Consider the following 50841-nt stretch of genomic DNA (forward strand, 5'->3'; position numbering starts at 1 on the left):
GGTATATAAGACTAATGACTTTAGGTCCATAGCATCAAATTGCCATCACATTTATGTTGCATGTGAAACAGTACTGTGGAAAGCAGAAAAGCAATAGAACATTGTAAGGCTAAAGAATAATATTTGGAACATATAACTAGCAATACACATAAATTCCTACTTAACTCTAAGTTGGAAACATAAAGCAAATGAATATTCAAAATCTTTCATTAATATTCACAGAAACACCAAATCAGAGACATGAGTTATAGTACCTAATGTTCACCCTCCCTATGGCTGATCCCCTCAATGAGTTGTTCCTGGAAATAGTGTCTCTCTTTCAAATCCAAATCTCCAGTAACTGCAGGAGATACTCTGCAAAAAGAGCCTTTCTGCCATCTTCTCTTTGCTCCCTTTCAATGCACATCTTTATGAGAACACAGCATGACCTCTTGAGACTCTATTTTCTTTAATTTCTGACTTGGATTATGCACAAAAGGAACGTCTCAGAACTGACCCAGTAATTGATAATAGGTTTTATTCAGAACATGCAGGGGACAAATAGCTCTGAATTGTCATATTCTAATCATTTTCCTGTTTTACAGTGTTACCCAGTAGTAACTTGGCATTAGATAATTATTAGCACTTGTGGTGTTCAATACAAGGACTATGGAATATAATGAATAGCAGATGTATGTGGTCAGTGGCCTGGAAAATTCTGCTTAAAGAGGATTGTATGTTAACTGGATGAGAGAAGGAGAGATATGTGAAAAGAGCTGAGAATAGGAACCCATGATGTTGGGAAGAACGTGGATAAGGGCCCCATTGTGGAGAAGTTGCAGGTGACAGCACAGCAGCATCCAGGCAGACTGCCATTCACACAGGAAGGAAGTGGAGCAGGTATGAAGGTGGCACATGGCCAAACCCATTTGCAACTGGACTGGTGTCAATATTTTCTGGGTCAACCAGAGGTTTCAGGTAAAAGTTCTGTAAAATAGTGGTCAGGAACAAAAACAGCTCCATGCGAGCCAGGCCTTCTCCTGCACACATCCGTTTTCCTGGAAAGAAAAACAACACAGATTTGTACCTTAAACACTGTGCTGTGAACTGACAAAAAGGATGCAGTAACTTCCTTAATTAGAGGGTGGGTTGAATACAGGATGTGTGGAAGGATGGTTGGCTGGACAGAGGCACACAATATTGGACACACTTGCTGCCCACTTTATATCTCAACTTATCAGGCACCCTTCATTCACCAAATATTTATTGAGTACCAGCTCTATATCATAATTTTAATAACCATTGCCACATTAAAACTGCTCTTTTGATATTTCAAGTTTTTACCAATCTTTTTTCTAAAAAACATTCATATTCCTTCTCTGGAGAGCTGAGTGGAGGTGACTCAAATATTGTTTCATTTTGTTCCTCTAGCACAACAGAAAGGCACAGACATATTTACCCGTAGCATATTTCAAAATCACCTACCTAAACATGTCATTCCCTCACTTTAAAACTTTAAATGGCTCCCCTACCTGTCCGATGAAGTAAGGTTCAAATGGCTTGACCAGACCCTTCACATCCTGTCCCTGTCTGATGTTCAGTCTCACTTCTTCCATTCCTCATATTTTCTGCTCTCAGCTATGGGCATGACCCCTCTTCATCAACCTCCAACAACATACAGTTACAAGCCTCATCTTTATACTGCCCCATTTAGCTAAGAATCACTGGTCTGATACTTCCTTCAAGGCATGTGTCCTGTGTCATTTCCCCTCTATGATCCTTATGATTCCCTCAGGCAGTAGAATTTCACCCTCTTTATAGGTCACCTCATCATATTCGTGCTTCCACAGAATCTTGAATCACCATGAATTCTATTTGTTATTTTTTGCCTCTTTGTCAAATTATGTCTGTCACTTCTTGATATGTACACTCCCAGACCCAATATAGGCATCAAAATACATAGCAAAAAATGAAGGTGACTCTTTGTTTAAGATTCTCACTATACACAATTTGGCAGTGAGACTGAATATCCAAGATGTATGGTTACAAGTACAGGAAGATCAAGATGCTCTGGAATCACTGCAGAGTTACCACCCCATGGTCTGAAGTTATTCTCAGCCTTCATTGAATTGATAGGTTCTGACCCCCTACATCTATAGAAAATGTTCTCTCCTATGTTCCATTACCTCTGTAAAGTGCCCTGTTGTGTGTCCTTTCCTTGCTCCCTGTAAGCCTGCTTAACTGTCCATTCTCCTGTTAGAATGTGTTAGGGTACCAAAGAAAAGAACGTGAACAACTTCCATCTCTGTCCTCCTGAGAAACCTGTAAATCCCTCTCTCACAGCACTAGCCTTACTAGATCACAATGATCTATTTACTCATCTACTTCAATAACTCAGGAATATCTTAAGAGCCCATTACATTCTCTAGAACACTTTCATCCTGAAAGCTCAATCTGGGATTTAAGGACACCACCAAAACGTGGACTTAGATACATTTCTCATGGTAAGAGAGGTTCCTGGGCAGCTGGATGATACATCCAGAGGCAGAATTCAATCCACCTTACTCTAGCTCTCTCAATTAAAAAAGTACTAGACAATATCCAACTAATGTAGCCCAAAAGGTGGATGTATCACAGTCAGGGAAAGTGCACAGGTTCTAGGAGTCATGCTCCTGATAATGTACAAACAATTATGCTACCAGCCCCAGAGGAAGCACCATGGAAACTGAATTTGATCTTTAAATGTTATCTTGTTCTCCACAATACAAATGGAAATGAATTTGTAATACCTGTTGAGAAAGGCACAAAGTAGTCACTTTTCTTAAAGTTGCCACTCTCATCCAAAAAGTGGCCAGGGTCAAACATCTCTGGGTTGGGAAATTCTTTGTCATCATATAGCACAGAAGTCAGCGATGTTATTATGGTCATACCCTGGATATAACAGACAGATAAAAGGAATGTTGAGTGGAAATAGATGACAGAACTTACCTAGTCTAATCAATTTCATTTATGGAAAAGGATCCCTATGTCCAAAAAAGAGCAGTGATATTTCCATTCAAAAAGGCCAAATTGTATTTCCAAATTCCAAATTGTTTGATGTTTAGGAAGATATTATGATGAATTTACCATAGATTTTTATGATACTCCAAATAACTGGGGAGTACCATATAATCAAACAAATTAACATTTCTTTTTCAATTGATATATAATTATATTATATATGAGATATAATGTGACAATTCAATATATGCATATAATGTGTAACTAGAAAATCAGAGTAATAGTATTTGTTCATTTTGGGAAACTTTAAACTCCTCTCTTCTAATTATTTTGGGATACATAATAGTCACCCTACCATAACATGGAACAACAGAACTTTCTCTCCTTGTCTAATTGCATTTTGGTTCTCATTATCTAATCTCTTCCTATCCCCCTGTTCCTTCCCTTCTTACCCTCAAGGGGTCACTATTCTACTCTCTTCTTCTATAACCTCAACTGTTTTGGAGCTACTAGAGTTATTCAAGTGATATGACACCTGTTAGCAAACACAAGGCCCTGAATACAACCCCCAGTACTGCCAAAAATAAAAGAAAGGAAGAAAGGAGGGATGGGAAGGAGGAAGGGGGGAGGAAGGGACTATTTCAGCTTCCACCTATGAATGAGAATATACAGTATTTCTCTTTCTGTGCCTGGCTTATCTGACTTTATGTTATGATGTCCAGTTCCATCTATGTTGCAGCAACTGACAGAATTTCATTCTTTTTGTGACTGAATAATACCACATTATCATATACACCACATTCTCTTTCACATTCACCTGTCAATGGACCCTTGGTTGACTCCACACATTGGCTATTGTGAAGAGTGCTGCAATAAACATGCAAATGCAAGTTTCTCTGATATAATGAGTTTATTTCTTTGGCTATATTCCTAACAGTGGGACTGCTGGATCATACAGTAGCTCTATTTTTCAGTTTTTTCAGGAACAGTGTATATGCGCCTCCTCCATATCCTTGCCAATTTTATTTCTTGTCTTTTTAACAATAGACATTTTAACTGTAATGAGATGATTTCTCATTGTGGTTTTAATTTGCATTTCCCTAATGTTTAGTATGCTGAGCATTTTTTATACTTGTTGGCTATTTGTATGAATTTTTTTGAGAAATGTCTATTCAGATTATTTTCCTATTTTTAATTTTAGTAATTTATTTTTATCTTTTTTTTTAGACAGGCTCTCACTATGTAGCCTATACAGGCCTTGAACTCTCCACCCTCCTGTCTCTGCCTCCTAAGAGTATTTGAGTTGAGTATGTGTGTGTGTTTCTGCAGACCAAAACTGGAGCTGAATGAATGCTATGCAAACATTCTAAAACCCCAACCCCCATTTTCCTATTTTTGAATCAAGTTACTTGAGTTTTTGCTACTGAGTTATTTGAGTTTCTCATATACCCTGGATATTAATGAGTCCTTGTTGAATGGATATTTTGCAAATATTCTCTCAACTTCTGCTGTTGGTTTTCTCACTATGCTGATTGTTTCCTTTCCTGGGTAGAAGCTTCTTAGTTTGATATAATTCCGTTGTCTAGCAAAACTTCTTTTGTGAAAGGCTCATATAGTTTAGATTTGAGCCCATTGTTTCTTTCAATGTTTCTTTCAAGCATATCGTTTATATAAATCTAATATACAAATACATCTAATACAACATAATATACATTTGTATATATATATACATAATTTTTACTACTAATTTTTATATATTTATTTTGTATCCTACATCTTTACAGAATTAATTTATCAGTTCTAACTAGAGTCTTTTAGGTGTTTCTATATATAAAATCATGTTGTCCTCAAACAAGGAAAATTGACCTTCTCCTTTCAGATCTGGGTGACATTTCTTTCTTTCTTTTGCCTTAATGTTCTCACCAAGTCTTCCAATACTATATTGAATAGGATGGTGAAAATGGACATCCTTTTCTTGTTCCTGGTCTTATAGGAAATGATTTCAGCTTTTCCCCATTCATTACAATGTTGTTTGTGGGTTTGACAAACTTAACCTTTATTGTGCTCAACTACAACTCTTCTATACCTGATTTTTGAGAATTTTTATCATAAAAGGATGTTGAATTTTATCCAATGCTTTTCTGCATCTAGGAGAAGACCACAGAGTTTTTGTCCTTCATTCTGCTGATATAGTATATTACATTTATTGATTTCCAAATATTGAACCTTCTTTACATTGCTGGGATAAATCTCACTTGGTCAGAGAGGTCAGCCAAAAGCTATGGTCAGTTTTTAACTATGACCATAGCCTATTCTACATGTAGGAAAAATATGTCACATAATTCTGTCTGACTGTGGGGAGAGATAAACCCACTTTCTGAAAAGACGATTAAACCTTGTCTAAGATTTTGCATTTTTTCAGATGTAATGAATGGTACTAAACCAAAACTTATGTGGCACTTCAAGTAAATTGATACAGAGTACAGATAATGGGGAAAAGGCATTCAAAATGTAGCCAGGTTAGACAACATTAGCTACCTTATTTGACCAGGCCATCACTATCCTTGTTATCCTTTTCAAAATTTGAAAAAAAATGTTGCGGAAAAAATATTTCTCTTATAAATGTAAGTATAAATACAAATACAAGTATCCTGAGAAAAAGGTAACAAATCAAGCCCAACTATACAATTGTGTGTTTTCATATACAAGTACACACAAGCATATATACTTGGTGTGGGTGTGTGTGTGTGTGTAATTGGGCCAAATACAAAGTCATATCAATAGCTGTTGAGAATACATTTGATCAAATTATACATACTCATGGTGAAAACAGCATCAAATAAAATAAATACTAACCTGATTGTAGAATTCTACATATAGAAATTACAAATTAATCTATAATTTATTACCAATGATAAGCAAACTTAGCAAGCTTTCTAAATATAAGGCCATCAAAATGTAAACTATATTCCACATACCAGAAATAAAGAAATGGAAAAATTTTCTTTTTTTTAAATAACACTATTCATTTACAACAAAACTAATAGATGTACAATCCCACTAAACTTAAAACAAAAAAATGCTTAGAAAAAGCCCAAATCAATTGATAGCATAACCTAATCCATGTTTTACAATATTCAGCTTTCCATTGATATATAGATTTAATGTCATCCTGATAAACATACAGCTGAAATTTTGGGAGAACTGATAAACTCATACTTTCAATATTTATTATAAAATGTAAACACCTAAGAAGAGTTCCAAAATTACTAATGATGCAGAAAAAAATTGGAAAACACAAATCAAGATGTGTTATAAAGCTTTATATCCCCACACTGAAAACAGCACAAAGTCCCTCAAGCTGCCACAACTATGCGTTTTGCTGTTCTTTCATCTAGTGTTGGTGAGGATTGGAACCATACTGTGAACCTGGGAATTTCATGGGCACCAAGGTATTGTGTAGAAGAAAGACGTTTACCTTAGGGATGAAGTAGTTTCTGAATTTAACATCACAGGTCACTGCGTGGGGCACGTTGGTAGGTATGAGGTCAATGTATCTCTGGATCTCATGCACTACAGCATCCATGTATGGCATGCGGCTCCTGTCCTGCATGGAGGGGCTCCGGTGTCTGCCAACCACACGTTCAATCTCCTCTTGGGCTTTAGCTGATAAAACAAAAGTTAGAACTGATGGAAAATGACAAACTGGCATATTTGGCATAATGAAGGTGTCCCAACAGCACCTTAAGGCAAAAGTACATCTGTACTTGCTATACTATAGGTACACATAACTCTCCTACAATCTAGGCATTAAGATAAATCTGTATATACTCACATATTAGCATACAGGATAATCAATATGCATAGAAATGATGAAATGTTTCAATGTATAAATATCCCGTACAGGTATGATAGAGTCACTTGCACACCCATGCTTATTGCAGCAGTATTTGCAGTAGCCAAGCCTGGGAACAGCCAAACAGATCACCCATGACGGATAAATGGATGAAGAAATGCGATATTTACATATATATATCTATATAGATAGATATAGATAGATAGATAGATAGATAGATAGATAGATAGATAGAGATATCCATACACACACATACAGTGGAGTTTTATTCATCCTTAAAGAACAACGAAATTATGTTGTTTGCAGGTAAATGGATGGAAGTGGAGAACTTCATGTTAAGTAAAATAGCCAAGCTCAAAAAAATCAAAAGTTGCATATTTTCTCTCATATGTGGAATATAGATCTATAAAAGTATATATAGATACATATATGATCATATATATATGCATATACATATATATGTATATATCACAATGTATCCCCCTGTACAACTATTAGATGCTAATAAAATTTATAAAATAAATAAATAAATATCCTGTACATATGAACTCAAGAAAGTACTGTCCTTGCAGGAAAAAGAAACTGGAAACAAAGTTATTTTATATCAAATTAACATGAAGTGTTTGAAAATTATATTTACTAACAGATCTCTATGGGTGTACAGGCTTGTGTTGTTGTGTGTGTGTTTATTTGCAACTTGCAATGGTATTCTTATTAACATGAAGTGTTTGAAAATTATATTTACTAACAGATCTCTATGGGTGTACAGGCTTGTGTTGTTGTGTGTGTGTTTATTTGCAACTTGCAATGGTATTCTTAATCATTGTCACATATGCCAAGGCACTCATTTGTTTGTTTGGGTTTTGGTTTTGGTTTTTCGTAAAATAATCATAACTGATTTATTTGAGTATGATCTAATACCACTCATTGCTTTAAGTATTTTACATATTTTCAGTCTTCATCATATATTTTCTCAGTTACTTGGTATAACTAACTAGGGGTTTTTTTGGTGGGACTGGGGTTTGAACTCAGAACTCTGCACTTGCAAAGCAAGTGCTCTACCATTTGAGTCACACTTCTAGTCCATTTTGGCCTGGTTATTGTGGAGATGAGGACTCTAGTAGTGTCTTCTCAACATCTCTCTGAAATTCGCCCTGCTCCCTGGCTGGTCATACCTGTGATTTCTGGATGCTTCAACAGGAGTAGGAGTCCATATCTCATGGTGGTGCTTGTTGTTTCAGTTCCAGCTCCAAATATATCAGTTACAGTGGCTATCAAGTTTTCAATAGTAAATTCAGACTGCTGATTGTGCCCTTCCTAGGAATTATGTGATTATTTAATTACATGACAGTTTGACAGAATATTTAGTTGTATTGAATACAAAATAACTCAGGTTGATTTAAAGTAAGAAAACTTAGACAGTGGGGACTATAGTATTAAAACTGCAACAAATGCACAGCATAGCAAAGAATGTCGATTAGTTTACCTAATCTTAATTTCCCATCTCTTATCACCAGCTTGCCTCAAAATTTCATTTCCCAGCCACTCTTGGAGCTATGATGACCCCTCCTCCTAAAAGTTCCATCCCCTCCCAAAGCCCCAGTTGGGAACCAAGCTTTCAACACATGAGACTTTAAGAGACACTTAAGATCTAAACCATAGCAAATAAATCTTTTTTTAGAAAAAGTTTGCAATTAATTTCTTCTGTTAAAGAATTTAATTGGACTCCATAATGCCTGATTCATTCTGAACTCAGAAATGTGCAAGAACTAACAGGCATTGTAGAATAAATTAAGGAGGAAGAAAGTGAATCCACAAAAATGAGATTGGGTCAACCATTGTTGCAATCCAGATGGGAGGCAATAGGCAACTTTGTCTAGGAAATAAGTACAATTTACCAATTGGAGAGAAACTAAACACAAGGACAAAGAGTTTAGTCATTAACTGCCTATATGGCATGAAGGAGAGAGCAAGAATAATGCACAAGCTGAGGATAAAGGAATGACAGGATTCAGTTCCCATAAATTGGGAGTTTGGGTGACCAAACACACTTCACAAGTACAACTAAGGTTTTATTAAGATGGAGAAATACAGACACAGATTGATAATAACAATGGAAGAGTTTGAAATCTTGACCTTAGAGAATCATTCACGTATAGAAAATACATTCTTGGGTGAAGGATGGCAAATATGGTAGATGTATTTTTGTATTAATGCACGAAAATAGAATGAAACTTGTTGGAATTGTTCTAAGAAGGTGGGAGAGGCGATGCAGGAGAACAAAGGAGGGGGGAATCTAAGATACGTTGTAAGCACATATGTAAATATTACATCTCCCTGTACAATTATTATATGCTAATAAAAAAGAAGGAAGTAAGTAAAAATACTTTCTTCCTCAGCTGTGATGGCATACTCCTGTTATCTCAGAACTAAGAAGGATGAGATAGGAAGATCATGAGTTTGAGGACAGTCTGGGCTACACACAGAGTTTAAGGCCAGCAAGACCCTGGCTAAAAATAAATCTTATTCAAGTTTCTTCTAGTTTTGTGGTATGCTTAATATATCATCAACACCACCAAAGCTAGCATGCCCCTCCCATCAGGTGTACTTCTACACAAAGGTAATCATCCCCATTAGTAACACCAATTTCACAGTTTCTAAGATTGCCAACTCAAAATCATACTAAGGCCAAGAAGGAAAGTAGAACACATTTAAACCAACACTAGTACTTCATTTGTTTGAGTGAATTTGGAGAATCAGTGGTTTTGAGCAAACCACACCACTGGAGTGGTGCAATCAAAATTCAGCTAGCCTATACAAAAAATTGTTAAAAATTCCAAAAAGATCTAAATAAATGGAAAAACATTCTGTGTATTCTGCTGGAAGCCTTAATACTGTTAAGAAGGCATTACTTCAAATTGGTCTACATATTCAAAATGATCTTTATCAAAATCTCTGCCACAGTCTTTGCAGAAATTCACAAAGTTATCCTAAAATTTTTATGGGGCGTTTTACAACCTTAATTGTTAAAAAGCCAAAACAAGGGCTGGCAGAGTCACTGAAATGGTAGAGCACTTCTTAGCAAGTGTGAGGCCCAGAATTCAAACCCCAGTACCACAAAAAAAAAAAAATGAAAGAAACAAAGAAACAAAACAAAGAAAAGAAAAGAAATGAAAAAAAAATTGGAAAAGACCCTGATTTCAAAACTAAAAACTCTAGCTATCAAAATTCTGTGATATTGTCATAGGGAAAGATATATAAATGAATGGAATAGGATTAAGAGCCTAAAAATAGGGCTGGGATGTAGCTCAGTGGTACAGTGCTTGCCTAGCATGTGCGAGGCCCTGGGTTCGATCCCAGCACCAAAAAAAAAAAAAAAAAAAGACAAAAAAATAAAAAAGGCCCAAAAATAAATCCTCACATTTATAGTCAATAAATTTTCAACAAATGCACCAAGATTATTCATTAGGGAAAGAATAATCTTTTCAACAAATGGTGCTGGGACAACTAAATATCCACATGCAAAATAATGACATCAGAACCACATCTCACACCACAGTTAAAAATGGATTCAAAGTGGATGATGGACCTAAATGTAACAGATAAGGCTACAAAATGCTTCCAAGAAAATGCACAGTAAATCTTTGTGGCCTTGGGTTAAGTCATCATTTCTTAGATATGACCCCATAATCACAAACAACCAAAATGGAATTTCATAGCAGCTGGCAGAATGGCTCTAGTGGTAGCGTGCCTGCCTAGCAAGTGTCAAGCCCTGAGCTCAAACCCCAGTACCTGCAAAAATAAAATGAAATAAAAAGAGGCAAAATGTAGAAAAAAATGAGATTTCACAAAAAGATTGAAAACTTTTGTATTTCAAAAGAAAGTACAGCAATTGAAAAGACAACACATAAGTGGGAGAAACATCTTCAAATCATATATCTGTATATAAAGGACTTGTATCTAGAATATATAGGAACTTTTTCATCTTAATAATTGAAACAATTGTAGTAATTCAAAAAACAGGCAAAGAATCTAAGCATACATATATTTAAAGAGGCACACAAAGGGCCAATAAGATCATGAAAAGATGCTCGACATCATTGGCTATCAGGGTAGTGAGAACTGAAACCTCAATGAAGCAGCACTTTAGACCCACTAGAATAAATATGATCAAAAAGACAAAAAATAAGATGCATCAGTGAGGAGCTGGAGAAATGGGAATACTCATGCAACGATGCAGCCAATTTCATGCCAATGTTATCTTATAAGGTCTTTATATTTTTTTAATTTTTTATTATTCATTTATTCACATGTGCGTACATTGTTTGGGTCATTTTTCCCCTCAGTCCCCCTCCCCTCTTCCCCCCTCCTCCCCTCCACTGCCAGGCAGAACCTGTTCTGCCCTTATTTCTAATTTTGTTGAAGAGAAGACATAAGCATAATAAGAAAGACAAAGCATTTTTGCTAGTTGAGTTAAGGATAGCTATACAGAAAGATTCCCAGCATTGCTTCCATGTATAAATGTGTTACAACCCAAGTTGATTCATCTCTAACTGATCTTTACACTGGTTCCTGATCCCCTTCTCATGTTAACATCTGTCGCTTTAAGGTTTCTGTATTAGTTCCTCTGGAGTGGCGAAATCAAATGCTTTCATGTTTTGGGTTTTATTACCTATTCCCATATCCCCCGTATGCTCTCCCCTTGTCATGTGACAAAGTCCAACCACATTGCTGCATTTGCCCTAGATCTGAAATCCACATATGAGGGAGAACATATGATTTTTGGTCTTCTGAGCCTGGCTAACCTCTCTAAGAATGATGTTCTCCAATTCCATCCATTTACCTGCAAATGATAAGATTTCATTCTTCTTCATGGCTGAGTAAAATTCCATTGTGTATAAATATCACATTTTCTTAATCCATTCATCAGTAGTGGGGCATCTTAGTTGTTTCCATAACTTGGCTATTGTGAATAACACTGCAATAAACATGGGTGTGCAGCTGAGCTGCTGGGGTTCTATTGAGAAAGCCCTTGCCTATACCTACTAGTTCCAGAGTGTTTCCTACTCCTTTCTGTACTAAAATATGGAAATAATTCTATTTACAATAGCCTCAAAAAATAAAATACCTAGGAGTAAATGTAACAAAGGAGGTGAATGACCTCTAAAAGGAGAACTACAAACCCCTGAAGAAAGAGATCAAGGAAGACTACAGAAAATGGAAAGATCTCCCATGTTCATGGATTATAGAATCAACATAGTAAAAATGGCTATACTACCAAAAGCAATCTACATGTTTAATGCAATTCCCATCAAAATCCCAATGACATTCATCAAAGACATTGAAAAATCCACCTTAAAGTTCATTTGGAAACACAAGAGACCACGAATAGCCAAGGCAATACTTACCAAGAAGGACAATGCTGGAGGTATCACAATAGCCTACTTCAAACTATATTACAAAGCAACAGCAATAAAAACAGCATGGTACTGGCACAAAAACAGACATGAAGACCAGTAGAATAGAATAGAGCACCCGGATGTGAATCCACACAACTATACCCAACTTATTTTTGACAAAGGTGCTAAAAATATACGATGGAGAAAAGACAGCCTCTTCAACAAAAACTGTTGGGAAAACTGGTTAGCAGTCTGCAAAAAACTGAAACTAGATCTGTTTATCACCCTGTACTAGTATTAACTCAAAATGGATCAAAGACCTTAATATCAGACCCCAAACTCTAAAGTTGGTACAGGAAAGAGTAGGAAACACTTTGGAATTAATAGGTAAAGGCAAGAACTTCCTCAATGGAACCCCAGCAGCTCAGCAACTAAGAGAAAGTATAGACAAATGGGACCTCATAAAACTAAAAAGCTTCGGCACAACAAAAGAAATGGTCTCTAAACTGAAGAGAACACCCACAGAGTGGGAGAAAATATTTGCCAGCTATACATCAGACAAAGAACTGATAACCAGAATATACAGGGAACATAAGAAACTAGACTCTCCTAAAATCAATGAACCAATAAAGAAATGGACAAGTGAACTAAACAGAACTTTCTCAAAAGAAGAAATTCAAATGGCCAAAAAACACATGAAAAAATGCTCACCATCTCTAGCCATAAAGGAAATGCAAATCAAAACCACACTAAGATTCCACTTCACTCCTGTTAGAATAGCCATCATCAAAAACACCACCAACAACAGGTGTTGGCGAGGATGTGGGGGAAAAGGAACCCTTCTATACTGCTAGTGGGAATGCAATCCAGCAATACCACTTTTGGGGATATACCCAAAAGACTGTGACACAGGTTACTCCAGAGGTACTTGCACACCCATGTTTATTGCAGCACTATTCACAATAGCCAAGTTATGAAAACAACTAAGATGCCCCACTATTGATGAATGGATTAAGAAAATGTGGTATTTATACACAATGGAATTTTACTCAGCCATGAAGAAGAATGAAATCTTATCATTTGCAGGTAAATGGATGGAATTGGAGAACATCATTCTTAGAGAGGTTAGCCTGGCTCAGAAGACCAAAAATCATGTTCTCCCTCATATGTGGATTTCAGATCTAGGGCAAATGCAGCAATGTGGTTGGACTTGTATCACATGATAAGGCGAGTGCACACAAGGGAGGTATGAGGATAGGTAGGTCTCCCAAAAAAACAAGATAGCATTTGATGTCCTCAATGCAAAGGAACTAATGCAGAAACTTTAAAGCAACAGAGGCCAATAGGAGAAGGGAACTAGGAACTGGAAAAAAGGTTACTTTGAGAGGAATCAATTTAGAATGTAACACATATGTACATGGAAGCCATACTAGGAATCTCCATGTATAGCTCTCCTTACCTCAACTAGCAAAAAACCCCAGTCCTCCTTATTAATGTTTATACTCTCTCTTCAACAAAATTAGAGATAAGGGCAAAACAGTTTCTGCTTGGAAGCTAGAGGGTGGAGGGAGAGGGAGGGGATGTGGGGAAAGTGAGGGAGTAGGGTGAAGGGAGGAGTAATGACCCAAACATTGTATTCACATATGAATAAAAGAAATTTTAAAAAATTCATAACATAAAAAAAAACATGTAAGTATATGAACAAAAAAAAAGAGAGAAAAGAAACTGAAACTAGATCCATGCCTATCACACTGTACTAGTATCAACTCAAAATGGATCAAGGACCTTAATATTAGACCCAAAACTCTTGAGGTCTTTATATTTTTAGCTCTTACATTTAGGTCTGTTGTACAGCCACAGAGCCTCAAATTCTAAACATAAAAACACCATAACAGCCAGCAATTCCAACGCCAGGAATATATCCAAGAGAAATGAAAACATATGAATAACCAATACCTTCTACACAAAAATTCATAGTAGCAATATTCATAACTGTAAACTATGTAAATAAAATGTTCATTCAATGAAGAATAAAACACACTGATATTATTATTCTACCATATAAAGAAATGAGATACTGATACATACTCCATCAATGAACATTTAAATGATTATGGCGAGAGAAGTCAGTTAGAAAAGATCAAACACTATATTATTCCATTTATATGAAATGTTCAATGTAGCAAATCTACACAAATGGAAAGTACATGGTGTTGTCTAAAGATGAAGACTTGAGGGAATGGAGATGGCAGCTAAAGCATATGGGATTTCATTTCTGAGTGATGAACAAGTCTGACGTTGGATATGTGGTGATGGTTCTACAACTCTCTGAAAATACTAAGTATTAAATTTTACATAAAACCTATACAGAAATAGTAGATAAACTATAGCTGATAAAGATATCACTAAAAAATAAAATAAGCTAGTTTCTGAATACTATACTGAGGTCCCAGGAACAATGTAGTTTTTAAATATGGTATTCAGGCAAATGCCTCTGGAATTTAAGTAGCAGAGACCTTAGAGTTCCTCATGATCTGGAATTAATGAACAGGCTTTTCAGCATTAAGGATGCCCCCCTCAACATGTATAAATTATAAAGAAGTCATACAGGTGCATTCTTTTGTAAAAGTATTCATACATTTATTGGGTTGTTTGGGTTTTGTTTGACAGTACTACGGTCAAACTCAGGGGTTGTGTGCTTACTAGGCAGGTACTCTACCAGTTGAGCCATGCCTCCAGCCCTAATGAAATTTGTGACTAGGTCCCAGAACTCTAATCACTCCGCTCTGGTAGAAGAGACAGAGAGTAAAAGTAATTTGTTTCTTCCCACCACCAGTTTCTTCCAACTCTTCCCTCTTCTTCACTTCATTCCATCTACAACATGAGACTTAAGCTGCTCAGCTCAAACCTCATGGAAAATGCTTCAAAGGTCACCTACATCAGCATTTTTACTCCTTGCTCTTTACTTTTTACTTTTTTCTTTCTTTCTTTCTTTCTTGCATTTCTACCTAATATTACAAAGTAAAATAATGATGGATTCCCAGGATGGATTATTCTCTACACTTCACTCTTTTTGGCTTCTTCTAGACTTCACCTCATCCCAGTTCAAGAAGGACTTTGTAACTATACAAGGCACCTTGCATCATCCAGATTGTACTTCTCAACCAGTTTCCAAACTGACCTTAACACTATTTAAATTTATAATATTAATCTTTTCCTCCTTGGTTAAACTTATCAAATACCACCATAAGTGTCATTATTGAAATTTACCACATAACTCCTGTTATTTGGCTTCCATCTGCTCCCAAAATTAAAACAAAAACCTGTATAGAAGATAAGCTCAGTGGTTCAATCCTGCAAACCTAGTTACTTGGGAAGCAGGGAGGATGGTGGTTTGAGACCACCAGGGCAAAAAGTTCAAGAGACCACATCTCAACCAAGGCTGGGCACAGTGGCACATGCCTGTCATCCCAGCTTTACAGGGAAGCACAAACGGGAGGATCTCAGTCCAGGCTGGTCCAAACATAGAGACCCTAGCTCTACAATAACCAACGCAAAAAGATCAGGCAGAGGGCTCAAGTAGTATAGCACCTTCCTAGCAAGTGTGAAGCCCTGAGCTCAACAAAGAATATAATAAGGTGATCAGAATCTACATTTCCATAATCCAGATGTTTATCACGCAAAAGTACAAACATGCTAAATCTCAATGCTGATTTTTGATCTTAGTTCTCACCATACAGATCATTCTACAGATTTTTCACGGAATTATTGTCCCTAAGTATTATCTACATTATATTCTTGTTCTGTCTCTTAATGTACCTGATCAAATCAAATCTCTCTAGATCCATGCACACAATACATACCTACAGTGCTTATAAATTGCTTCTTGCCTGAACAGATACACTTCCCAATAAGCACAGAAATAATCAATAAACCACAAAATGCAAGCAAACATTTTACCTGTTCCATTTTGATCAGGAAACAATCAATGAAGTCCCGAGGATTATTGACATCCAGGGATTCTTGGTGTTCTTTTACTTTCTCCAAAACATAACTCTTTACATCAGCAAAATTTTTAAGTATTTTGTTATGACTTCCTGGGAGATAATCAATGATCACAGGGAAAGTATTGCAGATCTTAAAGAGTAAAAAACATTTATTAAATTAAAAACATAAATAAAGACATAAGAATAACATAAGCCAACCTCCTGGTTAAAAACAGAGATTAATATAAAAATGACCTCCAATTTGAGGAGGAGCATTTTGATGCATACGACACGTACAAAGTAGTCATCTCTACTAACACAGATGTGGGAGTAAACATGATCAAAGAAAAGAATATCTACCTACACCTATACATTCTTTTTAGAGTATTAAAGTATCTTTATGTTCATTCTCTTATTTTTACCTAAAACCTTGATATAGAAAGGCATGAATTTCTATAATTCACATCTTACAGATAAAGATGGAGGCTATGGAAGATCAGACAACATGGCATAGAGCACACGGCCACTCCCTGCTATTTCCACTACTAAATCAGCTGCAGGAATAGCATCAAGATTTTATAACTAGGAGGGGAACAAAGATATCATGACCCCAACTCAGCATTTTATGGATAAATACTTGTACATAAGGGTCAATTACTACTTTAAAGTCATGCAGTTATCTTCTAGGCAGTATATGACATGCCAGCTCAACAGAGGGTGATATTGTGGTGTTACAAGAGAGTTTTCACACTCCAGAATCCAATTATTTTGTCATCCTCACCCTGGTTTCTTTCTTTCTTTCTTTCTTTCTTTTTCTTTACAGTACCAGGGATTAAACTCAGGGCCTAGCAATGACACGCTAGGCAAGCATACTCTAATACTTCAGTCACTCCCTGACCCTTTAGTTTGTGTATTGTTTTAGAGATAGGATCTGGCTAATTTCTCCAGAGGTTGGCCTTGAATTTGCAATCCTCCTAGCTCTACCTCCTGAGAAGCTGGGATTACAGGGGCAAGCTACCATACCCAACTGATTCTGGTTATTTTCTCAGCTGAGATCCCAGCTTCAGATTGTGTTAGAGTCTTTCAGTCAGAACCCCTACTCTTTGCAGGATCCTACCAGCATCTGTGCTCCTAAACCTTCTCCACCCTTTATATCTTAAATTAGGATATTTATGCCAATCTATATGATAAAGAAGTCTCTAAGTTTTGAGTGGCAGACAAGCCTGTTGGTAATGGAAGCTTTTCAATAAGAACCCTGAATGTCCACCAAGTGCTAAGGCATGTTTTTGGAGAGTCACCAAAATATTGCCTGGAAACTGCAATTTGGTGAAAAAACCTCTTGCCAATGAACTTGAACTGGGCTTGAATAGGCTTGAATTCCTGCCCTGTGTTCAGGCAGGCATTTTTCTTCTTGTATATAAAATAAAGGCCTTGGCTACCTTTCTCAGATGCTCATGGCATGATACTAAAATCTTGACAGGATAGTTGTGTCTAAATAGTCACTTCATGAATAGGTACAGCCCATCTCTCCAGGAAAATTACAAAAACTTAAGCAAAAGGTATTAGAATCAACTTTGTTAGAATGCTGAAAAACAGACAGGTGTTTACAGAAATCACCTCCCCCTTTGACATGGCAGTCGCCTTGACAAAACCAACTCCACTCCCAGTGTAGGACCCTGGTTATGGTTCCAGAGGAACAGATAGCATTTCCTGTTCTAACCTGTCTCAGGACTAGCTGAAGAAAGAAACAAGGCATTTTTTCTTTATTTCATCTAATTTAGACCTCATCAGGGTAGAAAAGAAATGTCGAAAACTGCAATGTCACTAAGCAACTCAGGGCCATATAAGGAAAAAGAATAGAGTTAAGGCACATTTTAATACACCACAACCCAGGGAAGAGAATATCTTTTGAAAACTAGGGCACCGATGAACTCAAAAATGCTAGGAACATGCCCAGGATAGGGCTTTCACCTCTATTGACTTATAGACTATGCTTAACAGCAACTAAAGGCTACAACCAAGAGTGCCTCAGATCACAGTCCATCTGGAGGAATTTTCTTTGTCCCTCCTTTCCTTTGTTTCTCCTTCCTTCCCTCCTTCCCTGCCTTCTCTCTTCTCTCTCTCTCTCTCTCTCTCTCTCTCTCTCTCTCTCTCTCACTCACTCACCTCCTCTCACATTTAAAGATATTTCTGTCAAAACAATCTGAATATAACCTACAGGAAAAGAAAAGAAACTTCACAGATGACACATGACAACTTTATAAACACATCAACTTTATAAAAATAGTTTAGAAGATTTACTAAACAAACCCCTTCAGCCTCTAGAACACAAAAAAACATTAAAAGAACATTAAAAGAAAGAATTCTTTTAAAACATTAAAAGAATGTTTTAAAAACATTAAAAGAAAGAATAAAATATAACAATCCCAAAAAAAAGTCCTAAAGAAAGGGGAAAAGCTAATTTTCAGAGTTACCACATTACACTATCTAAAATTTCCACTTTTTATCTGAAACTTTGAAACAACTACAGGAAGTATACTGGAATTTATAGGCATAAGCAATAACTTTCTAAATACTACCCCAATGGCTCAGCAACTAAGAGAAAGGATTGACAAAGGAAACTAAAAATTTTCTGTACAACAAAAGAAATGTCACCGGGTTAAAGAGGCAGCCCACAGAATGAACTGAACAGAGGTTTTTCATAGAAATACAAATGTCAAAAAACACATGAAGAAATACTCAACATTCCTGGACATAAAGGAAATGCAAATAAAACCACATGAAGATTCTACCTCACTCCTGTTAGAACGGCTATCATCAAGAACACAAACAACAACAAATGTTGGAGAGTACATTGGGGAAAAGGACCCCTCATACGCCGTTGGTGGGAATGTAAATTAGTACAACCACTATGGAAAACCACTATGAGGAGCCACTATGGCTCCTCAAAAAACTAAAAATAAAAATGCCACATGATCCAGAAATACCATTCCGGGTATCTACCTGAAGGAATGTAAGTCAGGTTACAATAAAGACACCGTGCACCCAGGTTTATCACAGCATTATTCACAATAACCAAGCTACAGAAACAGCCAAGATGCCCCACAACTGAAGAATGGATTAAGAAAATGTAGTGTTTATATACAATGGAATTTCATTCAACCATAAAAAACAATGGAATTTTGTCATTTGCAGCTAAGTGGATGTGACTGGAGAACATTATAAGTGAAGTTAGCCAGGTTCCTACAGCCAGAGGCCATATGTCTTCTCTCATATGTGGAGTATAGACTCAATGCAAATAGAAGCAATACCATATATACATACAAATATCTACAGAACATGTACCCAAAAGTGAGAAGTGGTAGAGGAGACCAAGAGAGGGGGAAAAAAAGGAAAGATAGATATCAAATAATAATGAAATACTTCACATCTGTGTAGGAACAAGACACAAGAAAACACATACAAAAAATGTTAAAATAATACAGGATGGGGGAAGGGTGAGGAAGTGCAGTGTAATAGGGTTACATTGACTTAAGCACAGTGCATGTTCAGGTATAATACCAAGAAAAATTCCCACTGAACAAGGAACAGACACCTAAAATGATGAAGGAAAGAATGAAAATCACATCACACTAAGGGGAGGGCACTAATAGGAAGAGAATAAAAGAAGGAAGTAAAAAAGGTAAATATGGTTGATGTACTTTCTATACAAGAATGAATGTTGATTATTTAAAACTACTTAAATCACCATAAGAAGGGGACTAAGGTAGAAAGGAGAAAAATGGAGGATATGAACCAATTCAGTATATAATGCATATATACATGGAAATGTCATAATGAAATTCCCTGTATAGCTGTCTTAAATAAACTAAAATGAATTTTTCTAAAAATGAAGGATAGGAAGACAAAACTGGTCCTGTCTGGGGGCTGATAAAAGTTGGAGGGGGAAGACATCAGGAAAGTGTGAAGGAGGTGAATATGGTGGAAATATATACTCATGCATGAAAAATGGAAAAATGAGGCCTGTTGAAACTATTGCAAGGGGGCGGACAGAGGGAATGAATTTAACTAACTTATATTAGACTTGTCAGGAAGAAGAACACAAATGGTTTCTCAGGAAGAGATGCTTTGACCTCACCTGGATCCATGGGGTGCTCATAAGTCTGTGGTTTTCTTCGAATTTTCCCATCAAGTTAAGAAAAGTCTGGTCTTTATAATCAAAACGTTTCTGGAAGATAATGGAGCAGATCACATTGCAGGGAGCACAACACAGGACAAAGGTGGGATCACAGGGTTCACCTGAAGAATGGGAAACATTAAAAGCAATCCTTAATATATACACATAAAATTTTGTCATTAAAAACAGATAAAAGGAGTTTTTAGAAATTCTAAGGTAATATTTACCTAGAAATTCCCTATCAGCAAAAACTTCAGCACACTTAAAATCAAGGCATTACTTTTTCTTAGATCTGAACTAATCATTACATCCTAGCTTGTTTGGTAATGGTTATCCAAATACTCTGTTAGAACTACTGCCTTTGTTTACAGGATTCTGACCCCATGACTTTTTATCTTGGAGGGTAAAAGAAAAAAATGTAAAGAAGTCACCTTTAAAAATATCTAATAATTTAACTTATTAGCACGGAATTTTACCACCCTGGAAAGCTTTTAGGCAATTAAGTATTAAAATAGGAAAGAAAAAATAACCTGAAAACCTTTTGTGATACTGGGGTTTGAACTCAGAGACTCACACTTGCTAGGCAAGCATGCTCTACGACTTGAGTCACTCAGCCAGCCCTTGAAACCTTTTACATTGAAGGAACTACATGTAGAACTGGCAAGCAGGGAAGACTAAAGAAAAAGATTACAGGAAATGAAGGTATTTGATGGAATGAATGTAAAATATAAATAGAAAATAAATATTTCTTATTATATAAATATAAATTAAACATAAATTATAAGATTTGTTTGCCAGAAATAAAAGTGAAATAAGAACTCTTCATTTCAAAGTTAAATCACATAGAGGGAAAGTGCAAAAAGTTAAATTAATAAATGAAGTGTGTGATCACCAATGGAATCCTACATTTAATTTATTTTTACAAAGCCTGCCCTCTTGTGGAATTTTGGTTATTGCTTTATATAGTCATCAATAGAATACTGTATAATATAACTTTTTTAATTGGATTATCACTTACGTCAATTCCATGACGTTACAGAAAAAAATGCTACTAAAGAAGAAGAAATATTTGGAGCAATTTTAAGTTAAATTATTTTATTCAAGTCATCAGTAAATTTAAAATGTGACAAGTTCTTAATCCCACATCATGTAATTAAGAATTATATCAAAAGTGTTGTATTACTCACAATACTGATAAAACAGATCCCCACAGGTGTGGCAAAGTATTGTGGTATATATGCACAATGGAATATTTTTCAGCCATTAAAAAGAATGAAATCTTCACAGAGGGATAGCCAGGATCTACCTCAGTAAACCCTAAAACTTTGCTTCAGGGATGAGAGTCTTACCTTATTCCAACAATCTGAAGCTACTTCTTTTCCTTAGTTTGTCATATTTTGTTTTGTAAAATATTGCGAATTATAGACATGTTTGTAAAAGAATTGCTCAAGATCTCCATAAATGTTTACAGATCTTTAATGAAAAAAGACATTTAAAAAATCCCACAGATCTTAGGCATTTTAAATAAAATTATTTAAGATGTGAAAAAAAATACTGTCATTTGCATTAAAACGGATGAAAGTTGAGGAAATTGTGTTAAATGAAATAAGCCAGACACAGAAAGACAAATACTATTTACTCTGCTTCCTATGTAGAAGTTAAAACTAAAGTAGATTAGTGGTCATTAGAGAGAGACTAGGAAGGGAAGTTAAGAGGAAGGATAAAGAGAATGGATAATTGGTACCAAAATATCGTTAGATAGAAAGAATAAATTCTAGTGCTCTACAGCACAGTAGGGTAACTGTAGTTTACATCAATGTATTACATACTTTATAAATAACTAGAGAAGAAAAATTCAAAGCCTTCCAACAAAAAGAATTAATAAATATTTACTGAGATAGAAAGAACTGCCCAGATTTGACCATTACAAACTATACACATGTGTTAAATTATGACATTGACTCTATAAATGTGTATAATTATCACATGTCAATTTTTGCAAGTTTTCTGCAGAAATAATAGGAAATCCAACAACAGAAGCCTCTTTAGTAGCTAACTGTACTTAGCTCAGGCTCCTTTTTTTGGCTGAAAAAAAACCAGGACATTTAATGTTATTTTACTCTAGAAGACATGATAGTTTGGAATTATTGATATTTCTCTGAGTGTGTGCAATTGTGTGTTTCACAGTGAAATTCTGATTTTCAATCCTGCCTTCCACTTCATTTAGAAAAAAAGTAAATATCTGGGTAACTTGGAATCCACACTGAAAATCACACTTCACAGATGAGTACAGTTGATAGCAAAGGGACAAAACTACCATAAACCTTCCACCTCAAAGTTCAATTGTTTTTAAGTTCACCCAGGATTTTGTTTTTTCTCAGATATGGTGAGGTCAACCCATCAGGTTGCTCTCACATACACTGTCCTTCAGAAGATGATTTGTTAGGCACAGGTCCCCAGGGAAAGGGCCCTCCACACCACAATGGTATGAGTGACATACAGTGGGTCAGCCTCACAGTGGGTCAGGAGGCAGAAGGAGCAAAAGGAAAGCAGGGAGAAGAGCCTTTATTTGGGTTTTTATGCTAAGGAGTGAGTGAAACAGAGTAGGTATGCTGAGTGAATTCAGGATTAGATAGTCACAGTAACTGCAGAAGGCTCTGGGCTATGGGGCCAGTGGAAGGTCACTAGCTGTCCTGAAACTGGCCTAGGCGATTTAAGGCAAGACTATTGGCTTGGTGTGTAAGAATTTTATAAAAGAGGTATGGGCTATGGATAGGTTGGTTTGTACGTTAAAGGCATGCAGTAGAAAAGATACTTGCTATTCGCTAGCTCTGGGGCAGGGGGCAGTCCAAGATGTGAAAGCACCATAAAACATAGAAAATAAAAAGCATGATTACTACACACAAAAAAATGACAGAGGATAATATAAGGAAAGCTGAAAACAGAGACAACTGACAATTAGGGTAAATAATAATAGTTGATATTAAGTTCAATAAATCATTTTATAACTTGGTATTTTATAACTACAACATAACTTTATGTTGTAGTATAACTTTTCTTAAAATACATAAAACAATGCAGTATATAGTAATATTAAATAACTTCAGCTGATAGTTTTTAAATTGTTATTAGTTAACAAATCTCAATTGATAAGAGAGCATTAAAGATGCTTAGGGACTAAAAACCATAGGTAAGCACGGCTAATCATGAAAATCATCGACATGGACCTTGAAACAATATCCAGACAAGTCAGTTGGGTATAAAACAGACAAGTAGGTAATGGTGTCAGCTGTTTCATGTTCCACATGAGAGAAGTGAGTCACTGCAATCACATCCACTTAATAAGAATTTTCCGGTGAATGTTCTAGAATAGTTAGCCTTCAATTATATTACAGGAAAAAAATTACTCTCTAACAACTTTTTAAAATAAGACTCAAACCTTCTATCATTATGAAAACAACCGAAAACAAAGTTTGGCACAGAATAGGACCCACATTGAAGGCACAGTCATTGAATACAAATACAACTGACAAAATACACAAAAGCTCCCTTGGCTCTCTGTATTACAACATACTTCATGGGCGTTAGGACTGACAACCACTACCCAAAATAAAAGATCTGGCCATTCTGTAAGTGTTTCCAAGAACCCTGTTAGAGAAGAGAGCTGTCTGATATGGTCAATGACATAAAGCAGCACTCACCATTGGTTTTTCTAAACTCTTCCACGAGGCAGTGTGCTTCCTCTTGAACACGCTCTTCAATGCTCCTCTTCCCCATCCCGAAATTCCTCAAGGTCATGAGTGAGAAGCGCCGGATCTCCTTCCATCTCTTTCCATTGCTGAAAAGAATTCCTACCAGAATGGGAAGCAGAAACTAGAAAGGAGATTCCAGACAAGGAAGAGGAAACTGACATATGGCAGCCACATGGATGGCCAAGCTCTGCCAGAGGAGCAATTTAAATCTCATCACATGACCACAGCCCACATCACACACATGTCACATGCAAGGGCACACTTACCAAGGCCTTTATTAACTCTTTCTGACACTGGAAAACTGCCTCTCCCAGCAAACTCTTCTCCTAAATCAACGAGAGCTTCCTTCACTGCTTCATATCCATGTAACACCACAGATGGCTTCAAGCCAAAATACAGAGTGAACACAGGACCATAGACTTTCGACAACTGGAAAGTGGAAAGGACATTCAAATAGCAGCAAAAGAAGTCAGTATTTGATCTACATATTGTGCAGCAGTCACTGTGTCATCCTATCATTGATATTTTTATTCTGTCACACAACTTCAAATCTTGCTAGATTCATACACAAATAAGATGGTGATTGTTATACTCGCCACATACAAAATGATTCCCACTTGTCTGAAATTTCCAGGGAATTACTGTGCAGACTATCACAGCTAGTAACCACCTCGAACTAGGTCGATTTATTCTGCTTTACACATTAAAAAATCCAAAATTCAAAGAATTTCACATTTATTTCACCATACCATAGCTAATAAGAAGAAAACTCAAATTTCAACTCTGCTTAGTTGATCTCTGATACCTGAGCAATTTACCAGTCCCCAGTGCCCACATTTGGACCAATACCCACCTACAATAGGACACTGCTTCAGGACCACCTGCTAAGCTCTTCCCATGAGGATCTGACTCAGTACTCCTGTGATAAATACTATACATCTACATTTTTTTTTAAATCCAGATGATTCTAACGCAGCCTAACGTAGGATCTGCTGGTATTAATTCAGAAACCTGGCAATGCAAGGCATGCTGTATCCCATGGAAGAAAAACTGCTTCATGCTGTGCATTCATAGGTCACAGACAGCAGCTTTGTGCAGAGCTGAAAAGCATCCTGATACCACCCAGATGGTCTTCATTCATTCTTCCTTTTGTTCATTCACATATATTTATTGTAGACCCATAGATGTTTACTTGACATCAGATGTAATTTCCTTCTTTGGAGAAGCTTAATTATCATGCCTAATCTAAGCAAAAAACAGAGCATGTACAGTAGATGACTTCTTAAATAAAAACTCTATTCTCAAAACACTTCCATTACCATTTACTTTAGCAAAAAGTCACAGCAAACAACTGTGGAACAAAGAAGGTAGCAGTACTTTATTATTTTGAGTCTATCTTTCAACTTAAATATTTCTCTACTGGAAACATGCATTATACCAGCCTGTGGGGTCGGGGGTACTTGTGGGAGGGAGAAGGGTGAACAAAGAAGATTAACGTGAGGAAATATGGTTGATGTACTTCATATACTTACACAAAATAGAACAAAGAAATCTCTTAAGTGAGGCAAGCAGGGAGTCAAGGGGGATAGACAGTGGGTATTATCTAACCAATGTACAATATAAGCCTATTTGAAATTGTCACAGTGAATCCCCTGTACAACAGATACATCCTAATTTAAAAAAAAAAAAAAGATGCATTGTACCATTCCAGTATTTCTGACACACCAAAAAAACTACATGGAATATTTGCTTTACATAAAGTTGCTTAAAATTTGCCTCCAGCTATGTATTTTATTTAAAAGAAATAGTTAATTAGCCTTTGTCAGCCACTACAGGAACACAAAACATACTTACATTTGTCAAGGATTTGCTGATGTTCTTAATGTCGATCTGCAGGACATTTCCAATGAGCGGGAGAGGAGTAGGGCCAGGAGGGAGCTTCCCTCTCCCAGAGCTCTGCCTCCAGAATGAAAGGAGAAGCAGACAGGAGAGAGTGAGCACCAGCACCAGGACAAGAGCCATTGAAGGCTTCTCTTCTTCCTGAGACAACTGTGAACTTCCAATCCAAAGCTTTTATAACACTTGTGGCTAATTCATTATGAGACTATGATGTAACACTGACTAATCAGCAAGGTGTACTTTAATCTCTCTTCTGAGTGGACTCAGGCCCACTGAAAAACATGAAAAGAAGGTGTTCTTTAGTCTTGCTTTCCTTTCCACTGCCCCACCCTGGCGATTTGTGTGTAACTAGTCTGGGCGGGAGCCCAAGGATTAGTTTTTTAAACACACTAGGTGTTTCCAATATACAGCCAGACTTGAGGACCAAGGAAATAAATTATTTAATAAAATGTTCAAAATTGTGGATTCTTGGACTGATTACAAGTTGGGAATTTGTGACATTGAAGGCAATGCATGTACTTTATCCCTTGAATATAAACTAATGTTTATGCATCAATGCCTTTCAAAAACTAGAATACTTTCCTTGAAAATGGAGGTCTGTTGAAGAATTTTAGTGTGCTATACTAACATTACAGCTGCCTAAACATGAAACAGCTGATAAAATTCTTACATCTTGAATAACCAATTACATGTAAAGTAATTACTTAGCTAAGTAAAGACACATACCTTTTCCTATTAAACATTCTACAAAGCACCTGCAGGCAGAGGTTATTTTTCGTATTTAAAATGAAAAAAGGGAGAATGTGGGAGAGGAGGAGACCTGTTCTGTCACGTGGCTCAAAAGTAGCAGAACTGAGACTTGAATGACATCTTCTGAAGCCCACTGGGGCGCATTATGGCTTCTCCACAGCTGCCTCAAGAACAATTTTACAAAACGAAACTAAACTCCAAAAACATATTCTAAACGTACACCCCACTGACTTCACAAAACAATAGGCTCATTTTCCTACAGAGAAGAAATTTTTTAAAAATAATAAACAAGCGTTTCTGTACAAAGGTGAAGTTTGGCCAGGTAACTGAGGGTCCAAGGCAAAGTCCTGTGCAGGCTTTCCTCCACTTCTCTCACAGCAGTGGAAACTCATCAACTCCATGCTGTGCCTGCTGGGCATGGGGGAGGGGTGACACGGGTAACATAAAACTGTCCTTTCTACCCTTTCCACGGTGACTTTCCCTATTAAAATGCTATATGCAGGTGCTATAGTCTCTCACCTGGTTTCCTCAGCTCTTGTGAAGTTACTTTCACATGTGGATAGTTGTTCAAACTGATGTTTCTGTGCAGGAGACAGCACTGGCCTGAAGAGGACTATTCTACTATCATGCTCCACCTTTTCCCTCTCCAGAAGGAAGTGTGTGTCTGTGTGTGTGTGTGTGTGTGTCTGTGTGTGAGTGTGTGTGTGTGTGTGTGTGTGTGTGTGTGTGTGTGTGTCTCCAGTCCAGAATCAACAGCTGCTTCTGTTGCCTTTACCAGGAATGAAGGAATACAGTAATACACAGCAAGGAAGGTCATGTGCTTCTCTGCACATGGTGCGGGGGGGGGGGGGGGGGGGTAGAAGATAGGGGCTTCTGTAAGAAGTCCCACAGCAAAGAGGACCATAGTGCATTTTGTGGTCATGAGGATCTCTCAGTGGAATGATATTCATCACTTGGTTTCAATGACGATGCTTTTCAAAGACTTGTGTTGCAAAGATATCATTGTATTGTTCTAACTGATTAGAACAGTGATTTCTTTTTTCATTTATTGTATATATTTAAGGCATACAAGAGGATATTCTGATATACTCAGTGAAATGATTGCCAAAGTCAAAGTTACATATGCATCACTTTACATAGTTACCTTTTCTTTTGGGTTAAGAATACCTAAAATCTACACTTACAACAAGTTTTCAGTATAAATACAATATTATTAACTATAGTTCCTCTGCTGTACCTTAGCTGTCCAGACCTATTCATCCTCCCTAACTGCAAATTGTACTATTTGACGTACTTCTTCCCCATTTCCTCCTCCTCCCCACCCTGATAATCACCATTCTGCTGTCTGCTTCTGTTTATTTGACTAGCTTATTTAGATTTGCATGCAAGTGAGATGATAAGTACTTTTGTTTCTGTGCCTGGCTTATTTCACTTCGCATACTGTCCTCCAGGTACATCCATATTGTCCAAATGACATACCTCCTTTTGTAAAGCTGAATAATATTACATTATGTCCAGATACACTACTATTTCATTAGCCTGTCATCTGTGGACGAACACTTAAGTTGTTTCTATATGTTAGTTATTATGAATAATGCTGGATTACTGTAGTTATTTCAAACTGAGTAAGGGAAAATTAAGTTTTGTCAAAACCCCAGATACAAAATGTTTTATCAGTCATGTTTACAGGGACTCAATTTACAAAAAAGTTTCACAGCCATTTCCCTTTGGATTCTCCCAATTTCCTTTGCCTAAGGTTAAATTATTCCCATTTTAGGGATGAGGAAACTGGACCTTGGAGATTCTGAGCTTTGGCCAAGGACACACAGAGGCAGGTGGTAGAACTGAGCCCTTGTTTCTTATACACTTCCCTCCGTGCAAGATATGCACTTCATCTGGGTTGACCAACATTTACTCATTCTGTGCCATGATTCAATATGCTAAATCAACTTAATCTGTGACTTTCAAAATGAACATTAATTTAGTGAATATTTGCTGTAGTCATTGATTAAAATGGAGGTCAGAGAAGTTTGACTTTATAAGCTTTAGAATTTGAGTAATCCCAGGTCTTGGTGAGCCCTTTATGTAGGACAACAAAAATAAGTTGTTTTACTGCTTGACTCACATAACTCTGGACTCTAAAAGAACTCTGCTACCTTTTTTTTTAGTTAAGTGAATTCAGTGACTCTCTTTAAAGGAATTTAGTTTTGTTTCTTAGGAGATGGATGTCCCTGCTCTGTTCCTCCTTCTTCTGAGGCTCTTGCATGGCTCTCTCTAGAGAATGAAAGAATCAGAGTATAGAGATGGGAGAGATTTCAGAGATACACTAGTATAATCCCTACTTTATTTTGAGGGATGAGGAATTGGTGACTCAGTGAAGCATAACTAATGCATCAGTACAAGATCTCATGTTAGAATCAAGATTTCAATTCCCAGTATAATGAGTCTCACATCAAAACCACTTCCTGACACAACCAAAAATGGATGAACAGGTGAAGTGCCTGAAGTGACAAAGAATGCAAACCCTGGCTCAGGTAGAACTATGATTAAAATTCTTTATTTTCCTTTTGAGGCTATATTGCCCAGTTTGGTCCCAAACTCTTGGTCTCAAGCAATCCTCCTGCCTCAGCCTCCAGAGTACGTTGGAGTATGAGTGTGCACCACCACGCCCAACCAAAAACTGTCTCTTAAATAAACCTTCTGAATGTTGCATACATCTTAAATGTATAGTTCAGCAAGTTCACCACAAAGTCATCAATACACAGATCAAGAAAAATAATTTTGGGCTGGTGGAGTCACTCAAGCAATAAGAATGTCTGCATAGCAAGTATGAGGCCCTGAGTTCAAACCCCAGTGGCATTAAAAAAAAAAAGAAAAAGAAATTTTCCAAACCCCAAGTGTTCTGTTATGTCTCCTCCTCCTCATTACCTTCTTTTCTACCTAAATACATCCAGTATTATGCTATGGGGTTCATTAGTCCATTTTCATTGCCATAACAAAATGCCTGGGGAAGACTACTTATGAAGAAAAAGGTTTATTTAGCTCATAGTTTTGGAGGATGAAAGTCCTCTGGTAAGGACTGCATGGCAGATAGTAGACTGCACACAAAAGAAAGGATGACACCTCTAAACAGGAAGAAAAAGGGCTAGGTGGGGCTAGTATTTCTCTTTTTCCCAAAGGCCTTTGATGCCTTCTGAGGGCAGAGGCTTCAATGATCTAAAGACCTCCTACAAGGCTGCATGTTGTAATAGTTCCACTCCACCTTCCAATACCACCCGGACCCTTAGGGGACAAACTACATCCAAATGATGGCAGTTTTGCTCATTTGTGCCATATAAATGTGTCATATAAATGGAATCATGCATTATGCATTTTTTCGCATCTAGGCTTTTTCAACAAATATTGTGTTTGTCAGACTCATTCATATTATTGCAAATAGCAGTAAATCAGTTATGCTCTCTTTACTGTGTTTTGTTTTATAACAGTTCACCAATTTATTCCTTTCATTTTATTGTTATGGATGCTTGAATTTTTTTTTTTTCATTTTTCTTTTATTATTCATATGTGCATACAAGGCTTGGTTTATTTCTCCCCCCTGCCCCCACCCCCTCCCTTACCACCCACTCCACCCCCTCCCGCTCCCCCCGTCAATACCCAGCAGAAACTATTTTGCCCTTATCTCTAATTTTGTTGTAGAGAGAGTATAAGCAATAATAGGAAGGAACAAGGGGTTTTGCTGGTTGAGATAAGGATAGCTATACAGGGCATTGACTCACATTGATTTCCTGTGCGTGGGTGTTACCTTCTAGGTTAATTCTTTTTAATCTAACCTTTTCTCTAGTTCCTGGTCCCCTTTTCCTATTGGCCTCAGTTGCTTTAAGGTATCTGCTTTAGTTTCTCTGCATTAAGGGCAACAAATGCTAGCTAGTTTTTTAGGTGTCTTACCTATCCTCACCCCTCCCTTGTGTGCTCTCGCTTTTATCATGTGCTCATAGTCCAATCCCCTTGTTGTGTTTGCCCTTGATCTAATGTCCACATATGAGGGAGAACATACGATTTTTGGTCTTTTGAGCCAGGCTAACCTCACTCAGAATGATGTTCTCCAATTCCATCCATTTACCAGCGAATGATAACATTTTGTTCTTCTTCATGGCTGCATAAAATTCCATTGTGTATAGATACCACATTTTCTTAATCCATTCGTCAGTGCTGGGGCATCTTGGCTGTTTACATAACTTGGCTATTGTGAATAGTGCCGCAATAAACATGGATGTGCAGGTGCCTCTGGAGTAACAGTCTTTTGGGTATATCCCCAAGAGTGGTATTGCTGGATCAAATGGTAGATCGATGTCCAGCTTTTTAAGTAGCCTCCAAATTTTTTTCCAGAGTGGTTGTACTAGTCTACATTCCCACCAACAGTGTAAGAGGGTTCCTTTTTCCCCGCATCCTCGCCAACACCTGTTGTTGGTGGTGTTGCTGATGATGGCTATTCTAACAGGGGTGAGGTGGAATCTTAGTGTGGTTTTAATTTGCATTTCCTTTATTGCTAGAGATGGTGAGCATTTTTTCATGTGTTTTCTGGCCATTTGAATTTCTTCTTTTGAGAAAGTTCTGTTTAGTTCACCTGCCCATTTCTTTATTGGTTCATTAGTTTTGGGAGAATTTAGTTTTTTAAGTTCCCTGTATATTCTGGTTATCAGTCCTTTGTCTGATGTATAGTTGGCAAATATTTTCTCCCACTCTGTGGGTGTTCTCTTCAGTTTAGAGACCATTTCTTTTGATGAACAGAAGCTTTTTAGTTTTATGAGGTCCCATTTATCTATGCTATCTCTTAGTTGCTGTGCTGCTGGGGTTTCATTGAGAAAGTTCTTACCTATACCTACTAACTCCAGAGTATTTCCTACTCTTTCTTGTATCAACTTAAGAGTTTGGGGTCTGATATTAAGATCCTTGATCCATTTTGAGTTAATCTTGGTATAGGGTGATATACATGGATCTAGTTTCAGTTTTTTGCAGACTGCTAACCAGTTTTCCCAGCAGTTTTTGTTGAAGAGGCTGCTATTTCTCCATCGTATATTTTTAGCTCCTTTGTCAAAGATAAGCTGCTTATAGTTGTGTGGCTTCATATCTGGATCCTCTATTCTGTTCCACTGGTCTTCATGTCTGTTTTTGTGCCAGTACCATGCTGTTTTTATTATTATTGCTTTGTAATATAGTTTGAAGTCAGGTATTGTGATACCTCCTGCATTGTTCTTTTGACTGAGTATTGCCTTGGCTATTCGTGGCCTCTTGTGTTTCCATATAAATTTAACAGTAGATTTTTCAATCTCTTTGATGAATGTCATTGGAATTTTGATGGGAATTGCATTAAACATGTAGATTACTTTTGGGAGTATAGACATTTTTACTATGTTGATTCTACCAATCCATGAGCATGGGAGATCTCTCCACTTTCTATAGTCTTCCTCAATCTCTTTCTTCAGAAGTGTATAGTTTTCCTTGTAGAGGTCTTTCACATCTTTTGTTAGGTTTACACCTAGGTATTTGATTTTTTTTGAGGCTATTGTAAATGGAATTGTTTTCATACATTCTTTTTCCGTTTGCTCATTGTTAGTGTATAGAAATGCTAATGATTTTTCTATGTTGATTTTATATCCTGCTACCTTGCTATAGCTATTGATGATGTCTAGAAGCTTCTGAGTAGAGTTTTTTGGGTCTTTAAGGTATAGGATCATGTCGTCTGCAAATAGGGATATTTTGACAGTTTCTTTACCTATTTGTATTCCTTTTATTCCTTCTTCTTGCCTAATTGCTCTGGCTAGGAATTCCAGTACTATGTTGAATAGGAGTGGAGATAGTGGGCATCCTTGTCTGGTTCCTGATTTTAGAGGGAATGGTTTTAATTTTTCTCTGTTAAGTATAATGCTGGCTGTAGGTTTGTCATATATAGCTTTTATAATGTTGAGGAACTTTCCTTCTATTCCTAGTTTTCTTAGAGCTTTTATCATGAAATGATGTTGGATCTTATCAAAGGCTTTTTCTGCATCTATTGAGATGATCAAGTGGTTTTTGTCTTTGCTTCTGTTAATGTGGTTTATTACGTTTATTGATTTTCGTATGTTGAACCACCCCTGCATCCCTGGGATGAAGCCTACCTGGTCGTGGTGAATAATCTTTTTGATGTGTTGCTGAATTCGATTTGCCATTATTTTGTTGAGGATTTTTGCATCAATGTTCATTAAGGAGATTGGCCTATAGTTCTCCTTTTTGGAGGTGTCTTTGCCTGGTTTTGGGATAAGTGTAATAGTGGCTTCATAAAATGTGTTTGGCAGTTTTCCTTCCCTTTCTATTTCATGGAACAGTTTAAGGAGGGTTGGTATCAGTTCTTCTTTAAAGGTCTGATAGAATTCAGCAGAGAATCCATCAGGTCCTGGACTTTTCTTTTTGGGGAGACTCTTGATTGCTGCTTCAATTTCATTTTGTGTTATAGGTCTGTTCAGGTGATTAATTTCCTCTTGGTTCAGTTTTGGATGATCATATGTATCTAGAAATCTGTCCATTTCTTTTAGATTTTCAAATTTATTTGAATATAGGTTCTCAAAGTAGTCTCTGATGATTTCCTGGACTTCCATGGTGTTTGTTGTTATCTCCCCTTTTGCATTCCTGATTCTACTAATTTGGGTTTTTTCTCTCCTCATTTTAGTCAGGTTTGCCAGGGGTCTATCGATCTTGTTTATTTTTTCAAAGAACCAACTTTTTGTTTCATTAATTCTTTGTATGGTTTTTTTGGTTTCTATTTCGTTGATTTCAGCTCTTATTTTTATTATTTCTCTCCTTCTATTTGTTTTGGGATTTGCTTGTTCTTGTTTTTCTAGGAGTTTGAGATGTATCATTAGGTCATTGATTTGGGATCTTTCAATCTTTTTAATATATGCACTCATGGCTATAAACTTTCCTCTCAAGACTGCCTTAGCTGTGTCCCATAGGTTCTGGTAGGTTGTGTTTTCATTTTCATTGACTTCTAGGAACTTTTTAATTTCCTCTTTTATTGCATCGATGATCCATTCTTCATTAAGTAATGAGTTATTTAGTTTCCAGCTGTTTGCATGTTTTTTGTCTTTACTTTTGTTGTTGAGTTCTACTTTTACTGCATTGTGGTCAGATAGTATGCATGGTATTATTTCTATTTTCTTATATTTGCTGAGGCTTGCTTTGTGCCCTAGGATATGATCTATTTTGGAGAAGGTTCCATGGGCTGCTGAGAAGAATGTATATTGTGTAGAGGTTGGATGAAATGTTCTGTAGACATCTACTAGGTCCACTTGATCTATTGCATATTTTAGATCTTGGATTTCTTTATTGAGTTTTTGTTTGGATGACCTATCTATTGATGATAATGGAGTGTTAAAGTCTCCCACAACCACTGTGTTGGCGTTTATATATGCTTTTAGGTCTTTCAGGGTATGTTTGATGAAATTGGGTGCGTTGACATTGGGTGAGTACAGATTGATGATTATTATTTCCTTTTGGTCTATTTCCCCTTTTATTAGTATGGAATGTCCTTCTTTATCTCGTTTGATCAATGTAGGTTTGAAGTCTACTTTGTCAGAGATAAGTATTGCTACTCCTGCTTGTTTTCGGGGGCCATTGGCTTGGTAAATCTTCTTCCAGCCTTTCATCCTAAGCATATGATTATTTCTGTCGGTGAGATGAGTCTCCTGTAAGCAACAAATTGTTGGATCTTCTTTTTTAATCCATTTTGTCAAACGGTGTCTTTTGATGGGTGAATTAAGTCCATTAACATTAAGTGTTAGTACTGATAGGTATGTGGTGATTCCTGCCATTTAGTTATCTTAGTTGTTTGAAGGTTTGATTGTGTGTACCTAACTTGATGTTACTCTCTACTGTCTTGCTTTTTCTTATCCTGTGGTTTGGTGCTGCCTGCCTTTTCATGGTTAAGTTGGGTGTCACTTTCTGTGTGCAGGATCCCTTGCAGAATCTTTTGTAATGGTGGCTTTGTGGTCACATATTGTTTTAGTTTCTGCTTATCATGGAAGACTTTTATTGCTCCATCTATTTTGAATGATAGCTTTGCTGGGTAGAGTATCCTGGGGTTGAAGTTATTTTCATTCAGTGCCCAGAAGATCTCACCCCACGCTCTTCTTGCTTTTAATGTTTCTGTTGAGAAGTCTGCTGTGATTTTGATGGGTTTACCTTTGTATGTTACTTGTTTTTTCTCTCTTGCAGCCTTCAATATTCTTTCCTTAGTTTCTGAACTTGTTGTTTTAATGATGATATGTCGTGGAGTAGTTCTATTTTGATCTGGTCTGTTTGGTGTCCTGGAGGCCTCTTGCATTTGTATGGGAATATCTTTCTCTAGATTTGGGAAATTTTCCGTTATTATTTTGTTGAATATATTACGCATTCCCTTCGCTTGCACCTCTTCTCCTTCTTCGATGCCCATGATTCTCAAGTTTGGTCTTTTGATGGAGTCAGTGAGTTCTTGCATTTTCTTTTCACAGGTCTTGAGTTGTTTAATTAGTAGTTCTTCAGTTTTTCCTTTAATTACCATTTCATCTTCAAGTTCTGAGATTCTGTCTTCTGTTTGTTCTATTCTGCTGGATTGGCCTTCCGTTTTGTTTTGTAGTTCTGTTTCATTCTTTTTTCCGAGGTTTTCCATATCCTGGCTGTTTTCTTCTTTATTGTTGTCTATTTTTGTCCTGAGTTCATTTATCCATTTATTCATTGTGTTCTCTCTTTCACTTTGGTGTTTATACAGTGCTTCTATGGTTTCCTTTATTTCTTCTTTTGCTTTTTCAAATTCTCTATTTTTATTGTCTTGGAATTTCTTGAGTGTCTCCTGTACATTTTGGTTGACCCTATCCAGTATCATCTCTATAAAATTCTCATTGAGTACTTGTAGTATGTCTTCTTTTAAATTATTCTTGTAGGCTTCATTGGGTCCTTTGGCATAGTTTATCTTCATTTTGTTGGAGTCTGGCTCTGAGTTTCTGTTCTCTTCATTCCCCTCTGGTTCCTGTACTAATTTTTTGCTGTGGGGAAACTGGTTTCCTTGTTTTTTCTGTCTTCCTGTCATTGTCCTTGGTGTTGTTACTGTCCCTGTACTGTGTGTAATTAAGTATTTTCTAGCTTGTAATAATAACAATGGTAATATTGAGAATGGAAGAGTGAGCTGAGATGGAAAGCAAGAAGTTAAAGAAAAGGGGAAAACAAATATACAGACAAGAGGGAGAAAGCAGAACAAGTTATCAGACAAGAGAGTTTCAAAGGTATAAACAGGGAGTGTTAGTGTACTAATCGACAGTAAGCTGAACAGACGATAGAGTGACAGAGAGAGGATTGAAAATCAAAGATAAAAAAAATAAAAAATAAGTATATGAAAGTAATATCTGGTCCACGTCTTCCCAAGCCGTATGGGTGCCGGCCACTGGCGGCCCGGGGGCCTCCTCGGTTCTCCATTTAACGTGAAGTGGAGATTCTCTGCGCCGGCTGGAGATGTGGCGGAGTCTAAGTTATGCCTTTTCTCGGTGATTATGCCTGCAAAGTTTGTCTCCAGCGTCTCTCCAAGATTTCACTATAGGAGGGTCGCTTTCTGCTTCCTACCTCTAGCCGCCATCTTGGAATCTCGGATGCTTGAATTAATTCTACTTGGCTGTTGTGAATGATACTATTACTATCCTAATACATTCACTCTGCCAAGGTGAGGATTTCTGTTCAGTATATCAACTGCTAGATATGAATGTAATTAGTTTTAGTAACTAGTGCCAAAGAAGTATCCAAATGGTTTAATCGATTTATAACCTTACTATGAAAGTGCCAATTGCTTCATTTTCCCCAACACATTGCATATTATCATTTTTCATTTAATTCTGATGGATATGTATATCTCATTGTAATTTTAATGTACATTTCCATAAAGCTTCATATGCTGAGCACTTTTTCAAATGTCAAATGACAATATCAAATCTTCTTTTATGAAAGACTCATATAGTTTTGACATAAGCCCATTTTGGATATATATAAATATACAAATGTATAATATATCATATTATTTATTATTTATTTGTATAATTTTTAACAACCATATAGAAGAGTTTGAGATCCATGCAAAGAATTTTTTTATTTTAAATTTTAAAGAATAGATTGCTGGCCTGAAATTCTAAACCTGATATATCTTAGTATATATTTCCTACATACCACTTGAAAGCTTAGGAAATTAATATTGATGCATTATGCCCATCTAATTCGTATTCCCATTTTTAGTCACCAATAAATCTTCACCTTCACTTCTGAGTTCAGTTCAGAACTCTGAGTCACATTTTGCAGCTAGTTGTCGTTTCACCTTAGTCAAGTATAGCTTACAACAGTTTTTCTGTCCTTCCTTCACCCTGTCACATTTGAAAAGTACAAACTTGGGTTTTTAAAATGTCTCTCAATTTGAGATTTCCTGATATTTCCTAATGATTAGATTCTGGTTATGAAGTTTGGGCAGGAATATCACAGAAAATGCTTTGACCTTCTCATTGCATCCTATTACATGACAAAAAATTTCAATCTGTCCCATTAGAGAGGACATTCATTTTGATTCCTTGATTAATGTAGAGTCTGGCAGGCTAGGGGTGTAGCTGAGTGGTAGAGTACATGCGTAGCATGTGTAAGGCCCTTAACCTAGATCTCTAGCACCACAGGAAAAAAAAAAAGTCTAGTAATCTACTCCACTCAAATTTATTTTTCTCACATTTGTAAGTCAGAAATATTTTGTGGATAGATTCTTTGAAACTACATAACCACATATTTCTCTTCAATTTTTCAATATATTCATGTATGTATTTTTGTCATTATGGAATAATGGTCTCAAATGTTTTGAATGGGTTATAATCAACTACCTTCAGTTATTTCGTGCTCAAGTTGTCTTATAATGACTGGATGCTGTGTTCTTTTAACATATTCCCATCATCCTTGAGTAATTCCTTACTTGTGGAAGAGCAACATAGTCTAGGCTCATCTTAGACTTCTCCTGCCCTAGCTCTGCAGTCAGCCATTTCTTCGAAAAGCTTTGGTTCTTCTTAGTTAAAAATGTCCTTACAAGTCAAGATCTGTGCATCAGTTGTGCTCATTACCATGGAATGCCATAGCTTTCTGGCTTTCTCAGTGAGCAGAATTAGGGATTATGCACTGTATATAAGATTCATGTGCCTATATGTAATATGTGCACTTCATGCATATTTTTATATCTTTATTTATTGCTATATTTGTGTAAATATAACACAGGATTCATTCTAGTTATCTCTGGTTCTTTATTGTAACTCCTTCTACTCACAGTGATAAACTTGGTTCCCAGCATATTTAATATATTTACTAATTTAATAAATTCCCCTGCATAGAACAAATCTCCTATTTCTGCTACTAAATTCTCCCCAAGTTAAGAGAGTACTCCTTACCCTCCTTGGTCTATAGAAGCCATACCAGGCCACTGTGCCTTATGTAAGCCCTTCCGACCCTGACAAGGTATTCATATTCCCTTCCAGATTTTCCCAGGTGTGCACATTCTCTGGACACTGAATAGGCCCTGATACCCCAACTATGGGCACTCATTTGTGGAAAGTCCTCCATACCCTGTTGGCCTCTCATTCCCCTTGTCAGGCTTTCACCCACTGTGAACACTCTCCAGCTCCCCAAACAAGGTAGCATCTCCCATCTGCCCTATGAGTGTTCTATTTACTTCTCTTGGACTGTGACATCCCCATTCAGCATCCATGAAGATGCTTCTTCATCCTGCTTGGCTATAGGTCCCAGTGTAAGGCATCCCTATCCTCTGATCAGTGCTCTTCGCTCCCAACTTTATTCATTTAAATAAACCTCAATAATAAAAATACAAAGGAATTACAAATGACACAAGACTTGAAAAGATAATTCACAAAGAAAAAAATAGAAGAACTCAAAGAGCACATGAAAAAGTGATCAGCATCATTATTTTCATCAGGGAAATACTAGTGAAAAATATGAGAAACCATTCACATTTCCACACAAAAAGCTAAATTTTAAAAGACTAAAACCACCAATAATTGGCAAAAATGTGGAAAAACATAGAACTGTCAGACTCCACTAAGAAAAATGTACAAAAGGTACACTTACTTTGAAAAAGGACAGGTAAACATAACATTCATGTAACCTATAGGGACATGAAGTAAAAGACAGCTCTATAACAGGGGTGCCTGCGTCCCAGGCTAGTAGGTCATCTGGACTGACATGCTCTGGACACCACAGAGGGACAAGTGAAGGTCCCTGAGGGGCCAGGGAGCAACACTAGCTCCCTCTTTAAGCTTAAGTTTCTACATCTGTACAGGCACCCTTCCTACTGGGGGTGGATTTGAGTCACATGACCCTGAAATCTTTGAGGAGTATGTGGTTTGCCATCAGGATTTTAAGTTGTACTTGAGAGAACCCTGCACCAAATTTCAGGTTCCACATCTATGCATGGATCCAACATTAGGAACCGCTTGTCAGTGGTCCTTGGAAGCTTCCTATATGAACTGAGTCTTTGCAATCAGGGAAAAAAAAAAATTGCTGAGCTGCCCAGCCCAGCTACAATGATTCATTCTGGGCAAGCGCTGTGGTGCTGTTGAGTAATAGGGCCCTTTCATTTCTGTTCTATGGTAAAGGGGGAGAGTCTCACTTCTAATAATGATGGCATAGCTAAGCCAGCCTAATTTTCTCACAGATAACAATGGCTAAATCTGAATAATTCACCTGTATTGGAGTTCAAGCAAATCTGAGAGGGAATTGCCTGAGAAAAAGGAACCAGAAGGAACAAAATCTCTAAAGGGACAGCTTTTCAACCTAGGACAGGTCACAAATGCAATAGATATTAAACTTCACACAAATGACATATGATCAAATAAAAAATCTAAAAAGTCATGGTAGGCAAAGAAATGGATTATATCGTCAAAATTGTCCACACAAAGTGAACTTCCTGTTCATATGGCTTTCCACATGAATTGTATCAAATGGAAAAAGCAATGGCAACAACTCTTCAGAAAGCAGAAGAAACACTTCTTGATTTATTGTAGAACACCAATATTACTGACACAATAAAAGAGAAACACCACAGAGAAATAGAATTACACAGCAGTGACTCCTAAACATGTTCACACACTCTAAACAAAAACACAAGTATATTAACTCAATGACACATGCCAAGAATAACAATACAGGGAAGTGGTATTTGTCAACTGACATGCAAGTTAACTCTTCAAAAAAATCAAAATTTCAACTTCTTTTTTAAATAAATAAAGGAGACAAAACATAAGTTCACCTCAGTAGAGTTAAGGAAATCATTGGAAAACTAACCATCACCCATTCATTATTGGGGGAGGGAGGGATTCACAGTAAAATTTCAATAGAAAAGGAATTTTTTGTATATCATAAAGTAAAAAATATACCTGAACTAGTATTAAAGGCTAACTAATCTCACCTTTATGGAAAAACATAGAAAAGTTTTCCCAACAAAATTAAGGTGAGTGCTCATCAATTCTACTCAGTACTGATGAAGGACTTAGAAAGTGCAATAAGGCAAAGAAAAGAGAAAAATGATAATAAGGAAAAGGTAAAATTTTCCCTCTTCACAAAATGCATGGGTTTACATATAAAAAAACTTAATAAATCTGTTTTATTAAAACCACTGGCATAAAAGGGTACCCAGGATTTGTTTTAATTAGGTATGTGTGGTTAGACATGAAGACACAGAAATATTGTCATGACTGAAGTAGTTTTTACTCACAGTCCTCTACAAACAGTAGTCACAACACACAAGGCAGGATCATGTTGGGAAAACCCAGGTTAGTCAGGAGCAAAGAAAGATGAGGAGAAAATATGAGCAAAAGCCTTTATTGTGGTTTTTGTACGAAAGAATAAGCAAGACCAGGTTAGTTCACTGAGTAAACTCTGGATTGGCTAGTTTGAATAACTTCAGCAGGTTCTCACCTCATTGCCTGCTACCTGGACTTAGAGTGATTAGGACAGAGGAATATTACCTCCCAAATGTAAGAGTCAGATAAAGGGAGAGAACAGGTATATGGCCTCAAGATTGATTGGTTGTTGGGGTTCACGCATGGTTAAAGAAATTGTTAACAAGGAAGACAAAGGTGAAGGCATCTCCTCCAGGATGGAAGAAGGCATATATTCAATGTTTGATCTCGATACGACATGCCTGTTCCTTGATCTCTGAATTCTTGCTTTAGAGTAATTGTAGTTCCTGTTCCTCTTGTTCTGATCTTAATCTGCTATGTTATGTGACTTTCCTGCTGATGCCAGCATTACAATTGATTGCTTGCAAAAATAATTTTTAGCCACTTGTTGTACTCAATAAAAGCCACAAGGCATGCTGATTCAAGGAGCTAGTTTTGAGCTAGTTCCCCCTCAGTTTCTTTTACACAGATTCCTGTGTTTGAGTAACCCTTTATCCATTGTTTCAAGTGTGCTGGTTACAACACTGCAGTTGGTCTTCATGTACATCAAAGGCAAGCTTACAGGCAAGTCATTTGCTATGTAGGAATTAGCTAACCATGGAAAACAAGAGCAGTCTCTCCTTGGTAGGTTAGGACCCAGATGTCAAAACATCATAAAATATAGAAAATGAAAAGCATGATCAGGGCTGGCAGAGTGGCTCAAGCAGTAAGAGTGCTTGCCTAGTAAGCCTGATGCCCTGAGTTCAAACCCCAGTGCCACCAAACAAACAAACAAACAAACAAAAAAAGCATGATCAATACAATTTGTCTTCTGGTGGTTTGACATCATACTATACAAACTTTAGGGTAACAACAATGGAGACTTTCATATAGTATAACATAAATTGCCCTCAATGGCATATAAAACATTTTATTATGAGAGTTGAAAGGAGGAACACATTAGCCAATTAGAGAGATCTGAAATTTGGGGAGTCTATAATGATGTCTTGGCAGAATTACTAAGTGAAAATATGAATTTGACAATATTTCAGTATATTTCTTAGGTCATGGTAGCAATATCACCAGCTATGTTGTTGGAGGGTTTGAACAGATAAGTTAGTGAAATATATAAACATTTGGTGGTGGGGTTCTGTAACCCACAATCTGCTGAGGCAGACAAGCCATACACCAGCCAGAGCAGTTGCCTGCTGACCACAACCTGGGCTGCAGAGCACTATAGTTAGGGGGTTGGCAGTACCTAGCAGTGTTGGCAGGTGTTAGCCATTCGAGCTGTGTGTATTGAAATCAATGACTGGATAAAAAAAATGTGGTACCTATATACAATGAAGTATTATTCCATAATAAAGAAGAATGAAAAAACAAAAAATGAATAAAGAATGAAATTATATGAATTTCATATAATTATATGAATTTCATCATGAATGAAATGATGAAATTATATCATTTGCTGGAAAATGGGTGAAACTGGAGATCGTCATGTTAAGTGAGATAAGCCAGGCTCATATACAAAATTTAGACCTAAAATAATAATGACATGATTGTAAGAGGGGAACTGTTAAGAAGGAGTAATATACATGGAGCGAATTTTATCAAAGTATACCCATGTATTTATCACACTGAATGCCCTTTGCACGATTAATTTGTGCTAATAAAAAAAATTAATGTGTGTTGAAAGAACAATGCCTGTGACAAGCAACAGGACTTTGTTCTTTCTGACCCTTTCTCCCATGACACACCTTCCCCTGCTTGGCACTGTCACCCCTTCAGAGCAGAACTTGACCTGATTACCACCATCTCTGCTGGAATGGAAACAGATACAGCCAAGGACATCCTGTGGGAAGCAGGGCTGCAATTTGATGAGCTGAATGGTTGTTCAGATGTTGGACCCAGAAGTTACCCAGCAGACCACAGAGCTCAAGGATGAATACAAGGATTTGGTAGACCAAACTGGCCAGTTTCAGAAAATAATTGTTGGTCTGACTGAGCTTGTTGACCAACTTGCAAAGGAAGCAAAAAATGAAAAGATGAAGGTTGCTTGGAACATGCTCAAATCCATAGCAGAGCATAGAGAAGCCCAACAATAGCAACTTTAAGCACTAATAGCAAAAAAAAAATGGAGCTAGAAATGTGTCTAGTTGAATATGAAGCTTTGTGTAAAAGAGAAGCAGACCAAAATGATTTGTTGCCAGCTCATTCTCCAGAAATGAACTGGAAAGTTCACTTTTTTAGCGTAAAGGTAACCCCCCTCACAAAAAAGCCAATGTATCATTCCAGCAAGCTGACTAATTGGCTTAAGTATGTCATAACACAGTGTGTAAGGAAGGAATGAAGTCCTCTGAAAGCAGTAATGCAAGTCTGGGGGAACAGCTACTAAATATCAGCACATAGTCACTGCCAGTGACTACATAGGGCAGGGCCTTGTCTCTTGCATTCTGAGCATGAACTAGAGTCTGCACTCTTTGATCCACTTTTTTGTAAATGCACAAAGCTTTTGGAAGAAAAGCAATAAATTATGTTTAAATAAAAAATGGTGGTTAAAAAATGGTATACTTATGTATAACCATGGAAAGGATTGGTTTTGGATAGAGATTCAGGGAGGGGTCATGCTGAATGAAATCTAGAGAGGACATAAGGAAATGGGAATTCTCTCCTTACTGGATTAAGGGCTTGATATGAGTCAGGAGCTCCCTGGGAAAAGCAATAATGTCTGCTTGTTTTCAGAATGGCATTGACAGTAGCCTTGTATAGTTCATTTTGACTGCTATCAAAAAAGAAACACTGTGTTATGACATACTTAAGCCAATTAGTCAACTTGCTGGAATGGTACAGTGGCTTTTTTGTTGCAGAGGGTGGTTACCTTCATGCTATAAGTGAAATTTCCAGTTCATTTCTGGAAAATGAGTTTGGTTGCTTGATGGCTTATAAATGACTGAAATTTATTTTTCACAGTTCTGCAGACTAAGGAGTTTAAGATAAAGTAGGTAGAAGATTTGGCATCTGATAAAGTTATTTATTTATTGCTTACAGTTGATATTGTAGCTTCCTGGTATAATAAATGACCATCTTCTTACTGTGTCTTCACATGATAAAAGAGAAAAAAAACTCCCTGTAGCCTCTTTTGTAAGGGTACTAATGCTAACCACTTCATAAAGGCTCCCCTCTTTCAAATACCATGACAAGGGATTAGGTTTCAATGTTTAAGTTTGAGGAACACAAATATTCAGTTTATAGCAAACTTCTCTAAGATTTTCCTTCAAGCACTGAAGTATAAGGGATGTATGTTTGGCAGAGTGCAAGGAGTATACCAGGATCATCTACTAATTCACCAGTAAGCTTGAATACACAATAGAATCCTTAATACCAGAGGGGAAAAGAGCAATAAATGCTCTGAGCCCTATTCGTGCCTTTGCAGAGGAAATTCATGATGTTGCTGGGTGGAGATTCCACTATCAGGGATGAAGTCATTTTTGGTGAAAGGGTGAAGTCATCTACAATTTAGGAGTGAAGTAATCTCCAAAGGTGAGGTGTTGGACTGGGATGATGTCACTTGGGGTGATGTCAGCTCCAACAGTGAGTTCCTGGGCCAGGGCAAGGGCACCTGGAATGTGGGACTAGGTTATCCTTTCTAAGTGCTTACCCATTCCCATGAATGTGGATCTTAGCATTTGCCAAGTTTGATTGAAACAATGGATTATATAGAGGATTTGGGCCTTCAGATTTTAAACCAATGAAAACACCCAGAGCAATAGTAATAAAGTCCAGATGAAATGTAGCTGCCCTTTCAGGCTTTTTTGTTGTTTTGTTTTTGTGTGTGTGTATGTATGTAGAAGTGTGGTATCAGCTTTTCTTAAAAAAAAACAAAAAAACACTGATAAAATCATCTTAAAAGGAGGAAATTGTTATTTTGGCTCAAGTTGAGGTTTCATCCATGGTCAGTTGGCTCCATTGCTTTTGGGCCTGTGATAAGGCAGAACATCATGGCAGGGAGTATATGATAGAGGGAATCTATTCAGCTTATAATAGCCAGGAAGCAAAGAGAGAGAACAAGGGACTATGATCCCAATACCCTCTTCAAGGATTTGCTCTGGTGACCTAACTTCCCTTTGCCCCACCTTCCACCTCACAACAGTGTCATCAACTGGGAACTCAGCCTTGAAAATGAAATCACCACCTTGTAAAGATATTTGCATACCCATGTTCAATGCAGCATTAGTCACAACAGTCAAGATGTGGAAACAACCTGAGTGACTTATCAGTAGATGAATGAATAAAGAAATTGTGGTGTAGGTACATAACGGAATGTTATTCCGATCAAAACAGGTACTGCCATTTGCCACAACATGGATAAAACTAGAGGACATTATACTAAGTGAAATAAGCCAGACAGAGATAGAAAAATACAACACCATCTCATTCATATTTAGAACAGAAAACCTCAAGCACATAAAAACAAGAGTAGAAAGATGGTTTAACAACAGCAGCTGAGTTGGGAAAATGGAGGACAAAGGATACAAAATTTCAGTTACATAGGATGAATAAGCCTGGCAATCTAAAGTACAGCATGAGGACCACAGTTAATAATACTGTATTTTATACTGGAAATTTGCTGAGAGTAAATTATAAGTACTTTTGCCCAAAAAAAAGGAACTATGTAAGGGATATGTAAATTTTCTTGACTGTGGTTCTCACTTCACAAAGCACATGTATATCAAAACATCACATTGAATACCTTAAATATATACAATATAAAAAATAATACAGAATAATTAAAAATTTTCCCTTTCTGTTGCAGTTGTAGAAGTTACCGAATCACTGTTCTTCCTTTTTTCCAGTGGGTTGTTGTTCCTTATATTTTTCAATGAGAAAAAAAATGAGTAAAACTGAAATTTCACCCTCTAAAGTCAAAAAGTTCCATGAAACCCTATTTAGAAGTCTGAAGGTCAGTTTTAATGCTGAAGTCATAGCACTTTGTTGCCTTTGGGTACATTGGCAACACAGAGCCATTGTCAGTACAGCATTGAATTTGGAGCTTGTCCTCTCCACTTTGACAATTTCATGTCAACTTACTTGAGGAAAAGACAAATATAGTCTATTAAATCAAATGGAGCCAAAATGAAACTTTTTTTCCCCTTCTTAGGACGCCATTCAGCAGGCTCTGGTCCAAGCCCAGCCTAAATCAAAGTGAGACCCTTGCAGGCACAATAATCACAACAAAGTAATTAATGCTGGGGTGCAGGAACTGTAGGGGCAGAGTACAGCCTTAGCTGGAGGCCAAACAGGCAGGGGGCACTCATGCAGCTCCAAGGCATTGTTTTTGATTTTTGTGCTTTGTTTGCTTGGGTTTTGTTTTTGTTTTTCTTTGACATTTTCTTTAGACAGTAAAAACTAAGAACAGATCTACAGAACCAAGCACTAACTGATAACAGGGGGAAGTTGTATATTATACCATTCTCTACATACATAATAAAAGCAGGTGCTAGAAAATAAATAACTTACATTATTATTTTCTAAAGAAAAACAAACATATTGGATCAGTAATGTAAAATCTCACATGGAGTTATCCTTAACAAATGACCTTCTAACAATTTGCATTAGAAGATTTAGCATAATTGAAGTGCTGGGAACAGTACATATTGTAGCACTACACATAGAAGCACCACACGTGCATGATAGCTATCAATGTCATTAGATTATCATCACAGTATTTTGTTTGTTGTTGTCTATAAGCCAGCCTCTGACCAAAAAAAAAAAAAAAAAAAAAAATTCTGAAGTAGGATTACACGCAGATGCTGGGGAAAATAAAACTAAACAAAACTATTGTCCTTTGGATGATTAGGCCTCCTGTGATTTGAAACTCTGCTTATAGCTCCCTGACAAAGGCTTTAAGCATTTTAAAGCTGGCTAAAAACACACTAGAGACAAACAGATTCTCCCTATGCACAGGCTCCTTTTTACTCGATGTGGGTCAATAAAGCCAGGATTCCATGAAAGATGAAGCCTCTCTGCAGAAGTAGATAGTGGCCCAGAGAGGCAGAATAACAGAAAGAGATGCCTGTCTCTTCACTCCCTTCCCCACAGTTCACAGTCAGGGTTCACTTGTGTTCAGCAGGAAATTATGATGGCCATACAATGATCAGAATGTACAAAGCTAAAAAGGCATGTTACAAAAGAATACATAGAGAGTTTCAAGTTCAGGAAAACTCATAGTCCCTACATATATTGTCATATAGAAAAGTGTGGGAAGGAGTTGATCCCAAAATTTTTAACAGTATTCACTGGGTAGCAAACTTATGAGTGGCTTTTTTCTCTTATCTTTCTTTTCAAGTATCTAATATCTTGAAACTTTCTACAGAGAACACATTAGTTTTTAGAAAAGAAGAAAACATCAAAAAAGTTATTTGAAAAGAACGGTTTGATTTTTTTTAAGGACTGGAGAGTTTCTGTATATGTACTTATCAGTCTTAAATGTTTATTTCTATATTATTTCAAAAATAATTTTTATCAAGATTAAAACCACAATGCAAAGCATAACAACCAGCTATGTCCTAAAAGTATAACTATAAACACAAGATCAGGCTAAGTGAGACTATAAGAAAAAGCTTATTTCTAGGTACTTAAAACACCTTCCCTTCTGAAAATGGTTTTATACATCTTCCTCATTTGGGGGTTAGTAGTGCCTTCTGATGAGAGTTGAGTGTATAGTCTGTTCTGACAAATGCAAACACCTGATTGACCCACAGCCTACCAAAGTATAGAACAATTCCATCCCTGTGGAAAGTTATCTCATGCTCAACATAATTTTTGGTATCCTAGTCAATCCCTGGCTCCAGAAACAACTCACTGCTTTAATTTTTAGCACCATAGATTACCTTTATCTCTTTGAGAATGTCATAGAAGCAGACTTTTTTTTTGAATGATAAAATTGGCTCTGTAAATACCATACTCTATTTACAAACATCACATTTTTTAGAGAATCTTTACAAATGTTGGAGAAAACTCTAGTTTCAGAAGTCTGCCAAGTTACCATTAGTCTCATAATTTGACCATTAAATACTTTTACATTTGTATTGCTAAAAATACAGTATGTATATCCTACCTCTCATCATCTTAGGAGGAATAGTGTCACCAGGAAGTCTGGATGTGATGTGTGTCTGCCTCACTTTTTTTCTTAATTGTGCTGGCTGGGGGTACATTGTGGCATTTATAAAAGTTCTTGCAATGTATCAAATATATTATACTTGAAATCATCCCCTCCACCACTCTCCTTTATTCCTCCTCCTCCCATTCCTGGAACAGTTTCAACAGGTATCATTTTTTTTGCATCTACATACATGTATACACAGTTTTTGCACCATATTCACCATCCTACCCCCTTTCCCCCCCAACTTCCCCCTTCCACAGTTACCAACCCCCTGGGACCTGTTCTGAACTCCTATTCTCCAATTTTGTAGAAGAAAAAAAAAATGACATTTGTGCATGTTTGTGATAAAGGTAGCTACACAGGGAGTTTCTTTGTGATATTTCCATGTATATATGTATTATAACCCCAATTGGTTTATCCCCTCTATTTTTCTTCATTCTACCTTAGTCCCTTTCTGATGGTGGTTTCAGTTGGTTTATGAATTCTGTATTCATTCTTGTATACACAGTATATCAACCATATTCATCTTCTTAGTTTCCTTTTTGACCCTACATCTTTTGGATATGACTTCCCCTTAGCATGATCAGTTTTTCATAATATTGCTGCATTTGTATTAGGTCTGTATTCCACATATAAGAGAAAACATGTGGCTTTTGGCCTTCTGAGCCTGGCTAACTTCACTTAAGATGATGTTCTCCATTTACCTGTAAATGACAAAATTTCATTTGTCTTTGTGACTGAGTAAAATTCCATTGTATATAAATACCACATTTTCTGGATCCATTCATCAGTAGTGGGGCATATTGGTTGTTTCCATAGCTTAGCTATTGTGAATAGTGCTGCAATAAACATGGGTGAGCAGGTACCTTTGTTGTAACCTTACTCACATTTCTCTGGATATGTGTCTGCTTCTCTTAAAGAAATAGTTCAATTAAGATCAATTAAATAAAAAGATCAATTTTAAGTAAGTTACTGAACATTGGGCACTCTTACCTTACCAAAAAAAAAAAAAAATAATTAAAACAAATGAGCCAGGCGCCAGTGGCTCACACCTGTAACCCTAGCTACTCAAGAGACAGAGATCAGGAGGATCTTGTTCAAAGTCAGCCCAGGTAAATACTTCTGCAAGACCGTATCTCAAAAAAACTCTTCACACACACACACACACACACACAAAAGGGGCTGGTGGAGTGGCTCAAGGTATAGGCCCTGAGTATAGTCCCCAGTACTGCAAAAAAACAAATGAACAACAAAAAAAAATATGAGCACTTCTTGCAGGATTTAAAGAACTTCCTCATATACAAATCCTCTCTGAAGATCTGATTGCATCTAACTGTATATTCTTGTGGTTAGTCAGTAAATATCTATTGGACAAGTACTACACACCAAGACTTGGCTAGGAATTGAGGCAGAATGCCCTTGAGGATATTATTCTATAGATTCTGTAGTTGAGGATATAATGCATTTACCTGGAGAGTTATACAATATCAAAAAATTGAGTGTTCTAAAACAGGTAGAAAGGTATGTAGAAATATACAAAGAATGAAAATATTTCCTGCTGTGAGAATTAGGAATGGAAAAGCTGGCATTTGAATTAAGCATTGAAGACTCGGCAGAAATTAACAAAATGGTATCACAATGCTTCCCAAGAATATTTCAAGTACATCCGACTGATTTTGTATTTCCTTGCATTTTAGAGTCGCAATTAAGTACAGTGAAAAGTAACTCAGATGGCAGTTTACATAAATACCTCACCCTTCTCTGCATCTACAACCCTTCTTGGTACGTAGTTTGCTGTGTCATCCCACTGTGCATATGGGCATTCCCCAGTGGCTTTCTTAGCCCATTGGGAAATTGGCTGCAATGCAGTAGCGGCTTGTAAAGTGCTTACCCAGTTATACTTGTTCTACTGTGTCTCTGCCATCATTAGAACAGGTCAGAGCTAGCTCTTTGGTGCCAGATGGATGAGCCATACTTCTCAGCAGTCTCCTCAACCCAGCCAAATCTTAGCGTATCTGAACACCAGCTGGCCACAAATGTGAGTCAGTCCAGCCAAGGCAGCTGAATAAATTAACCACAGCCCTGCTAAGACCAGCTGACCCACAGCTAACCCACAAAGTCATGAGAAATAGTAAGTATTTTAAGCAACTGAGTTTTGAGGGAAGTTTTCTTCTAATAGGTTCTGGTAATTGCCATTATAGGGTACTCTATTCTTTTTCCAAATTCTTGGGCAACAGATGCCCCACAACATGAATGGATTATGAAAATGTGGTATATATACATAATGGAGTTTCATGCAGCCTCAAACAAGAATGAAATTATGTTGTTTGCAGATGAATGGATGAAACTGGAGAATACCATGTTAAGTGAAGGAAGACAGGCTTAAAAAGTCAAAGGTTGCATGTTTTCCTTCATATGTGGAAGCTAGACTTGTAAGGTAAATGTACACTTAAATACATACATGATCATACACACACAGACACACACACACACACACACACACACATATATATATATAGTGAGAATGAAAACAAAATTGCATTAGTGAGTTTGTCTGATGGGACTATGGGAGGTGGGAGAGGGAAAGAAAATGTTAGAGAATGAAAAATACTGAAAACAGCCCATCTATATATAAACATAATATAATGTACTGTATTATAAGCTGTTGAATATTAGGGGAGAATGTGATAAGGAATAAATAAATAACAGGAAGAAAGGTTAATTTGATTAAAGCACTATATATACAGGCCTGAAGTACCAAGGCAAAACCCCCTTGGACCATCAATATACATTTTAAAAAAATGAAGGGCAGGGGAGAAAGAAAAAAAGGTCTTTTCTGGGGATGAGTACCAGTAGGAGGGGGAGTGGGCATAAAGAAAGGGTAAATGAGGGCAAATATGGTGGATATATTTTG

The 50841-nt window shown here is 36.9% G+C and overlaps 1 protein-coding gene and 1 pseudogene across 1 annotated transcript; one reads left to right on the forward strand and one right to left on the reverse strand.

The window, feature by feature from the left end:
• Positions 1 to 500: 500 nt before the first annotated feature.
• Positions 501 to 27465, reverse strand: LOC109686867 (cytochrome P450 2C18-like). Its single transcript, XM_020164406.2, has 10 exons — positions 27318 to 27465; positions 26004 to 26320; positions 24416 to 24578; positions 24099 to 24248; positions 20359 to 20519; positions 16195 to 16371; positions 8011 to 8152; positions 6458 to 6645; positions 2769 to 2910; positions 501 to 1037 (listed from the first exon to the last, which is right to left on the reverse strand). Exons 2-10 carry the CDS (start codon positions 26169 to 26171, stop codon positions 856 to 858), a joined length of 1473 nt encoding a protein of 490 aa, XP_020019995.2. The 5' UTR covers positions 26172 to 26320; positions 27318 to 27465; the 3' UTR covers positions 501 to 855.
• Positions 27466 to 42513: 15048 nt separating this feature from the next.
• On the forward strand, positions 42514 to 45971 carry LOC141424859 (intraflagellar transport protein 20 homolog pseudogene; annotated as a pseudogene).
• Positions 45972 to 50841: the final 4870 nt, after the last annotated feature.

The sequence above is a fragment of the Castor canadensis genome, chromosome 7 (genome assembly GCF_047511655.1).
Source record: "Castor canadensis chromosome 7, mCasCan1.hap1v2, whole genome shotgun sequence".
NCBI lineage: Eukaryota > Metazoa > Chordata > Mammalia > Rodentia > Castoridae > Castor > Castor canadensis.

Bases quoted from the DNA above. Each gene is read 5' to 3' on its own strand.
- LOC109686867 (XM_020164406.2), bottom strand. From the start codon at position 26,171: ATGGCTCTTGTCCTGGTGCTGGTGCTCACTCTCTCCTGTCTGCTTCTC. The intron at 24,249-24,415 runs GTAAGTGTGCCC...CCATTCTGGTAG, and splicing joins AAGAGTTAATAAAGGCCTTG to GAATTCTTTTCAGCAATGGA. The intron at 2,911-6,457 runs GTAAACGTCTTT...TGTTATATCCAG, and splicing joins GAAACTACTTCATCCCTAAG to GGTATGACCATAATAACATC.